This window comes from Pyxicephalus adspersus, chromosome 1, assembly GCF_032062135.1.
Source record: "Pyxicephalus adspersus chromosome 1, UCB_Pads_2.0, whole genome shotgun sequence".
NCBI lineage: Eukaryota > Metazoa > Chordata > Amphibia > Anura > Pyxicephalidae > Pyxicephalus > Pyxicephalus adspersus.
The window spans coordinates 89549554-89620221 of record NC_092858.1 but is presented as its reverse complement, the minus strand read 5'-3'; the positions used below and the strand labels follow the sequence as shown (position 1 = coordinate 89620221).

Here is a 70668-nt window from a genome sequence, read left to right as displayed (position 1 = left end):
ACCTGTTGAACATCCTTAACTTTAATGGTGACGGTTGGCTTAACCTCAGTGTGAAGGTAGCTGTGATAATACATTAGATAATTGAGGTTAGATATGTAACAAGCTCCTCTCTGTAGAATAAAAGTCTCCTCCTGAGTTGTACAAAGTGTAAAAGAAATATAAAGTGATCCTTGTTCAATAATAAAGCTTAAATCTTTATGCCTTACATATTGCTAAGTGTCATACCATACATGGAAAAAAAAAACAAAAGAATTCTGCAAGTTGTCATAAAGAATTGGCAACGCAAAGCAAATACACTTCATAATTCATATTACACTTGTGCTTTACAAGTGGTGCTTTTCAAGAAATGTGTTTAGACTACAAAGCTGCATTGGACAAAAATTTGTATGGTTTGTAAGGCGTTGAGCAAGTCTGCACCCATGGAATAAATGTTTCCAGTTACTCCTCTGGTAATCAATGTAAATAAGGATGGAAAATACCATAGGTACTTATTGCACTACTTGTGAAACTATCATGAAGAGATGTTACCCAAGATGAATGATCATGCTAGTCTCAGTTAACAGCCTGACATGTTTACAGATGTCCCCCAACTTTGTTCAATCAATCCTGGATGACTGATGAACAACCAGTCTGAGATAATCTCTGTACTTTGCTATTGGGGAGAACACAGCGGGGTGCTGCTGACTTGTCCTCCCCCTACCCCTCTCCAAAGAACAGAACAGAACTGTGTGCACAGCACTCATTTATTCTTCTGTCAATGGAAGCAATAACGAAAGAACAACCCTAGTATTATGTAATGTACAAGACTGTAGAGAGTGAGGCTTGTCCATTGTATACTAGTTATAGGACAGACATAAACGCTTCCCTGCTCTTGGTGCTGGAGTGGTGAAAGTTATATGGGGAGTGAGTTACACAAGAAACATAGTAGATCTGTTTCATGGGGTGCATCAAAACAGCAAGAAAGCCTTTCTACGGTAGTTGTTATCTTGGACTACAATAGTTAATCTCTATAATGTACAGAAGAAAGAATTGGCAGGTTTGAACACTTTAGCAAAAGACAACTGGGCAGGCCTGACATCACTCAGAAAAGCTATGTGCAAGCCGAGTGCTTTTCTGGCAGATCATCTGGTATTTTCTGTACTTGCGGGGTTTTTGAACTATAAAACAGGAGAAAGTTACATTTATTCCAGAGTTTTTTTTTGGCCTGATATCCACTTTAAGACACTGGAAAACAAAATTATTTTGTGTGGCTTGCATACCAGTTATTCAACAATAACCAAAGAACAATAATGCCCATCAATAAAAGGCCAGCAGTATAAATGTTTTTTTTTTATTCCATGGTGTTAAAAATGTGTGTATGAATCTCCACAAAAAAACATAATACACAAAACAAGGTAATTGGAGGTGGCAAACATATTAGTCAGTTACAAAAAATGTTACATTTTCTATGAAAAAAAGCTGATAATGTGCATAAAAGAGATTCCTTATGTCCTCACGTCAACTGTAAAACAACATTACAATACAACAATAATTTGTTTGTACTAGTACATGGATATCATGCTATATTTCTCCACCCTCTGTGATCAGCCTGGCATATTATACAATATACACAAACATACAGCCTTTGTCCTGGAATAGTCTTATGGACAGTAATGATAGTGGAAGAATGATGACTGATGTTTGCTAGGTGTGGATATAAAGATATGTATATAGCATGTTACAAAAGGAAGTATGATTTTACAAAAAGCAGGTGTATATATATCTAGGGAACATACCATAGGAATATAAAAATAGTTATTCATATAACAAAATATATACTTACTCTAGTTTTCTGAATTTTTCATTTCCCCCGGCCACATACTGCCCCCGATTATTCAGGTCACTGAGCTGTGTCACGCGGTGCCCATTGCGCGGGGTGTAGATGTTCCGCACAGCAGTTGGAGCCTGTATACTTCTAGTCACATCATTGAGGAAGGCCTCAAATGTTACATATTGCCTTTCATTGACCACCATCCGGCGACCATTATGGAAAGGATCCCCATTTCGGAACACCAAGACATTTTTGCCATGTGGGACCAGTTGTACCCCCGAAGGGGAGCTCATCCTTGAGTAGTAAAATAATAATAAAAAGGACAACAAAATGCAACCAATCACCTTGAAAATATATGGATATGACAGTTCTATTACTATACACAAAACACTTGTTGCAGAGCTCTGTGTCCTACCTGTCTATCATTTAGTTGCTGTGACTCTTAGTAGTTGCCAGGTGACAATTGGTTACCACTGTGTGTAGGAGAAGGAGGAGAGTGCTGAGTTACAGGAGTCACACCTCCTAAACAAAAACTGCAGATCATTTTACTAATTCTCACATGTACCTGCAAACAGCTGACACTATAGCACCTTACCTAATCACACATCAGAAAGTGCATATGGGGTGACTAGGACTGAGGACAGATCTTCCCATGTTAGTTTACACGGCCGCTGTGGGGTTTGGGGCAGCATATGTCCCAGATCTGTTCAACGTCAGTCTTCTAGATTGAGGATCTACACACATTTTATCATTAAATAGAAAGATAATCTAGTAAGGAGTGCTGTACAAAGAGCTAGACAATGATTCTTTATATGTAAATCATTGCTTATAAGTGGCCCACAAGAACTGAGTTTGGACATCCCTGCCCTAATGCATGCCTACTTGTGAAAGGCTGTTCTGTCTTCTAAAGAGAATAGAATATGATTGCAATAATTTGGCAACATGTTTGAAAATCTGTGTGTACCTTAATGAGAGTCTGACATTTATAATTGCTCATTGCCTAACATCAATTAACCTCAGTACAGGCTCTGCATGCTGAATCATGATAATCAAACCTAAAGCTATGTATAGATGTAAAAAGGAAACTCACTGTAAATGATTGTTGATGAGTAAGCTCAAAAAGCTCTATTTTTCTACACAGAGGCATCTTGCCCTTTAAGCTACGTACACACGTCAGATTTTTATCGCCCGATAATCGGCATCGGCCAATTATTGGGCGAAAATCTGCCGTGTGTACAGTCTTTGTCGTCCATCGTCCGAAAGACCGTCCTGCCGGATCCACGGACGATGGACAACAACCGATCCTAATGAAAGGGAAGGGGAGAGCGCGCAGCAGGGTGCCGCTCCGTCGCTCTCCCCCTCCCCTCTCCATAGAGCATGAACGGTGCTGTATGTACAGCACCGTTCATGCATTGTGCACTCCCTTGTCGTTGGAAAGGATCGTGAAAGATCCTTTCCAACGACAAAAATTGCAGGTGTGTACGCAGCTTAAGGCAGCTAAGGTGGTCACCTTAGCCCCTATAATTGCAAAGGCCTCCTGCAATGCACAGCACAGCTTTCCCTGAGCAATCGTCATGTGCCTGAAGACCTTATATAATAAATATCCTTCCTCCAAATTCTTTATGCTATGGTCACATGATTGTGTCTCTAGCCTGATATGTGTGACAATTGTAGTTCTGCTTTAAACTTATTGTAAAACGCCTTGTTAAATTTAACTACTAACCGAAGCATTGCCTTGATACTTCATCATTTTGATCAGTACCGTATGCCTGTCATAAAATTAAGGCAACCCAGCTGGATACAGATAATGTTCTTTGTTGGGTAAATAAAATACTGTTTGCACTCAGTGGCACTCACATCCTGCTGATCTCAATCAGCACTGTATAATCAAACAATGTTATAATTATATTTTTCTTTACATTTGTTTTTAAATAAATGCATTTCCTGTCTTACACTTGCTTGCTAATTTGTTTAGGATAATTACATGCAAGGATGTTTTTTAATAAACTGTCCATTGTATTGTGGTCAGATTGGACAACATTGTACTATAGGAACTGTATGATCCACATACATGCACATGAACTAAACAGTATGAATTCTATAACTGATAAAAATAACATTACTGTATAACCACTCCCACTTCCCCTTAGGCTCTGAATTTTGTTGCGGCATCCCTGAGCATAATGTATAATAGAACTTATGGACTGTGGCAGTCAAGAGTACACAACATACAGCTATGATATGGAAAACAGTGGGCGAGGACATACATTTGACATTATACGTGTGTATGTCTATCCCTCCATCAAAGAGATAAGAAGTGGGTGTGGACATCCTTTTAGCTGTACCAACATGCTGTGGGGGATTGCTTGTAGCAACAGGCTTGCAACAGTTCAAATAGAGCAACACATGGTCAGTTTTTAGAAAAAAATAATTCAGGATCCTGCCTGAATGCTTCATTGTGTCACAAGGAGGAAGGTTACACAATGTAAACAAAAACAAAACAAATTCTAACTTGACTGGGCTACTAACTCTGTGGTAAATCCGTCTCTGGCTAATCATATACTACAAATTCCTTTTACATAATCCATGAGCCTACTCTAAGGTCTTTTTTCCTCCTCCTTTTCCTTGGAGAATTGGGAAACCACTGAGCTCCAAGCATTCCGCTGCTGCAACTCTAAATAAAGCATCTGTGCTCTCTAAGTTGGGGTTAGAACCCAGACATGGACCGGCAAGCCAAGGAACCCTTCCAACTCTTGGCCAGCTCCAGGACCCTTTAAATTGGCTTTTCATAAAAGTCAAATATCTACCAAGAGTTCCATAGAGCCCTCAACAGACAAAGCGCCTTAGCCTGGGCGCTATACACAACCCCTCCAAGAAAAAACAATTTTTCCAGTTTGAGGACACACTATTCTGTCTACCTAACAATTCTTAAAAACAGTTACTATTTACATTCAGAATAAAATGAATAGTTTTTATTAGCAAAGAAAACATAAACCAAAAATGTTTTGTTGTCTCCTAACTCTGGTGTACTGCTAACTGCCTCGGTTTTACCTTTCATTGCTTTGTATCCACAAATGTTCATCAGATGCTTAACATGACATATTCCTCTCACCACAATACTCTTATCATGGTCCTCCCAATGTGTGATGAATATCCATCTGTTGTATGTAAGGTACATGTAATATACTATATGTAATATATACTAGCTCAATAATAAAAATAAATAAAATTAAACATCTTTAGAAAAAATATTTAATTTATTTTAGCTAGAAACATAAGCAGTAAAAAAAATAAACAAATCAATGTAATGTCAGTTGTAAATTGATCTTTTGCATCATTGATACAATCTTTATGTCTGATACACTTCCCAGCTGAAATTCAATGTAGTCCACAACTTCTTTGATAGGCAATAAATAAATGAGCTCTGATGGGAATGGGATGTCTTGCTTTCATGATGTATACTCTACTCAGTTCTGGATTCCCAGCCTTTGCCTTACCATTAGATACTGTGAAAAAAAAATACATATGTTAATATGTTAGGATATAAACAACATTGATTAAGGCCCCCCGGCAATAGCCAATCAATATTAAATACAAGCACTGTGCTAATAGCAGTCCCCTGTAACATGGAACTCACTATAGGAGAGGGAGCGCAATGAGGAAATCGGTCATTCTGTAGTGCTCATGTGTTATTAAGGAGCATACAGATAGAGGAAGCAGAATAACACCGATAAATGGCAAATAGGACTTACATTTTTTCTACTGGATATTGCTTGCTGTACCCACAATATCTCCATGGCCAAGTGACTTCTATGCATTTGGAGCTCCTTTAGATTCTTCGAAGAGAGATCTAAATTAAAGATACATCATTAACTTATGGAGAAACTACAAACAATGTTAAAACATCATGCAATGGTTAAAGACCCCATGAATCCCATGAATACAGTTCAGATTGGGGGAAGAGAGACAGCAGTGTCAGAAAATCAGCCAACCCTGAAAAGAGGAGAGAGCACAAGGATGGTTTCTCATTTATTCCTCTGGTACTGCACTAGGCAGTCACAGGCTAAAGTAAGTCTTGGGCTGCGTACACACACTCAATTAATGTCCTTGGAATTTAACTTTCACGATCGTTTCCAGGGCCAAACAAAGATGAACGAATGAGTGTTGTACATACAGAGCTTTTTTTGTTCTTTGGAGAGGGGAGAATGAGCAAGGAGCACCCACTGCGTTTTCCTTTCTTCACCTCTATGGTGGCTGTCCATAGTTTTGTCGTTGGATGACTGCTGTAAATGTGTCATATTCCTGCCTGAGATGAAACCAACAGCTCACATCAGGTGAGAAATCTGATGTGTTTACATTGCCTTAGACTGCACTGAATTGCCTAACTGCAGTACAATTTGCAGAAAGGATACAGACAGTGTGGGAACTTTTTTGTGTGTTCGGGTAGAAGTACCTGGATCAAAAACTGGAGAAATATGACTACAAATCCATTTAAAGGTAAAACAATTCACTTACACAAGTTTGATTTCAAATAAAGCTTTTGCTCTTCGGAAAGTTTAAAACTTTGTTTTTTTTTTTTTTAAATAATTTCATATAGCAGAAACCTTATATGACTTACTTCCAAAGAATATTTCCCAATGCCTATCTACTTATCTAACAAATATAGGTACCTACATGTCAAAAACTAAATTAACCAATCCTGAGCAGCCCAAATATTTGGATTTATTTTCTTTTGCTATTTATGTACACATATATAAATATTGCAATATAAATATTCATATGTTTCAAAATAAATAATTGTGCAAAAAAACACAACTACTGATTTGAAACAGAAAAAATAAGTGTTCTATCATCAATAAGTACTCTCTCACTTTGCCTGCTGCATGGTTACTCTGGGTTAGTAACTTCTAAAACATTAAAGCCAAACAGAGGCAGGTGACCACTACCCTGAGGCTAACAGCAGCCACAGCGATGGCTTGTAAACAGTCGGGCCATTACAGTGTCTAGGAGTCAGCTAACAATAGTTTAGCAGACTGTTGGCTTTTTAGTATATGAAATTCTGATGGCTATAAAGTCACCTGATCAAATGTATAAACCTTGGAAGGTGATAAAGCAAATGCAAATGTCATTTCACTGACATCTCCCCTGTGAACCTGCAGCGGTTCCAAGCCATCATTCCGTAGCCAGTGCTGACCAAAGTAGAAATTGGCAGAACAGAAAGTGTTTGCTCAAACTGCTTTATGCAATGACATTAGAGTCTAATCCTGAGGCTTCTGAAGTCTCCTTAAAGCGAGCCTGTCACCTGAACAAAACTTATTTACCCTCGTGTGATAGAATAAAGGTAAATATTACTAAATAAAGTTCTTTGACATATAAAAATAAATAAAAGTGTAAAGTAAGTACATGTACAAAAAAACAATTGTGAATGCCAGAGTGTAAAGGCTTTTAAATCCTTGCTAGTGGATAATTCTGGGTACTATAGTTTGATTTTAAAAAGTTGAATCAGCTTTCATCTGATGCCCCCAGTGGAACATATAGATAATCTCAGGTAATAAAATCTGAACATACAAAATAAAAAAATAATTTTACCTTTTCAGATTGGGCCACATAGATTAGTTTTAGATACAACTACAAAGTCTGGATCCAGTTTTTAGACCAAACCAACTACCATACACAGCAGGTTTAGCTGGTCAGTCATTCTAACTAGTCAATTTTACTACCATAACCGAAACTCAGCACATTGTATTGTTCAAGTGAACTATCCCACGTATTCTCAGTTTGGTTATAATGTGGCAGAGATCAAACACTATTTATGCAACATTTATAACTCTCATCTCCAGTAAACATGATAACTTTACATGTATTAGCTGCTCACTCCTGAGGGCTTTATTGATTACACCCAGTGATTTCATTGCAGAGATCTGACAAGACACCTGCTAGGTGAAAGGCAGAGCCCGCCAATTGCTAATGGCAGAGGTACAAGTCCGACTCCGATCACATCAGACCTCTAAAATGAGATCTCTGCAAAGGTCTCACTCTGCAGCTGCTGGCAGGAGGACTTTTTTACTTTTCTGTGGCTGTTCAAAAGACAAAAACTGCGAGACAGTGAACATCTTTTGTTTTGATGAGCTCAGAGTTGAGCTTCTCACCTGTGTCTATAGTTTTGTCACTCCACACGGAGCTGCATCTTGTCCACTCTAAACTCTCATACTTTTGATCTGCGTTACTCGTTATGGTGGGATAAGGGAGAAAGTGCTGAGTTTGTGTTGCTAGTGAAGTGTTCTCTCTTTCCGAAACACTTGTCTTGGGAAGGATACTTTCCCTTACTGGGGTCTCAGTCTGTAAAGGGTGGGGGTCTAGTTTCAAGGCATCAGATTCTGGCACAAGGTTTTCTCTGACAGCAGTCTCTAGGTGACGGATCTCTGTCTCTCCGACAGCAATCTGCAGGTGACGGTTCTCTGTCTCTGTGACAGCAGTCTGCAGGTGACGGTTCTCTGTCTCTCTGACAGCAGTCTCTGGCACTTGGCGCTCTCTTGTAGGAACACCCTGATGCCGGATTTCATTGCCTGGTCCAGGTTCTTCCAGTGGTTTAGCGATCCCTGGCAGCGGGCACTGTGATCTCTCTGATGATGGGTCCCCTCTATGCAGGCCATTCCTGTGCTCGGTTTGTGGGGTCACATCTGCCGGTGTACACGGTGCTGGCCCCAGTGCAGCTTTCTTTCTGTCAGTATATGATGTGATGGAGTTTCCTCTGTTCTGAGCCTAGACAGGGAGAGATGTCACACAGAGGAGGCCACCATACACATACATGTTATATATATATTATATGCACACACTGACCTCCGGTGTGAACTCGGGCACAGATAGGAGGCGGCTCCCCCAGTGTACGGTGCCCCGGTCCCCCTCTATCTCCCTTACCACAGCCTCATAGTCCTCCAGCACTGTGCGGAGTCTCCGGCGGAGCAGCAGCCCGCGTGTGTGAGCCTGAAGGACAGAACACAATGGCAGCCGTATTATAAGATTGTCCCATACTGAAGCCCGGCACCCGACAGCCGTATACCGGAGCCTCACCTGCAAAACTACGGCAGCCGCTTCCTCTGCCTCCATCACTCAAATGTAACCACCATGACCTGCCACTAGGGGGACCCGGAAGTGATGTCCGCGGAGAAACAGAAAGTGGGCGGAGCATAGACAGAGCGCCGCCAGAGCCCGGGAATGTCAGAATTCTGTCACCGAGTTACTATAGGTTAGGTAATGGGGTGATAGAAAGTGGCGTGCCTGCTACAGGGGGAAAAGACTTGGTAGACAGGGTAGGTATATTGGTCAGTTCCATGGGGCGGCATATGGCTGCAGGGGGCAGCACTGGGTGACGGGAGGGGAATTGGATGATTGGGGCGCATTGTGTGTTCTGGGGGTTTTATGGGAGTGCAGAGGAGGGGACACTGCCAGCGCTTTAGGATGACATGGGGGTGCTCAATTGGGGAAGGTGAGTGATGGGGTCACTGCAAGGTAAGCTAGGGTAGGTGAGGGTCATAGATTTACAGGTTGATGGGGTGCAATGACAGAGACTGACATGAGGGGGCAGTGCATATCCCTGAAAAAATAAGAGCACGCGTCCACTAAGTGAATGAATGAGAGCACCCGTTCACTAGGTGAATAAATGAAAACGTGTTCACTAGGTGAATAAATGTGAGCATGCATTCTTTAGGTGAATAAATGAGAGCAGACTTTCACAAGGTGAATAAATGGAAGCACGTGTTCACTAAACAAATAAGCATGAGCAGGCTAAGTAAACTGTCTGCACCCTACTAGGATCCCCTGGCTTTATGTCCGAATGATGGAACATGCAATAAGAAAATCTGACTTTCTTATTCTGTGACATACAGTTAGGTCCATAAATATTTGGAGAGAACTTTTTTTAACATGTTGGTTCTGTACATTACCACAATTCATTTTAAATGAAACAACTCAGATGCAGTTGAACTGCAGACTTTCAGCTTTAATTCAGTGGGTTAAACAAAAAGATTGCATAAAAATGTGAGGAACTAAAGCCTTTTTTATACAGTCACTTCATTTCACTGGCTCAATAGTAATTGGACAAATGAAAAAGCTGAAAATAAAATGTTCATTTCTAATACTTGGTTGAAAACCCTTTGCTGGCAATGACAGCCTGTAGTCTTGAATTCATGGACATCACCAGATGCTGGGTTTCCTCCTTTTTAATGCTCTGCCAGGCCTTTACTGCAGCGGCTTTCAGTTGCGGTTTGTTTGTGGGGCTTTTTGTCCGAAGTTTAGTCTTCAACAAGTGAAATGCATGCTCAATTGGGTTCAGGTCAGGTAGTGACACAACGAAGGAATTGCCCACACCAGCCCATGAAATAGCCTTTGAGTCAATTGTCTAATTACTTTTCAGCCCCTGAAATGAAGTGATTGTGTAAAAAAAAAGGCTTTAGTTCCTCACATTTGTATGCAATCTTTTTGTACAACCCACTGAATTAAAGCTGAAAGTCTGCAGTTCAACTGCATCTGAATTGTTTCATTTAAAATTAATTGTGGTAATGTACAGAACCAAAATTAGAAAAAGGTTGTCTCTGTCCAAATATTTATGGACCTAACTGTATTCGTCTCTGGCTCATTCTCAGCAGATACACAGACAGCAATAAAAACCTCACCTGACTATTCTCTCCTTAGGACATTTTGATTTCTGTGATCCAAGCTAAAGAACATTTTTTTCTTCACTAAAGTCTCACACACCTTACATTATCCTGGCTTAAAGATCTTAAGAAGGAAGAAGACGGCTGCATGGTGGCTCAGAGGTTAGCACTAGGCCCCAAGTTCAAATCTCAGCCAGGACACTATCTGCATGGAGTTTGCAGGTTCTCCTCGTGTTTGCATGGGTTTCCTCCCACGTTCCAAAAACATGCAATTTGCAACTGACCTTAAGCTGCGTACACACTTGCAATTTTTGTCGTTGGAAAGGATCTTTCACGATCCTTTCCAATGACAAGGGGCTGCAAGATGCATGAACGATGCTGTACATACAGCACCGTTCATGCTCTATGGAGAGGGGAGGGGGAGAGCGACGGAGCGGCACCCTGCTGTGCGCTCTCCCCTTCCCTTTCATTACGATCGGCTGTCGTCCATCGTCCGTGGATCCGGCAGGTCGGTCGTCCGGACGACACCGACTGTACACACGGAAGATTTTCGCCCGATAATTGGCCGATGCCGATTATCGGGCGATAAAAATCTGCCGTGTGTACGTAGCTTTAGACTGTTAATGATATATGTCTATGGTAGAGATTGTGAGCCCCTTTGAGGGACAGCCAGTGGCATGACTACTGACTTTGTACAGCGCTGCTTAATATGTCTGCACTATATTAAACTGTAATAATAATAATGGCAGCACCTGCAACTGAATGGAGAAAGCTGAGTGTCCCCTGGGACACTGCTTTAAGGGCTGAAACAGAATTGCTAAAGGGCCACTAGAGGTCTAAAGGCTATCACCCACCACTACACCTTTACACAAGATGCAATGCAAATATAATAGCACTCCTAAAGGGTAGGGATGATACAATTATAGTGAATGGAGTACTGACAGGCCACAGCAGCAGGAGGAGGCGGTGGGCCCTGAGAAGAAGCCTGGACCGCATTGGTAACTGGCATCTAGAGCTGGGTGTAGTGCATCATCAATGCCACCCAAAAGTGTGTAATGCGGCAGGTTGCCCAATACTACGCTTTCCCCTGGATCTACCTGTCATCTTTTACTTTTTCAGGCAAAAATTCACCTGTACCAAACGGTTTCTTTGGTAAATAGGAACAAGTATCAAACACTAAAATATCTGTTTTCTTATTTTAAAGTAGGACAGAAATTTCACTGTACCAAACAGTCTTCTTTGGTAAATAGGAACAGGTATCAAACACTAAAATATCTGTATTTATTTTAAAGAAGCACAGAAATTAACCTGTACCAAACAGTCTTCTTTGGTAAATAGGAACAGGTATCAAACACTAAAATATCTGTATTTATTTTACAGTAGCACAGAAATTAACCTGTACCAAACGGTCTTCTTTGGTAAATAGGAACAGGTATCAAACACTAAAATATCTGTATTTTCTAAGTAGGATAGAAATTTCACTGTACAAAACAGTCTTCTTTGGTAAATAGGAATAGGTATCAAACACTAAAATATCTAATTATTTTAAGTAGGATAGAAATTTCACTATACCAAACGCTCTTCTTTGGTAAATAGGAACAGGTATAAAGTAGGACAGACATTTCACTGTACAAAATGGTCTTCTTTGGTAAATAGGAACTGCAATTGATTTTATTTAGCTTTAGTGAATGTACACTGTGAAAAAAAGATGACTAACAGTGTCTTCACTATTACACAATATAACTTGCACTAAATGGGCTGACTGCTGACAATTTACCAAAACTGACTAGCTAGTAGCTCATGTAAAAGTAAATGCCCTATAAAACACTAAACTATGCAGCTAACAATGAACTAAGAAGCCTCCTACACTGTCCCTGTCAAAATCCACGTCTCTACCTGCGTCTATCCTATACACAGAACAAAAGATGGAATGACTAACCCCTCCCTCCTTCCCTGTATATATATGCCTGTGCTCTGATCTCTCCTGATTGGCTGATGGGCCTTGCTGTGCATCCTGGGAGCAAATGATTCGCTCCCAGCTGCGATTGCCACCTTTTTTCCTCGTTCATTCGGCGAGAACAGGACCTCATGGCGAATCACAAGGCAATTCTTGGTTACATGTTTGGTAAGCGAGAAAGGCCCGATTTGCCGCGAGATTGAATTTAAAAATCTCACTCGCCCATCCCTACTAAAGAGGAATTATATACTAGGGGGTGAACTTCTGCCATAATCAGTAAGTATGCACAACATGCTTGCCAAAAATGGCACTTACTTACCTTGGTGAGTGACTACGGAACTGTCATTGCTACATCAGAGGAAGGCCCTATCTTCACCACTGGCTCCATAGCGGACTTCAGAGAGGATGAAGATTCTCTCCAACTATTAGATGGCCACTGATGATGTTACTCCTTCACATACATAGGAGTTACATTATATCTGGTGGCTGGTACCACCACACACACACAGAGCCAAGCTCTACACTATGTGGGGCATGCAATGTAGAGAGCCAGGGCATCCTTTTTTTTCTTTTGACAAACGACTGCATGTCTCTTGTTTACTACCACCTCATGGTGACTTTGTTGCTTTAGGTTTAGGTCTCCTTCAAATATATATATATTGATCTATGAATGAAATATTCCTAATGCATTTGCATGTATGGAAATAAAAGCTGTTATAGGGTGCTGCCTGCTTTCTTTTTGGTATTGTAGTTTTCGGCCATTTCATAAGCACAGAAAAAAGATCTAGTCACACAGCAGTCTCACCTTTTATAGTTAATAGAAAATTTAGAGCCAAAGTTGTGTTTGTGTACTTTGCCTTTTTTTAAACACATTATGCAAAGTTTCTATTTTTCTGTAATTATATAAAATAGACTACTGGTAGAGGGAATAGACTACACAAAGGTTGCCTACTGTTTATGAACTGTACTATGATTCTGGTTCTTCTACCATCATATGAATAAAGCAAGCAAATCATTATGACAGCCATTTCTAGTATTATTAGTTGGAAAGGTCAGCATTTTTATAAATGTACTTTAATAACATATATATAACACACTAGACTTTTTTTTACAATAAGGTATTTTATTAGAAACTAATAAATACATGCATATTATAAATCTGCTTTTTAACAAGTTTCTTGCTTACCTGAGTTTACATTTGTTAAAAAAAATGTAGAGATTTTCAAAGTATTAGAGCTAGCCAAACCCCTCTTTAAAAGCTTACTCATACGATTACTAATTGTGCTTATAGTACACACCATAACTAGCTGCACAGCAGTATTTCCAGTTCAGTAGCATCCATAGCTGCTTTCTTGGATGACTAAGCTTTCACTAGTAGTTCCTTCTTTCTTCTTTTGTGAGTTGCATTCCTCTAGTAAGCGCTGCAGTTTGCATTTTAATCCAGCAGCCTTTACTGAAAACCTTCTGTCCCCTCTTCAGCAGGTGAAGGAGGTGTATCCTGGTTTTCTGCCAGCTTTTGTCTTAGCCAGTTGTTAAGGAAAGTTACATAAAAAACACAAGGACCCATTTCCACTCAAGCCTTTTTAAAAAAGGAGATTTGAAATGTGTTTTCTTGTTTCTTGTAAGTGCTGTGCTTTTACAAACTGATTTTATGCATTAAAAGGGGAGTTTCTTGCTTGTGAAGATAAGTTTGAAATAAAAATGTACTGCAGAAGGACATTTTACCTTTTACCTGGTACATAACTTTTTTACTTGGAATTCTCCATGTAGTTTGGATTTCTGCAAATTTTAAAGCTTAGAAGTGGAATTGGGTCCTAAAGTAACATTTGCATTTACAAAGACTTTAAAGTTCAGCCCACCTAGAGCTGACATCAAAGGAAAACTGTGCTGGAGTTTCCAGGTCTGCACACCAGCATTGACCTCTACAAGTGAAAAGAATTTTGCCAGGGGAACTCACTGTTTTGCACACATTTATGAACCTTATCCATAAAATATCATTTTTGTTTTAACCAGTGCTTTAAAGAATGATAATACAGTAATTGCAGTAAATCAGTATGCCTTGCATACAGAAAACCATTGCTTGTCCTCTGTGAAATCGTATTCTTTCCCCACTGTGTACACCCATGACAGCCTCCCACACAACCAATGCATTGTGTCTGGCTGTGTCCACAAACGCCGAATTTGTGGGCATGTTCTGCTTAAGATTAGCAATATATGTGCCAGTCTAGTGCAGAGCCCACCCACTTGTCTACAGTTTGCACACACACAGCTGGGCATTAATAATAGGGACATAGACGGGGAGGCAGTCAACATTGTGAGCAGGCTGATGCTGAACAAACAAAGCAATTATCTTTTGTTGCAAGGCAGCCCACTGCTTTTTAATGGTAATTTAGGTTTTCTAATTGTATGGCTTCCCTTAAAAATACTAACCTAAAACATTAGGAAACAGTGACAGCATAAGCTGCATAAACACTTCTGTGGTATACGGGGCAAACAGAAATCTGCCTACTTAAATCTTTAGCATTGATAGGAATATAGTATGAATATAGAATATACTATGCCTTTATACCTGTTTAAAATTGATTCTGTAGTTTATTACCCTTTTATAATTTAGTGTATAGGCCAGCACAATGGACTTCCACACTTTAGGTAATTTTGACTTTCATTTTTACCATACTTTAGATATATCCACTAACATTTATTTGGATATATATGAGTAAAATGAAAGTTTGAATATACGTGAATTTATGCAAGGTTGACACTAGATGGCGCTATGCTACAGTAATAGACAGTAATGTAATGCAGTATATTTACTGGAAAGGGATGATCAGATATACAATTTATAAAAATACATACTGTTGTGAACTTCTGGACCATGAACTTAAAATGACAGCCAACCTCAGCCTTAAACCTTTTTAGCTTCTTGTACATTACATTGCTGTGAAAAACCCTACCTATATCTTCCAAAATAGATTGTAAGTTTAATGCCCAAGTGCTCAGTTTTCTTCCTAGCCCCCTTTAGCAGGGTGCACACCCGGCAATTTTCACTAACCACCAACGTTTTTGGGTGGTTACTGTAAAGTTGGGTCACAATACAGGACCGTTAAGGCATAATGCAAAGACCATGGAAAAAATGTCATGTGTTGCCCGGCCTGCTTTTTTAACACCACCCACAGAAACTTCCCACCCAGTCTAAAAAAATTTGGGGGAACAACACTGGTGCTCAATATTCCAAATTAGGCCAAATGGGTGTCTAAAATGTCCACCTAATTAGGTTGTCAAAATTTTATGCAATTTGTCTTCAATTGGCATCAATCACATGTAACAAGACTTTAAAGTGTTAAATGCCATAATTATAAAATATTAGTTATAAAATAATTTTAAATCCAATCTGCCATTGCTCAGCTGCCTGTAATAAACAGTGGTTCCATTAACTATGCAACTATCAATAGTTTCACCCAAAGTCAAACATTACACCCCAGTTTACATCTATGTGGACACAATAGCACAAACATACTGTTGTGTTGTGTGCTGCTGTGTGTTGTGGTATGATACTGAATTAAATTGAATGTGCAGCCTAGCCACAACAGTAAACAAGAAGTTGTGAGCATGTTTTTTTTTGTATACATTTGCATTGCAAAGTACAGTATATGCAGTGCAGGTGTATTGTGGTGGCATTCTGATCTAAATGAACCTTCAGTTTAAACTAACTAAATACATTCCAGGGAGAACAAAACTAAGGGAATGCAAGTTTGCTTTTTTATAGCTGCTACAACCTAAACAGAAAAGACTGATCTTCTATCAACTAACGGGTTAGATCTTCTGTGTGGAATTAGTAGTCTCTGCAAAGGTCCTGCATATCTCCTATGCATATCAGACTTATACATCTGCAAACTTTCAATCTCATGCTTCTTGTTAACTGAATAGAACAAGGATTCCAGTCTGTGACATGGTGGAAAAACACAGGCTTTTTTTAGAAAACAAACATTGCACACCCTATTTATACACATGGACTGTATTTAGCCAATCAAAACTAAAAGTTAATTTAATAATAATATTTAAATCATTAATGATAACCTCAATCATTTCTTGTATATTACAATATTCCTGACATTACCCCACATTCCACACCTACAAATATGGTTGGATTAACACATTGGCAGACTGCTGCATGGGACTGATGGACACAAATTGACAAGTGTTGGTGGGCAGAGATTGGAACAGTCAGGCTGAGACTGGCAGATGGTGGCAAACAGACATATTGAAAGAACAGTAAGGCTAGAATAGGATCTGCTGTCAGTGTAAAAACCATGTAAAAGTAATTGGCAGCTTCACTTTTTGTGCTGGAGACAATAGTAATCCAAACAAATAGATGAATTATACTAAATACTTAACTTCCAAAAATGTTAGCTTTCTTCTTAAATAAATTGCTGTTTTTGAAAATATGTCAAAAGGTTAGACAGCACTAGTGGTGTTCCTAGCTCTCAAAAGACCGGGGCCTTCTAAAGCTGCGTACACACTTGCAATTTTTGTCGTTGGAAAGGATCTTTCACGATCCTTTCCAACGACAAGGGACTGCACGATGCATGAACGGTGCTGTACATACAGCACCGTTCATGCTCTATGGAGAGGGGAGGGGGAGAGCGACGGAGCGGCACCCTGCTGCGCGCTCTCCCCTTCCCTTTCATTAGGATCGGCTGTCGTCCATCGTCCGTGGATCCGGCAGGTCGGTCGTCTGGACGATGGACGACACCGACTGTACACACGGCAGATTTTCGCCCGATAATTGGCCGATGCCGATTATCGGGCGATAAAAATCTGACGTGTGTACGTAGCTTAAGGCTTGTTCACTGGTTGTTCATGAAAATTTTACTGAACTTTTCAGTTCTGTCCTCAACCAATCCACATGTAGTCTCACATTAGTGCAGTTCAGGGGTGTGAGGAAGTGGTAACTGCACTGCAAACTTCCAGCCTGTCTGACCTAGCTCTTAATTAACACCAAAAGGATACATTGAATTACTCAATTCTTCCAGCTGAAAGACACAAAGTGAAGAAAACATATAAATCATATAAACAACATATAAAAGCTGTGGTTAACAAAGGTCTGAAAAACATCTGTGTGGGATTTACTGCAAAAGTACTGTGCTTTAATATTGTATTTAGAGAGCAAAGCTTTTAGGGACAATAATGAGTAGAAGGGTGGTCTGGTGGGACATTAAAACATGTGTGGCATTATTGTGTAGTGCGGTGGTATTAAAGCATGTTTCAAAAATGTTTATGGTTGAGAACAGCCTGGCTGTAATAGCTCTGCTGCTCACTTGTCTATGAATTGTCACCACTCGCTGTTGCTTTTTGCTCTGCTGCTATTATTAGGTCTCTTTTGCTGTGCTCATTCTTTTACTATCAGTCACTGTTTCTCCTGTTGTCCTCTCCTATCAACCAGTTCAGGATCCCTTCCTGTGTCCTGGTATATGAACAATCTATGTATCCCCGTATATGGCAGGATATGCACCTCCCAATTGGTATGTGTCTTATGATCTTCTGCATTATGTCCTATGCCATTTAACACCTAAAGGTTTAATCTACTTTTTAGTTTCATCTGGTGATCCTGCACACACCAAACTTTCTATATCATCATGGTTACACTTGTTTCAAGACTTTTGGGAGATGGTTATCACACAGGCTGAACTCTAAAGGTGCGTATACACTTCCAATTTTTATCGTTCCAATCGAACGACGAACGATCGATTGGGCAAAAAATCGTTCGTAAAAAAGTAACCAACGACGCCGACGAACAAGGAAAGTCGCTGGAAACGAACGACCGGACCGGCGGATCGGATTGGACGACGATCGTTGAACATCGTTCGTGTGTACGGTCGTTCGTTGATCGCCCATGGGCTGAGCATGCGTAATGAACGAACATTCGTTCACTTTCCTGTCGTGCACATAGTTCCTCTATCGCTTAAACGATCGTATCTATTGTGTGTACAATATCTACGAACGATCGTGTCGTTACACCTCTATGTGCAGTATCGGTGCTATACGATCGTTCATATATATCGTGCAGGAACGTTCGTCGTTCGTTTTCCGACGATAATAATTGGAAGTGTGTACGTAGCTTTAGAATGCTTTTCTCTTTATCTCTAATACATTGGCTTAATGGGATAAGTAGTTTACAGAAGAAAGATACAATATTGTTTTTGGATTTCAGCCTAAAGGCAGTGACAAGGACACTGCATTTCTAGCAAGAATAACCCTTTTTTTCCTGTTTTCTGTACTTACTGAAAGAAAATAAAGTGGTCACTACTTCTAGAAGATAAAGTGGATTACTTCTGGCTGAGTATTCCAGAAGCAATCCCCATAGAATAAGCTAAATCTATAGGTTACTACTGCTTTTTGGAAGCATGAAGTGTCTTGACTCTCTCATGGCAGCCAGACTGAGCTGTGTGTGAAGATTAAAGGCTGCACAACAGAAACCTAAATCCTACCATTAGAACGCCAAGTAAATGTGAATTAAAAAGTCGACCAAGATATTAAATACCAGCCCCAGGAACATGACAATAATAATGACATGTACTTTTACATATGAGCATATGATGAATTAACATCAGCTTTCTGCACCCCCTATACAGCAGAACTCCAACTCCAGTAATGAAACCAGGATGCAATTAATTGTTATGCAGCACAAGAAGCATGTGAATAACAGGGCAGAAATATAAATCCATGGTAGATAAAGCAGCTGCCATATGTGTAATTATTCTATATATTACTGGGAAGTAATAGAACACTGGTTTGAAGACTGCAAATTTCCTGGTCAAAGTATTTTGGGGAAAGCTGGGATCTTTAGAAGGAAGCTGAAAGGTGAGGGCACTCCGCATACTAACACATCACTTTGTCTTGTACAACATAATCCAAAAGTGTCTCCGAAAACATGGTAATCCAACAAATTTATGGGCAGTTTGTATGCAGAACCAATTATCGTCAATGTAAGATGCAGAAACTTTGTGATACCCTTTATTAGCTAGCTTAAATTAATACAATTGCAAGCTTTCAGAATTTGTTAACATCCTGTCTCCAGACTTCACACAGACTTTCATTTCTGAAATAGTTCTGAAACCCATATATGTATTTACATATTAATCAATAGGTAACACAGTACACGACTCTACTACTAATATTTATTGTAAAAAATTATGCTTTTGTGTTTTATTTAAAAAAATCACTGGTAAAACACCTAAAGGCTCATAATCAGTTTGTAAGATCATATCCTACTTGCTACACTATGTATATACTAATCTGAATAGAATTCTCAGAACACTTTAATTTTTGTACCTGATATTCTGAACTCTTATTCTTATATGTCTAAGGCCACATACATGCACTCAGCACTTGTTATAGAATGGCAGACAACCTGTTTTTAGCCTTCTCAAATAAAAGTAAACTGTGATGCCATTGTGCTGGTTTAGAGAATATAATCCTTACGAAGTGTAATAATGTATGACATCTTACATTATTTAGTAGTTGCTCCAAGTTCCTCTCTGCATGTGTTTCTTCTCTTAGCTCGTCTGCACATACATCTAAACTGAAGTGAAGACGAGCTAACTGTTCTTGCATCTCCCTCACACGCTCCAGTTGTTCAAATGTGCACACCCGACCTATGGCAAAATAAATGTGAAAAATATGTAACACATGTGGCAAGTTTCAGCCAAGAAATTGGCATACATAATGAGATCTGTTATATGGCCACACAGTCTGGGGACACAATATGCTGGCTGTAGATGTAAAGAACTGCACAGTCCCAAAGATATGTGGTCATAGAGGACAGCACAATAAAACTGTCTCTAGATGCACATAGCTAAATTCTATGTTATACAACAAAAATATATACCAGTATGTAAATGTAAAAAAAATATTTATACACATTAATGAAATGAACATAGGATAAACATTTAGGCATTTCCTTTAAATGACATAAAACACCCTGACTGGGGTTTTACCTATGCTCCCTACTGTATCCTAAAAAAGTTTGCTTTAGCTGTAATTCAGGAAATAAATTGTGGTTTAGGCTAATTACCAAATGCTTGAAGTTTTCCAGAGTGAAAGTCATTGAGAAGACTAAGAAGGCCGCCCTCCATCTCACAGACATGGGAGACATCGGTCAGAAAAGAGTGCTGCAGGCTAGGTGCAGAAGTCACTACTTCACATGGTGCAGAGGGCCGAGGGCGCTCTTTAATGCCCCTGAGAACAAAGAAGAGATTTTTGAATGATTAAGTATGTAAACATTTAGCACAATATTTTATATATTCAAGACATATCCCAATATCACAGACAATGGAAGTTCAGGTCACTTTCTACTCCTTTTCTGTTTTTTTTTTCTGTTTAGATGTCCTTCTGCACCCCAATCCAGTACACACCTCTGGGAGTAAAAAGCAGTGCACACTGGAGACACAGCTGTAAGACAAGTCCTGCTGCTACTGCTAGTATGTCTGCACCCCCTGTAATCAAACCGACTTTAGGAGGTGTGGCCATGACAGCCTGTGCTGTTAGAAAATGGGTGAACGATGCCGGGTGTCAAGCAATAAAAAGCAATGGCAGTGGTATATAGGAAGTAGGCGGTATTAATAGGGGGTAGATGTAGTAATGAAAAACCTGCTAAATTTTAATTTGAATGTTTAATGGAATGAAAAAAGTGGAAACACTGTGAAGATAGATTTGGCCTTTAGCACATTTAGAAATTATTGCAATAAAAGCTATTTCTAAATGTTGAAAATAATCTTTTATTTTCAATATGAGATACCAGTAGAAGAAAACAGTACTTTAGGTCTACAAGCTAAGGCAATTGCATCTTCTGATCAATTTTACCTAATGTTTTTCAGGCTACATCTGTAGGATGAGAACAGTTACCTTTTGACTTTAGTCCTCTGCTTTGGGGAAGGTGGGTGTGGGAGTCCCAGGCTGAATGTGGCACTTTTACAGGGAGGCGCAATAGGTTTTCGCAAGGGAGCAGGTGGAAGTGTCTGGGTTACACACACTTTTGGACTTCGTTTTTTCCTTTTGTCCTCCATATTCAATTCTCTGTAAAACAAAAAGCAATAGAAAAAAGTTGTACAATTTAATATTCTGCAAAAGTTAAAACATAATAATATTGCAAAAAGTAAATCTAATTATTTGCCACTAAAGTATATTCATAGCGAAAACTACTTTTAAAATTGGTGAAGATGGGGATGGTAAATCTTTTTTTATAGCTGTTTAGTTTATGGGATTAACAAGGTTTATAAATACAGCATTCAAAACCTCAGCTTAGAAATAATTAAAACTAGCAAGAAAATTAGACGCGTGAAGTCCAGTAACCTGCTAATTTTCCATCCTCAGATTCCCATCAAAGAACAGTTACCAAAATAATCCCACGTAGCTTTTATATAATCACTACTAGTATATGTTGTGTGGTTAAGGAAGACATTTGGATTCCCTAAATATAACTCACCTACTACAGTCTGTGTACAGTTTATTAGACACCTTTTATTTCTCTCCACCACTACAATATTCTGCAATATTAAACTAGTACAATAATCACATTTGTGGATGTAGACCATGTGACTATAGCATTGCTCCATTTCTAGCCTATTATGGATAAGCTTTCATTTGTAAATTTACCAGACCAGAAGGAATCAAATAAGTGAAGTCAATTTATAGAAGAAATCAATTTTGAGGAAGACTTTTTTTACTTGTCTTCATTCAATCTAAAACATGTGATGGAACAGATGATTTAGTTATTTCAGATCTGTAGTGTGCTTACACTCATCACTGGGGTCACTGTGACGCCTGCTGCTATTTATTAATATGATATCACCCAGCAGACATTAAGAGATCAAATTCTGTTTTAACAATTTCACTGCAACACTGATCCACAGCTAACACTATCATAATGTAGTGTAAACACACAAAAAACCCAATCTCATGTTGGTACTACACACTAAGGCAATTTGACAGGATATCAGTTGTAGCCTAATTCCAGCATTTTTTTTAATAATGGTAATTAATGCAGGGAATAGTTACATTTTCTAACAACATAGGAAATGGGTTGAAGCAGTTGTTACATGACCAGGAAAATATACACAAAAGTTTCAACCTTCCCCAACACCACCAAAGACGTCCTTGTATCCCTGTATCCTTAAGCCAATCTTCAAACTGGCTGTGGGGTTGCAGAGCAATTACGGTACTTCTTCCTTATTCAAGTGAACTGCTGCCTCAGAGAGAAGACACTATCTCAAAATAATAGTCATAGCAATAGCCATTGTCAAATGTCAAGCACACACTTCTTCCAATTCCTTCAATGTCAGGGGCAACAGACTAGCAGATTTTCATGCCAAAGCCGCGGCTTAGTCTACCCCATGTAGCAGCTTCCCATGACAACCCAATAAAGAATGAATGGAAACTGCAGAGAGTGGTTTTGAACCACTAACTGCTGCCCACTGTAAAATCCGCAAATACTGTTTTTTTTAGGAACAAGCACTACAGTGCTGACGGCCTAGTGGCTGGCATGGTGCTGCTATGGGTCTGACCATCAGCATTGTTCAATCTATTAGGCTGTCAATAACACGGACCCTCTGGAGGTGCATGATCATACAGTCTTGGGTCACACACTCCTGGTCTGGAAGTTCCTTTTTTTGGCTGAACTGTATTTGAAACTATGGACAGCATGGTCATACAGAAGAAGGAAGCAGGGACTGAAGGGGAAGCATGGCAGGACCACCGGGTATTTTGTTTACCCTTTTAAAATGAAAAAGTATTAAAAGGAACATAGTCAAAATAACTTAAAAAATCATTTGTGTTTTCCCATCAAATGCAGTGCATCATTTGCACTGAATCAATATACAGCAAAAAAAATATTTATAGGAAGGCTATGTTTTCCAACTCTAAATTTGCAAAAAATCTTAAACATCATGCTTATTATGCATTGAAGAAACCAATAGGTAGCTTGTTAAAGAAATTTCTAGTAGCTCAGACAGAGTTGTTTTTGTGTGAGCCTTGAACCATAAAAACAAAAAGACTTTTGGAATCACTTTACCCTCACTGCATATTAAGCAGCAAGTGCTTGTTTTCACAGGCCAGTTTATATGCACAAACTGCAACTAATGAGACCGTGATTTACTGCTAACATTACATTCTGATAGAGGCTGTTTTATTATTTAAATTAAATAATATTTAGACCCTGATTAAATGCTAGTCACATGGGAAACTTTACATTACAACCTTTTCTTAATCGTCCCTATTATGTCGTTATTTACAAAAATATGAAAAAAAAAACATAATTGCACTGCATTCCCACAACTGATATCATCAATATTGACTTGGCAGCAGTTTGTAAGTAAAGGTCACAAACCACACAGCCCCTTTTTCTAGAATCTGACCAGGGGTATCACCACCCAAAATGTCAATAACATGCTGTTGTATGTTCTATATGTACCATGGGGGGAAGGGGGCCTAGCCTGCCTGGTCTGATCCTACAGAAGAGCTACTGTAGTACAAATACGTATTGATGGCCAGGAAAGAAAGGTGCCAGAGCAAAGGTACACCTCAGCTTGCTGTATACGGGCCTCTACCTTCCTTTCTCTTTTTACTACATACTTTATGACATAACCACATTTTTATGTGCTTCTTTATGTTTTGCAGGTAGATCATGTCTGATGAGAAGGGATGACAAGGTGCTGTACATAGCTTTGTAAAAACATTACAACACCCTGCCTCATGTACATTGCACAATATTCCATGACTGAAGCAACAAGGAATGAAGAGGGTAAAAGTCAGTATGTCTGAAAAGAAAATGGCTAGGCAATGCCAGAGCTCATTCTACAGCCAGAAAATAAGGTGGACTTTATCTAAATTGCTTCAGGTTCTGATTCACACTGTGAGTAAGCAGTACAGACCATTTTAGTACAGAACAGGATTCGGTACAGCTGTGCATGTCTGAAGGTAAGGATAGAGTTCAGCTTTACAGAATAACCAAGTCTTTTTTTAGTATAGCACTTGTATTTAAAATGACCTCCTAACAGGTGATGAAGTTGCTGTTGTATTGTTATAGCGTACAGTCCCTACAGCACAGCTGCTGCTCTACATCTATCAGTTCTGTAAATAAAAGCTGCAGCTCTCAGTCATGGCTGACAGTGTTGTATGCACACATACAATACCAAATGTATAGTGACTGAGAACCACAGCTCACAGGAACAAGAGTGGCTCCATTGGCTGTATTCTAATTTTTTACAAGGAAATGGCAGCAACCTAGAGATCACCTGTTACCTTAGGAGAGGTAAGTTTTATATACAAGTTCTTTACTGAAATGTAAATAGTTACCCTTTTTCTTCCGTTTTGAGGTTTTTCAACACACGTTGTAGGGTGTCACTTGTGCAGTCTCCACGGCTGTTCAGATAACATTATAGGAAGGGGCCTGCTGCTAAATAAAGGAAACAAGGTAGCATCAACGGTGAGCTTGTTTTAATCCCTACAAAGCCTGGATGTGGTATACGTCCTTGGCAGATAAAAGGTTAAATGATCTACTACTAGATCTAGCACCGTTTTGTCTGATACCACAGGAGGTGGTGGGCCTACATGACACTCCGGATGATCAGTGTACTTTCACAAGTATTGAATAAAATATTATTTCCTATAAAGCATGATAATGGGTAAATAAATAACTGCACTGGGTGTCAAATACTCCAAGTACATCACATTCTCTGAGACCTTGAAAGTTATTTCAAGGGCTCTCTTTACAGTGTGTTACATATTTACTACTTCAGTCTGTTATGTTACCATACGTACATACATACAATATACACCCTACCACTCTCATTTGTCACCTTTCTGCCTCAACAAACACTGGATTACATTGATCAGTAACAAACAGTTTCAATCAGTCACATTCTTTCTAGAACAATATAATGATACATCAACACAATGTAGCAGCTATAAAAACATAGAAAAATATTATCAACATACATTAATAAACAGTATTTATATAGCACCAACATATTATGCAGAGCTGTACATTCAATAGGGGTTGCAAATGACAGATTCAAACAATGACACAGGAGGAAAGAACCCTGTGCAAAAAAGCTTCCAATCTAAGAGGAAGGGAAAGCAGCGTATTGTCAATTAGTATTCTATATACATTCCAGTGATGTTTACAAAGCAGCATACAAATGTATGTTATTTAAGTGAAACCGAAGTCCACTAATAAAAAACGTGACAGGCAGGCTGTTTTTTGTAACAGAATATAGTGTGCTTTTTTTTTTTTTCAAATACTGTACAAGCACACGTGTGTATGCTGTGCATATTTTAGCAAAACCCTGTGCATCGGCAGCATATAAATAATATGTATGTATATGTGAGTATTCTTATTATTAGTATTATTCTGCTTTATTGCACAATAAGCACACAAATATAAAGGTTTCCAATGTTATTATGCAATATGGGAAGAGAGTAGAAATTGTAGAATAAAATGTGAAGAACCAGAGAAGGGTGGAAGAAAGTCAGTAATGTGTACAAGAAGGATAGAAAATAAATAAATGAACCTAAGATAGAAGAAATGAAGTAGTGAGTACACAGAAGCATAGAAGAACATCAGTAATGTGTAGAGAGGGATGTAAAAGTAATATATATATACAGAGAGAGGTACCCAGGGAGTGGCAGAGAAACAACACCAGGCAGCACACAGCAGATGAGAGGATGTAGGCACAATGAGAGTACTTATACAGATGATGCTGTACACAATATCACAGCATTAGGACACCAGGAAAGTACCTGAGGTGACTGGCCAGGGATGAGCTGGAAGTTGTCAGGGTAAAGCACACAATCTGCTCCTTTCCGCAATACCTTTTCTCTCCACTTTGTGTAAGACTCACTGCTCCATGATTCTGTATGTTGTCACACAGGCCCTCCTCTTGTAATGTCTCCTCCTTCCTGTCCCAATGTCCCCTGCACATGAATACTACAGCTCATCCCCCTCCCTCCATTCTCCTGCCTTTATAAAACATCACACACACACAATCCTCTCTCCCCACCCCCTCTCTCTATACACATCCATTGTTTTTCAGCTCACAGCCATGTACTAAGTCTGGTCAATATGTCCCCTGGCTCCAATGAATTATATATGGCACAAATCGTTATACTGCTTGCCAGGCAAACACACATTTATATTATTAAACCTGTTCAGTTAGAAGCTTATTGCAACTACACTGGACCAGTTGTTGCCATTGAATAGCCTCTTATTTATCCTATTATTTTATTTTTTTTTCACAGAAATAAAATATTATTATAAAACAGTTGACATAGAATATACAATATCCCACTTGATATATCTTTCTGCACATTTCCTTTTAACTGTTATGCTGTCAAATACACAATAAATTTACTAGCCTATTCATTTCATTTTGCCTTTTTCTAATTTCCCACTGCTACAAACTTCCAGTGCAGCCATCTTTACTTTTATCTCATCAGGCTTATTCTTGCAGCCTGCTCATCCTTAGTGGACATAATGTATGCAGACTCTATCTTCTCCTTCTTATGACAGTGGGGATTTGCTGTCACTGGATCTCTTGCCTTGGCATCCATTGGTTCCTGGCCAGAAGTACCATGGTCCCTTCTCCATGGGCTTCCCCTCGGTGAAGCGAAGTCTCTTACCACTGGTAACCAGGCTTATCCCCCCAACGGTTCATTAGCCAAACCCAGGCACTGACTCCCTTAGCTTCTTTTAATAATCCATGGTGCGGACCCTGTGCTGATCCCCATTCCCCTTGCATTTAACCTGTTTTAGATCTAAAATGTGGTTTCCTTGCTATGGCCAGGTTCCTTGACATAGGGTAGCTAACCAACATTCTCTATGGTGTATAGAATCTAGAACAGTCTAGCACATACTAAAATTACCCCTTACACCTTAAAGGGACTTTCTTATACCAGTAGGGTGCTATGTGAAAATATTATGTATGAGGCAAAAACATACCTTTAAAAACTCCTTTTGAATTCTGCTTTTATCACATGCATGTGGCAACCTGTTTTCATTATCACTAAATTTGTATGTTGCCACAGTCTCAATCGGTAATATCATTACCTTTCCTATCTTCATTGCCATAGAATGGTGAGCAGGCATCTAAAGGGATGGTGGGAATAAGTTTCTTCTTGCAAAGTGATGGGTTGAGTGGTGAGTGGCATGCTGGGCTGTAGCCGTATGCTGTGTACCCATCAGTGACACTTATAGTGAACAGTGATTGCCTCGTACTTCATTGTCCAAGCACCCAGTCTGACTGAGGGGAGCTCCTGTCATTGCATTCAGCCAATCCAGCAACAAGGCAGCTGGGGACATATGTCGCTGATCTGATCCAAGTTTGGAAAAGGAAAAATCCAGGTCAAAATGAACAAACTTAATAAGTCCAGTGCACTTATTTGGCCAGTGAGGTATATATGATTAGCTTTGTATTTGTACTTATTTATTTAATCTATATTGTGGTAATGGTATGTTGTCTTACATATTTAAAACAATTTTAAATCTGACTTTACAAAACACAAATGCTTTTTGCATAAATTCACAAAGCATGAATAATTACGGTTGAGGTCATTCAGGAACCACTGACACATTCATATAGGATTTGGAAAATGAAACATAATTTGCTATTGAGTCAGCAAGTACGGTAGTTGGGTGATTTGGGTCATAAAGTAATATTAGTTGAATTGGGGCCAAGTTCAAAAACTGCAGTAACTCTGAATAACTCTGCAATTCTACGAAGTCCAAAGCAAGTATAGAAGGCATCCGGGCCATTAGCCATAGGTGCATGCAAATGACCCCAAAGCAACAAGGAGACATTGTTCTAGAAGAGATTGGAGCCTTACTCAGTGACGCCTAATAGGGGATACTGAAACTGCAGCCAGAGACTTCTACTGGACAACACTGGAACTACATAGACATTCTGGTGCTACATCTAGTTGATTGATGTCCCTGGGCGTACATTGGATAATAACCTTGCCTATCTGTCCACGAGCCTCCACAGAACGAGCATTCAGGAATGTAAACATCCGTATGTGCCAGTGTCACCGCCTGGCAGGATATCAGACCTTTTTGCTAGTAGTATGACTTAAGGCTGCAGACATGGGAGATGTCAGTAGGAAAGCTCCAAGTAGTTCTGGAGCCATTAGTGAAAGCAAGCTTGAGGTACCCAGTACATTAGGACTGCCCCCTTCTTCCCGTGTCCAGAATTAGACATGTTGGAACTGCATGGTGTATGAAAACATATTAGATAAAGGTAAGATACAAGGACTCAGGTACTCACAGATTTCAGATAGCTAGCAGCAGGTGACAAACAAATGTACGGAGAGGACTGTAGGAGGCCAGCAAGAGTGTATTTATATTTGAGGTTTTACATGGATCTTTTCAAAAAAAGGGGGGGGGGGGTCACCAATATAACTGCCTTCCAAAGTAAAAAGAGCAAAAGAACAATCTATGCAAAGCAGGCAGCCCACGTACGAGAAATGTCAGGTGTCAATCATCCTGTAGGAAGCAAAACAATTTAAAAAGGTATAGAATTCCTGTGCCTCCCAATGATTGAAAGGCAATACCAGATGACTACCAGAAATGCAAGGAGTGCCTAACTTCTTGTAGAGAGCAGACAATTCAGCTGCACAAGAATCCTAAGCACTGTGGTCAGCTCTCCTTGAGTTCTCCTGGGCTGCAGAACACTTACCCTTTACAAGTATGACAATGGTCTATAAACATGCTGGGATAAAGTTTGTTCTACAAACAGTACAGCAGCTTACCTGGTAGGAAGATATTGAATATTATTAGACATTATGATTTGTAATATAATGAGTAAACAATACATGGCAATAGGGCCATCGTCAGTTCTAGAACTGTATTAAAGGTTGTTTAGTAAGACTTTAATTGTAAAACAGGATATAAAAAGAGCCCACGAAAGCTGGCCTCCTATCAGCTGTTGTAAACGTTCTTCATTGAATGGCTTAGAAGTTTGTTTAATGAGGTGCCTACTCCTACTCGTCCCATTGATTAAAATGATCAGGGACAACAAAATTTACAGCTGTTCACTAAATGCATCTTCTATTTTGAAATGCAGTAGCAAAATGACAGCTTTTTGTGGGATCCTGCAACTTCCACACAATGAGAACAGTCCTGAAGTCACCAGGCTTCCTTACTTTAAATCAGTGCCACTTGAGAGTTATGACTTTACTGGATAGGTATTTATTGTGCATTAGTGGCTCAGAGGGGTCTATTTATAAAGCAGTGACAATCTGACATTCACTAAAACATTCCCAGGTGGAGATTTTTTAAGGTCCATGTGTTTCAATTGCAGTAAGTGATTCTCCACCCAGTAATGTTTCAGGAAATGTTATATTTATTGCTTTACAAATAGACCCAACAATGTATAGAGGCCAGTACATCAGTGTGACAGCCAGGAAACTTGTATTTCTCCGAATAGGTTTTAGGAGTAAATGTGTCCTTAAAAAACAACAAATGAGATAAAATATAAAGCCAGGATTTATTATTAGTGATGCAAACTACATCGATGTACAATTAACCAGCAAACCTTCTCCTCTCACTCCCATAGCAGGACAATCTCTTTGGTACCAAAGTGCCAGGGTAATAACCACATTATATATTACAAAATAGGCATATACAAGCCTAATGACACACCAACATAGAATAATTTTATATGTTTGCTTCAATTTTTGACAACCAAGTCTTCCACATGGATACATATACAAATATGTATTCAGACTGGAGCCATGTTTAGTAATTGAAGCAACACAGTAAAGAAATTAAATCTATGTAAAGCCTGGCATCAAGATTTCCTTGGGGGTTGAAGAAAGCAAACAGCACCTTCCTACAAGGCACACTAGAGTATCCTGTGCAATAAGTAAGTGTATTGTAACAAATTAATTATGAAGCAGGAATGTAATCCACCACTGTCTGCACACCCCTGGTTAAGATTTAGTATATATCACAGGGTACTAGTACACGGCTAGTGCTTGGCATAAGTACAAGAATAAAAAATTCCAAGAGCTCTTTTACACTATATGTTGTGTACATTTCTGTGTAAGCATACAAGAAATGCTTTCAGCAGCATTCTCTAATAAGTACATTCAGCATATAACAGTATAAAATACATTTGTACCATTCCAAAAGGAGGTGACAGATGCACTTTAGTTCTTTATTTCAATAATGGATACCTTTACAGAAAACCTAGAAACTGAAGCTCTTTGTAGTCTCGGAGCCACATCGTACTAAATATACAGATCCTGATTGTTGAGGACTGGAGTCGGCCAGGCTCTGCTCCAAACAGTATCGTATAGATGGGGCAATGACTCTTGAAAACCGTAATAAAACTACTGTGCATCATAAAGTGTGAACACCACCAATGTCAACCATTCTATATTCACTATTTATGGAAAATAAAGACAAAAAAATAGGCCCGTGAGCAGGTTGTATTTACTGCAAATAATTGAAGTGAAGTGAACAAAAGTACGGGTGGGTAGATTAGCTGAATATAGAAACTGTAGAGAACATAAAATGTTATGTGGTCCCAGAGTATTCATAAATAACATGTTTTTCTAGCAACTGCATGCATGAGGCAGACATTTGGAAATAATTTTTGTACATCGCAATAGCTGACTGTTCCTATATGTACCAGATTCATATCACTATTGCTGGGTATTTGTAAATACTTTATAGAAAATACATTTTCCCTATTCTTAACCAGAGTTTCTATAAAATTTTTAAAGCCAATTAGTGTCCACCAAAACCACAACTAATTTGAATCTGCATGAATAACCTGCAGATGGGACCACTGTTTGACCAGTAGCTAGAAATGTGAAGATGGTAAACTGGGTTTATACTTTGTTTCTAATTCTTCCAATACACACGCTGCAGATATGGTACTCAGAAAAAAAACTGGAACAAAAGCAAAGGGTGGATGTGTAATGTGGGATATAAAAGTGGAAGCCAATATTAAAAAAAAAAGGATGATGAGCTTAGATGTGCAGCAATCATTGGTGTCTGCATTACTCAGACAATGCAGGAGGAGGAGTAGGCAGTGCTGGTGCTGCTTGAAGTGCATTTTGCCCACACACATCACTGCTGTTTAGTTCTACATTCTCACTGATGGCAGTTGTTGAACAGCTCACACATTCCTCGGTGGTCTCCACAGAAGGGATCTGTGGTCCACTCAAGCCTTGCACCTTCTTGTTCAGGTCATTACGTTCTGTCTGTAAAGCCCGGCAGAGTTTCTCTAATCTTTGGATCTTGGCCTGCAAAGCCTCTTGTTCTTTATCACGTACAGTTTTCTGAAAGAAGCATTCAAGAACACACACTCATTTGGGTTATTGTAACAAAGAATTACCCAATCTAACCAACACTGTTTACAGAGGATTCCATTTTTAGGAAGTATAAAAAAAAAACAAAAGAAAAAAGAAAAAACCTAGACTGAAACTGCAGATGTGTAAAGAAATTTTTTTCTTTATATAGAAGAACTGAAGCAGCCTCTTTACTACAGGGGGTAAAACACCCTTTGACGTTTGAAAAAACAAATGAATAAAAAAAGATGCTAGTGACTGACTATTGGTGTTGGTTTATGTCTTCTTGCGTGAAATCTGCCTTTCTTGACCGTTTTACCATGGGGGAAAATCCTAAAATAGCTTTCAGGTCTTCTTTAGGAACCCTACTATAACTACTATATTGGCAACAGAACATTAGTGTAGTAAGTGGGAAGAACGTCTCTTACAGTTCTTGCCAGAACTGTACCCTTACAGATAGCCAAAATGTTTACTGGATTCAGTGGAACAGACCTGAGAGGCACAAATTGCTGATTGCCCAAATGAACCCCTAGCAATCTCTGGAGGAACCCTGCTTGAGAAACACTGATCTAGATCATAAGACTGGCATAACAGCTACTCTTCTCCTATGATGTGCCATTATCTAAAATGATAAAGTATTATAAGAATTTCCAATTTTATTATTCTGAAAAAAAGTCCAGCCAGAAAAATGTAGGAAAAATGTAAAAAAAAGGTAATATCGGATTTATATTTTCAGTGCCACGGACCTGTAACATATCCCATCTATTGATGGCATCACCAACATATAAGCAGACACTTGGGGTATGAACTCTGAGTACTTCTGGGTTCAGAGCTGATCGAGTACAATCTGTGTAGGGGTAATGCATCTCACTAAAGAGATTCTGTAATATTGACTAGAGAGTCACCTGCACTTTTCTGTTACATAGGGTGCTTTCCAGACCCCCTTTAACAGAAATAAAGTTTAAAAATAAGTCCTCGCTCAATCACTACACAAGTCATCACTATTTGTTAATGCTAAACTGATGCTCTGTAAGGGCTTTCTAAAGAGTCACCTATGGGGATTTTTTTTAGTCTAAACCTCAGACCACAGCCCTGCTGTACAGTGGGTGCAATAGGCTGATAGAGGGTCAAATTCTGGTAGTTGCATTGAAAAAAAAAAAGTTTTACAGAGCTGCAATACTTCTGCCTAGAAGTAAAAATAGAGTAAGTCTAGAATCCCCACAATTCTGTAATGTGCATCTTACCTCCTCAGCCATCACTAGCAATGCCTTATTGCTACTTTCCCATCTGGAGCGATACATAGTGGTCTCCTTCTCTAACTTTTTGATCTTCTTTGTCATCTGCAAAGCAAAAGTGTTAATCATTTGCAAACTTATTTTAAAAAGCCTAATGCTTAGAAAAATTGAAACAAAGGAAATCAGACATCACCTTTTCCATTTCCTGTTTGAAGGTTGTGAAAACTTCATTACTTTTGGAAAGCGTGTTCTGAAACTCCTCAAACTTCTCAGTGTACAGGGCCAGCTGAATGTAAAAAGATTAACAATACCATTAGCAGCAGAACATGTATGAAAATTTAGGAAAATGTGCCATACAATATGTACAATGTGCAATAAATAAGGCACAAACAGTTGACTTTGAGTGCACACATCAATACAGTTCTTAAAGAAGTCATGTAAGAGGTAAAAACATGGATTACTTGCTGTTTGAGGTGGGTTTCCTGCTGTTTCATGAGCTCACACATTCTTTGTGATTCCACCGCTTCTTTTAGGAGCTGTATATGGAGATTATCACACAGAATATAATTAATATTTATTCCATTCACTAATATCAATAAAATTACCAATTAGAACTGGACACAATGCCAATGTGTATTTCATGCCACCACTATCTTTAGATCATTTTCAATATGTTCCCTGTAGTCCAGCTGTGCTTCACTACATTTTATTTATTGATAAATCATTTGTAGCTTTAAGGAGATACCTGCACAACACCCCCCATAAAATCAGTCCTGGACTGCTATTATAGAAATAAATCACTACTTGGCCAATCTACAGTTTATATAACGTATGTAGTGATGGCAGCCAACCCTTGCTATTACTTCCATAACAAGTACCAGGCTGTGAATAAGCAGAAAAGGATCAAACAGGTAATGATGGTTTAAAATATGCACAATATACATACAACTTTGGATATTTCCTTTTATAAATCTAATATGTCTAAGCTGCCCACTGCTTTTATGTATGTGAGCCAACAGGCCTCTCATATTTGTTCTCTCCCCTTTGGCCGCCTGTTGCTGGGTGAAAAGGTCAACAAAACCCAAAAAATGTGCAGGAGTTGCCCGTTTATGTTGGAGAACTTATTGAAAGGCACCCCATTCCTAAGCATCTGGCTTTACTTTAATTTGTAGCTTGGCACAGAAGAAGTTTACAAATCTGCTTGGACAATTGCAGTATGTGCTCGTCCTGTGCAATATTTTACATCTTTTACTTCAGCATGTTTGCATTCATTCCCCTGAACAGTAAAAAGTACAATACCTGCTCACAGTCCCCGCTAACATTTACAAACATTGATTTATGTGCTTGTAATATATATAATCACACATTTATAACTAGAAGTGTAAGAAAGAAGGCAAACTGAAGTATTTCACTTACAAAGTCCTTTTCTCGCTGGTGGCGTTCCTCAACTTCCTTCAGCATCTCTTGAGCTTGCTGCAGCTTAGCATCAACCAACTGCTGTTGAAGGTCTTTGTGTTTAAATACTTTATCAATGTGCTGCACAATAAAAACAAAGTCATTAATACAGGAATGTATAGGTTTTATTTACTATATCTTAAGATAACATAGCAAAAAGACCCAACAGTCTAATAGTGACTCTCCAACTGCTGACATATCATTGTTCTACCAACAAATACTAGGCAATCATAGTATGATTACTAGGCTTTGCATCCCCTTTTAAAGCATACTTAAACACAAAAAACAATAATTTACCTTTTGCAGCTTACCAGCTCTTATGTGCAGTTGCAAGAGTGTTTCCTTCTATTTACACCTAGTAGTCCTGTAAAAAAATCCACTATGGGCCTGATTTATTAAAGCTCTCCAAGACTGGAGAAGATAGACTATCATGGGAGAACCTGGGTGATCCAGCAAAATTTCCATTAGTAGCTTTTAGTTCATGTCATAATAAGTGACAAGGTCACAGCTAATTTGTTCTTGCTAAAAACTTGTTAGCCTGTTACTTTTCTCAATAAAAATAATTTGATTTAAGAATATTATTACACAGTATTAATATAGCGCCATCATATTACACAGCGCTGTACAAAGTCCATAATCGTGTCACTAACTGTCCCTCAAAGGAGCTCACAATCTAATGTCCCTACCATAGTCATATGTCATTATTATAGTCTAAGATCAATTTAGGGGTAAGCCAATTAACCTAACTGCATGTTTTTTGGATGTGGGAGGAAACCAGAGTACCCAGAGGAAACCCACGCAGACACGGGGAGAACCTGCAAACTCTATGCAGAGTTTTACGACTATGAGTAAGAGACAGTCATAGACTTTCAGGTAAAAGACAGTCTTTTACGACTATGGGTAAAAGAAAAAGAATAAAGGTCCTTAGTCTAAAAAACAATGCATGCAGCCAGAACATTACAGAAATGGTAAACTGCAATAGATTACATTTTTGATATGCCTAAGCAACAAGTCCCTGGTATGTGATACACTTATGCACACTCACAAGACACTTTGTAATTAGCAATAGGTTCAGCAACTGTCTTCAGATGACCTCTCACCTCCAATTCCCAGGGTTCACTGTCATCCTCAGTCTAAGTGAGGTACGGTAAATTTGTATAGCAGAACAATTATGACAAATTTGGATTCCTATATATGTTTAGGAATTTCTGGTTGTCCTTCATTCTACATTAAGCAGTGCAAGGTTCTGTAAGTGAAAAGGCTTTCATTTTCTTAAGACAAAGTCCTTACATTGCATCTTAGAAGTTTCACAACAAAGAAGGTTTGCCAACAAAATTCATTGACACGCACTTAACCTCAGTTAGGCAAAATGTACAAGTGTTTTTTTTTTTTTTAACAATTTTATATATTTCCCTAAATGTTTCCACTTACCTCCTCCCTGAGTTCATACTGTTCAATAAGTTTCTTAAGCCTGTCAGCTAACTCCACATTTTCTTGGCGTAGCTTAGTGTTGCGTTCATTATGCTGCTCCATCTGTGACTGGATGTCATTGAGGGTCAACTGAAAGTGTGCAGTTACCTCTTTCCTTTTCTCTTCTTCCTCCCGGGCTCTTTGTACCCCTTCCTCCTACGAAAATTAAACACACACAGGTCACAACTATGGGTAAACTAAAGCTAGTATGCAGCTCAGGTGTACAGATTGTACACTTCTGACACAAAAACATCACCTCTACATCCAGGTAATTACAATTCTATACAAGGAGTGTAACAATAGTAGATTTTCGAATCTTGAGGTGTAGGTAGGTTTACCTTACCTTACCTAAGCTAAACCTAAAAGCTTAACGCAACACCCTATACTGAAAATCATGTATCTCACACCTAACTAAATACCCTGTTATGTATAAATACATATACATCATCATAATCACACACAAAAATAAATATATATATTGTTTACAATACAATATATCATTTTTAAAGATAAAATGACACTTGCCTTTAGTGTACGGTTGTGTCTTTGCAGTTCTCTGCACAGACTCTCCAATTTACTACGAGCTAGAATGGCCTTGCTATGTTCATTGCGCAGCTGGTCCTTCTCCTGGATAAGTTGACTCTGTTTTTTCTGAAGAATTCGCATTTGCTTCTGGGAAGTCCTATGTTCCTCTAACTTTTGTGAGAAATCAGAAAGCAATAAGTAAAAATAAAAATGTCCAGTTTTGGAAAAATGATAACCACGCATCACATTTTTACAGATCTCACCAATTCTGCATATTTCTTGCACAAGGCAGCCAGTTTTTCTTCAGGGGTACTCAGTGTGTTCAAAGTCTGCATAAGTAGTGTGATCTCCTTACCTAGGCATGAAGAGATGGCATTAGGAAAAAGAAAAGTTTGAGCATCCAAAATACAAGACCTGTTACAGTGCACATTTGTTTACAAAGGAACAAGAAACATAGAAAATGCTCACAGCCACCTTATAATAGCCACCTTTAGATACAAATTTTGCTGCCTCCCCCTTGCTTTTTAGTGCAATTCTCATCTGATACCAGTCTATTCATGTACATATAGACACACACACATTATATATATATATATATATATATATATATATATATATATATATATATATATATATATATATATAAAGCAATATATATTGTAATATAGTAGTATATATATAATATAGTAGGGGTTCCCCCAAGATCTGAAAGTCATTTCAAGGGTTAAAAAGGTTGAGAAAGGCAGAGTGCAGATATATTACATGAGTGCATATCCAGAAGCTTTAAAACTACTGTTGTATAGCAGAATATGCAAATCATTTGAAATAGTAGAGATCACAGCCATCTCAATTTATTGTAAAAAAAAATAAATAAATACGCAAACTGCTCATTGGTGCTGCTGGTACTGTTGACCTATTTCTGAAAATGGTATTTGTATGGCTGTCATTCTCAAATCATTGATCCAGAACCAAAAATCTTCCAGCACACTGTTAGTAGCATTGCTCTGAATGCCACAAAGATGAACTTAAATTACATGTGCCTCCTACAATTTATTTTTATACTTCGTGAAATTCAATAATCTGTTGATTGTAATCTGAAGTCTGTGTTTTGCAATTCTCTGTAACTGTATCACATTCAAGTTTTGAAGGCCGTCTGGAATTCTGATTGGAGGCTGGAAGAAACTTCATAGTACAGATATTTTGAGGTTTTCAGCATTGGGACACAGAACAAGCAGTGTGTAATGCGTGTTTAGGAATAGCAACCTTGCATTACAAGCAGAGATTCTCAGATCACCAAAAAGGAGAGGTAGACTGAAAAAATACAGCCAGCAATGCAGGCTACTCTTTTTTAAGGGGGAATTGTCTAATTAGGACATCTGCTCTGGTAACAACTGCCCCCTCACTATGTACAGATTGAAGAGATTTCCTATGACAGAAAGTGAAGGGAAACCTTCCCAACCAGACAAAGACAACAAAACTAACAGGGGTTTTGAAAATTCTTTTGCTATTAAGTGGAATAAATGTTTTAGGTAAATATACACAATATAATTATGGAATGGAACCCAGAACTCACCAACCTAACAAACACAGCCAGGTAAATATTTTTGAACAAGAAAGAAGCCATATTACTGAATGCCAGAATGAATAAATTGTGAAACATATGAAGTATAAAAAAAAATCCAACTACTCCAAGCATTAAACAATGCAAATTTGAAAATCAATCAGGTTCACATTAACACAAAGAGAATTTTTTCTGTTTAGTGGATCTAAATGTGTTTGCACACAATATAACATCTAACTTCCTATAGTCCCTGAATTCAGCTGGTGGGAGGATCCTTCATGTGACATTTTGTAATCTATAACAACAAAAAAAGTCTGCCTCACCGGTTATTGATGTCATGGGAGACAAATTGCTATGTTTTCTGCTTCGTTATCAATAAATCCAGTTGGAGACAGGAATCATTTAGTTTAAAGGGTGAAGCCCAATGTTCCAAAATAATGTTTTTGAATTATTCCTTAGGGATATATGGTTATATATAAGAATTCTCATTCACCCATTTTCCTATGTTTACAATGTATTCTGCATAAAGTATTTACCAGTGCAGTAAATAAATAAAAATAAATGTTCTATGTTGTTGCAACACATAAAAGCATACATAACCATTACTTACCGAGCCCCTTTGATTTTTTCTTATCTTGTACACGCTTTTGATCTTTGTCGGTTTCATTTATAGTTCTACTATCTTCTGCACCCCGCAATTCCTTCTCTCCATTGACTTCTGGTACCGTTGTTTCTGTTTCTCCATTTCTAGATTCTGGGGGACCTTTGTCTGTCTCTTCAGGATCAGCAACCCCTTCTTGACCTCCATCCACACAATATGTACTTAAAATGTCTTCAAACTGCCGGCTTAGTTCCTCTGACATATCACATACTCCAGGTGGATGACAAACGGCTCCTTCTCCTGCACAAGAGAAACAAAAACAAAAACAAAATAAATTCTTTCCTTGAGGAAGACAAACAGCACAAAAATGTATCACAGACAAAGGGACTGGAGGTTTGGTATTAAGTTGACATTGTAAGTCGGAACAGGTACATTATTTTAATAAACGCAATTAGGACAGATGTTTGTCTCAACATATTATTAGGCAGCATGGTGTCAGTTACCATATAAAATCCTCACTGTGAGTTAATCACAAAGCAAACAAAAAAATTAAACTTTATGGAGCCTAGACATTCATTAACTTCTGGAGCAAGCTGTGCTTTGATATGCAAAAAGAAACAACTGTATAGTTTATCTTGGTCATTAAAGAGTTACAAGAAGCTGCAGAAACGCCTCACCCTCCTAATATCACCCACAACCTCAGCTGTGTTTAGCAAAACATTTTTTTTTGCAAATCATGTAAACCGCCGCCCTCCGAGCCTCAGTCGTACACCAGTGAGCAGGGAAGCCCCATGAGCCATACGTCTGTATGTCGGATGTCCTTAACCCGGGAACTACCTGTATTTACTTTTGTTCAGTTGTTGAAGTAATAGTAGCTGCTTGGTACAGACAGACATAACTTTACAGATTTGGGCCCCCCAAATAAACTGCTGTAATATGTCACGTCTCAGTATTCTCCTAAAGAGGAACTAAATTTAAAAGGCCCCAAAAACCTTCAATCCAGCAGTGCAGTCGATCGGCCTGGAGGTCTCTTCTATCTGGTTCCGCGTTGTCCCGGTATCTGTCTCCAAGCAGGCGCTCCAGGCGCCACCATCTTTGTCTCTTTTTCCTACGTCACACGATCCAGGCGCGAGATCGGGTGACGTAGGTTGGAGAAAAAAACTTGCCAATCTTACTGCGCATGACTGAAATCTACAATTTTATGCCCTCTTCACAAAAAGGCTCCTTCTGCGCATGCGCAGGATGCTCGGACAAGTGCAGAAGGAGCACCCAAGAGCCTCCCGGGAGTCTTTGTGTTCCAATTCATTCAGTCTACCCTTTTATGTAAAGTGAAAATTCTGAGTTCAGGTACGCTTTAAGTCCTATTACAGGAAGTGTTCTGGACTTCTGCTGACCTCTGGGACTGGAGAACAGGTGGAGGTGCAAACCCCATCATCACTGCACAAATACTGCTGTGGTTCCTGATGAAACAGAGGTGGCTCAAGATAGAGACCCCAGAGGAAGTGATGAAAAGTTAGAGGTAGGCAAGAGAGAGATGAACAAAGAAAGCGCCAGCCAACAGGGGGGACTGGCCAAGATAAGCAAAGAAGATCTACATGTAGTAGATATCCTGGGATACAGTGGGGGCATTGTTACCAGGAGGAATGGAAAAAACACAAGGAAGTAAACTTGCACGGTTATAACCGGTATCTCGGTTGTTGTTATGAAATAGCAATGAGCAAATTGTTGAAATTGTGAACTGTTTTGTTGGTCGTTAAGAATATCATTGATTAGCAGAAGTAAAATCTGAACTTGGAAAGCACTACTGGGGGAGAGAGGGTAATATAGGAGGGAGGTGGCGAGTGAGGCAATAGAGTTTTTTTTTAAAGATTAATATCTTTAGCAATATCAAGCAATATGGGAGTGGAGAAAGGAGAGGAAGTTCAAACACTGCTCATTGTAAGAGATGGGACCAGCACTGTGATGGAGTAAAATGTGAGCAGTGTGCAGGTATTGTCGCCATCACTAGATCCAATGGCGGGCACGATTGTGATGCTGAAAAGTAATACTCTGACTTACCTCCAGTGACCGGGGTAGCAGAATGGCTTTTCTCTGATGTAGCCTGGACAGCAGGTGTTTGCGGCTGGCTTGACGCAGGCGTGGTGGACTGAGGGGACGCAGTCTGGGGAAGCTCAGAGGTTGCACCATTCTGGATTTCCTGGTCCTTCATTTTGAAGTGTAAACACTAAAATGAAACCACAATTACTGGAGGCTCCCCAGCACAGTTCAATACACAAAGCTTTATATAAACACAGACATAGCTTTCTGTTAGGGCTGTGACTGACAATGCCCACAAGTGGCACCAGCAGCAGCTGCCCGATAGTTACTAGTGACATGTAGTCACCATTCCGTACACACGTTACTACTCACAGCTGCAACACAATTGTGTTTGTTCACTTTACCATCTATACAAAGAAGTTGTAGCAAATCCCGCAGCGGCACCGACCAACCTAACCTCACCTTATTCCGCCGCCCGCTGGGGTATACTCAGTTCCGGAAGTCAGCCGCAAAATCCCAGGCCCCGAGCCGGACATCACTTGTCCAATCACATAGCGCCTTTACACTTACCCAGCCAATTACAACCAAGGGGAGGAGCTAACGGAAGAGCTCACCCGAGCTATCACTGCTTTGCTAGGAGTCTAAGCAGCAGCGCTAACCACAGAGATACAGGGCGGGATTCTCGGCGCCACTACAAAGACTGCAATACCCGGCATGCTTTGCGCAACGCGGGTCGCAAAAGAAATGCGCAGCACGTATTATAGTGACTGTATGGGGAGTTTGGGAGTCATGGAGACTGAGTGACCTTGGGCTGCTTACTGATAGATTTTCTGGGGTGTAATAAAGGAAATGTGACTAATTCTTCTCTGTGTCAGATTTGTGTGTTTTGACATGGGAGGTTTTGGGGTAAGAGGGTCAAACATCAAGTGAATGGGAAGGGTGAAAAAAAATCTTTTAATATTTAAATCTCTGAGGCACAGATTAAGGCATAAGAGTATGGATGATGTGAAATCAATTTTGAAGCAAAAACATCCCTTAATTTTGACATGTAGTATATTTTTGTCAGATTTCCCCTTATGGCCCAATTCATGTAATGCATACAATTACTATTATATTTTAGATTTGGAGCTGACCCAAGTGACTTTGCAGGCTATATTGTCTATGGCCAGCCCCCAAACCTTTTATTAATTATTAAGCTTTTTAAAGCAGTAGCAGTAGTTTACCCTTTAGGTTTGGAACATGAGGAGTTAAGATCAGGAATATTTTGGAAGTTGGAGAGACATTACACAGGCAGGGATATTTGTCATTTCACAGAGTTGGTTGCAGTTTTGTTGTACCTTGTTTCTGCTGGGCTTTTCTGTGTAATTTAGATGTTTTCAGTTGTTTTTTTTTTCTTTTATCTGTAACTTTTGCCTTTCCAGATAGCGTTTTCTTTACATTTCATTTCAGGTTTGCTGGATCACCAAGGTTCTCCTTTGATGATCGATCTTCTCCAGTTTTGAAGAACTTTAGTAAATTAGTTACCAGCAGCTGAAAAAACACATGGCTCCGCAGGGCACTGTGGAAGGGGTATGACTGCTTACATTAATAAGTAATAAACACTTTTACAATAAAGAGAATACAGATGTTATGTGACAGCTTGCTTCTGAAGTAGCCACATCTTATTTCATCGTACGTGACCATTGCACTGCCTTCCTTTACATGTAAAAATAGAAGAATAGTGGTAAACTGTTATCCAGCAACAGCTGTCAAGGTGAAAAAAAGCATCTCATCTACGGTATATAGTTACCCTGTTCCAGTTGAGTACAATACTAATAGTATCACATATTTGAAGGAAACCAGAAAATTACCTGGCATGGATACAATTTGTAATGACCATAATGAAATTCATTGCTAAATAGTATGAATGGACACAGGAAAAGTTATAGCAACGGATGTAAAAAATTGTAGTGTTTTGACAGCTATTGCCTTTAACTCCTGGCATAGCAGCCTATTGCTTAGGGGGTTTTCTCACAGGTCATTTTACCCAGAATAGGCAAAATAACAATGTTTCCTTAAACTGTATTTAGAACATCTGCCAGTTTCTCAATGCTTGTAATATGTTTTCTTAGACATTCATTCTCTTTTTGTCCTGGGAAGAATTGGTACTAAGAATAGAGATGAGTGAACATAATTGGGGAAGTCCTTACCGTTGGCACATGTGTTCTATATACAACTGTACAAGAGGATTTAATCCCTTTCATCTTTTAGATCTAAACGTTTGTTGGGTACGGTATTTTTACCTTAAAAAGGATGCAGCCTTGCGCAGCTTCTTCTCTTCAATATTTATGGTATTATGTACTTAAGTACACCTTCTCTATTTACTACATGGAAGCATACCAAGATTCATTTAGTTATTTTTGCTAATTGACATATGAACTTTCTCCTCAGTAACATGATGTATCCCAAAAGCAACTCTCCTCCCATAAGGCATCAAGCATGGTTCTCTCTCATTCAATAATCCACGTCATGTTATCTGCCCAGGAACAGAAATATATTTTGCTGATGTGGTAAACTAGCACTGATGTTACACACTAATTAATCTTTATCCTCTGTAATATGGCTAAGGAGTTGATACATGTATTTACTTCACTTAATTTATAATATATTGCCATTCATCTAAATGGTATTCTAGCGTGTATCAAACTTGCGTGGGAAGAGTGGAGTTTAACCACGCACCCATGACACCATCTGAAAATTACCTTTATTTTTATGGACAAAGTGCACTTCAGATTTCATTGAGGTCCTCCCAGCGCTGATGTGTTTTACCCAATGTGGGCTTAAGCATAGGTTAAACAGGTTCACTGTTTATTGGTTTAAATAAAGCATAATTTAAAAATATATAATTTTGCATTTGTTTTCTCCATATGGTTTCACAATATCCTAAAAACAGAATATTTATCAGTTACTGCATGCAACCATTCTTTTCTTATCCAATAAAAGCACGAGTTGGCTCTGCTACCATATGAAATCACAAAGCATACGCTCCTAACATTATGATAAATAAGAGCAGTCACTCTCATTTGGCTTTAATGTTAAGAGCACATAAAAGGTGGATGATTATAGGTTGGCAAAAAATTCTGCTCCCTATAACCACTGATGTGATTAAGTTCCAAACAGTGAGGAATTTGCTGCATTTTGCTTACAATTGCAAAATATTTTTTCCTGTGAACAACATACTAGTCCAAATCTAATATATGTGAACAGCTGATAAACCCCATGTTCTCATCTAATAATGCATGTAACGTGTTCTAAAACATGACATTTAAATAGAACCTTTTCATTTTCCATATATGTGTACCTAACTGTACCTTCACATTCTGCTCTATTACATCCTAATTCTACCTTTTATCTTAAAAGACAAAAATTCAAAAGGAGAAATAATTATTTATTTGGAGCAAGTGGAGCAGGAATTTTGTTCACCTATATTAGTGTGGTAAGTTGTAAGATGAATAGTAAAACTTGGCAATGGTTTGTTTAAAAATCACTAGATGACTGTGACTCCATCTAAGATTAGATTGGTGACAACTTTCTGAAAATCATGTAAACAAGAATGCTGTTATAGGTGGAGATACCTAGAGGTATACCTAGAGATCACAAACCTAGGCTTAATTCACATCTATGATGGTGGAGATATCAAAAACTACTGCATGTCTTAGGAGATTTAGCTGGTGCATACCCATGTAATAAGAGAGCAGGTAAATTAACACCAGGAAAATAAAATAATCATTAGGGAAGGTTTTCTGGCTAATAAATATAACAGTCAGAAAGATATAGTACTCGTTTTTAGAATTTCTGTTCCTTTAACTTACTTGTTATGGATGTCCTGGAAATTTACAAAATGTGTAACAACATATTTAACATTTACTACTATAACCAACACATGTGACAATGAGGGAAGAATAAAAAGCCAGCTAAATATAAGTTTAATTCAAGTAGATACATTTCTTTTCTGCATTCCACACCAGCACAGGCTTTTGTCACAATTGTTAAAGAAAATAAACTAAGAGAGTGTTAGTGACGTTGCTGGGAAGGCGCAAACTGGATGCAGAAATCCCAAACCATCTGCGGAAGTGGCCGCTATTCACAGAGATGGCATGGGTTGAGGTTATTACACAGCTTCATAGAACATCTATCGCTTGCTTACACACCGTGAATGTAACTTTTTTGGAATCCCCTCTTTCTGGGAACCATAGATGCCACTATTTGCTGGTTAACAAATAGATTGGTTCATGCCATAAACTTTATCTATTGTATGTAAATCACAGGCAGTTTAAATGAGTTTCAGGTAGAACCTTGTTGAGAACACTACTAGTAGCCATAAACTGTTAACACAAAACAAAATCTCTGCAATGGTTGGCAGGTAATGAAAAACAAATTACCATGGGAAAACTCTGCCATTAGAAGCAGATAATGATAAGGCACGCAGGAGGTTGCGTTGCCAGTAAGCACCCATCCCAATGTAAAGCCAAGTATTGTATGGGGCCACGGGCAAATAAACTCCTGATGAAATGACTGCTGAAGCAACACCTAAAGCCATGTTCAGTGACCATCAGTTACCACTAATAAGAGTAGCCATATTACTGCTTCAATTTGATCACCACTGCTGTTCAGACTTATTACTTGTTTATTCCTTTTTTTTCTTTAAATCTTTAAATACCTCTATCTTTTTCAAAAAAAAAAAAAAAAAAAAGTACAATTCCTTTTGCTGTATATATTCCATCGAAAAAGGAAAAACGATGTTCAACACATTTTGTTTTAATGCGTTCCTATTTCTGCAAGTCCTTTTTGAAACCAACCAAAGGGAAGGATAAAAAAAAATAACAGGACCTTTTAAAGCAGAGAAAGTTCAGCACTGAAGGAAAGTATGCGTTTTACATACAGACCTTGCAAAGCAGCATAAAGGTTGAGCTAATGGAGTTTAAACTGAGGCATTCACATAGCCATTAGAATCACAGCTTTCTCTGCACATACAAAGCGCAAGAGTAAGAGGAAGGGGAGAGAATCTCTTCTAATAAACCATGTTTTACTTGACTCCAGTGTGAGGGGCTGGTTTCCCAGCTTTCACTTAATGAAACCTGTGGTGGTACAGTGTTGTGATTGTCCTATTGAGATTACAGCTGGAATCCCTCCATAGGGGCCTCTGTCTGCTGGAAGATGAACTGTTGCTGAGCTTCATCCACAGATGGAACCAACTGAGGATCGTCTTCTTCTACACCAAAGTAATGTTCTATCAGCTCAAAAGCTTTTTGGTAAATTTCCTGATTTTCATGGCTCTGCAGGAACTCTATTTTATCTAAACCTAATGGAGAAAAGGAAACCCATAAAAATTTAAATAAATATCAATCTGTTTCAGGCATTTCCTGCTTCCATTGTATGAACCTCTAAATGCAGCTAGCCAATAAAAAATTGAGCAAAAAGAAAAGCTATTGCTAACAGTAGCTATCCAGTTTTCATCATTTAATCTCCGACAATGAAATTAACCTGTTTTCCAGACTTCCCAGCAATAGCATAGGTTTGTTGAACATGAATTATTAAACTTGTTATGTTGTGAACTAAACCTTAAAACACTTACTGGAACTGTGTATTGTATATTTGATACTGCCCCTGGGACTCTCTAAACATTTCTTTACTTGACTTTCTGGAAAATGACCACATAGTGTGGGAAGATGTGATCATGCAGTCCCAAGTACTAATAGTAAACAGACATGAGTAAATGGGATGACTGGTACAAAAAAGACCTTTGTCCAGCAATCATATACTTGGGACTTTTAAATTATGTATTATATATACATTTTTCACACATTTTTGCATATGACTGCCAAGCGCGAGAGACATGGTGTACTTTAGCAAAGCAAAATGTGTTTTTCATTTGTTTCTATTCATCTATATAGCATTTTGTTTTGCAAAAGCAACGCTAAAAATGCATAAATGCAGAATGGGCTATTGACTTCAATAGGGCATCCTATGTGCTGTTGTTTGAATTTGGCTCGGCCATAGTAAAGTTTCAGTTTACCCACAACAATATTCATACCTCGTACCTTGGCGCTGAAAGAAAGAATTTATAAACTTTGTTCTAATACAAAAGTGGGACCCATGGACTAACTCTTTATATTCCCTGATAAATCCTGCTTCCTTACCATATGCTTCTTCAATCAGCCCACAATATGGGTTTATGCCTCCTTCTCCTCCCTGTTTTGCCTCTTGTTCCCCAAGTCGCAGTATATTTTCCAGACCATTTAGGGCAACTTGCACAATTTTAGAATCCATGACAGTAAGGAGGTCACACAGTGGCTTAATGCAACCCAGGTTTACCAAGTACCTAAGGAAAAGATAAAAATTAAAACTACATTTACCAGAATGTTTTTAGTTAATATAATAATAAATTGTATTAGTTAAACATATTACCTAATCTGTTCTGCAGTGCCCCCTGATGTGGCATTTGTGATAGCCCATGCAGCTTCTTTGCGAGTTCGAAATTCTGCCTTTTGTAAAATTTCAATTAACACTGGGAAGATATTGGCATCTGCAACAGCCTAAGAAAAAAAGAATAAAAACAAGGACTGCTGAAAAAAGTTCATAAAAGAGTAGCTCATATAAAGCCCCAACTTTGCAACATATACACGTTACCTGTATTTGGGCTCGGTTTCCAGCTGTAATGTTAGAAATGGTCCAACATGCCTCTTTGCGAATAGATTCCTTAGGACTACTTAGCAAATGCAATAGACAAGGCAGAGCAGAGCAGTTCAGGATAACCTTAAAATAAATAAAGTTCTCTGTAATAACTGGAAATCATGGTGCATTACAGTAAAACATTCTATACAGAACTGCGTAAAATCTCTAAATATGCCACATAGAAACTGCATTGCATTCTGGACTGCGTGTAATCTAAAACGGAAAAGGTTCATCACAAGTTCAGAGTTCCCCTGCTATGTACAAAGGTAACCACAGACTTTGCACTTAAAAGGCTTATTCCCTGTAAGATCAGATAAAACCAGGACTATTATACAGACACATAGATCCACATAGATACTGGCACACCAAAAATAATGTACAGAAATGGTATCACAGGGAAAAGGGGGGGGGGGGGGGGGGCAATGGAGAACCATCAAAGGAGGGGAAGTGATACAGACTGGAGCTTAGAACATAAGGAAAGCCCAATGCTACTGAAAGAGATAATAATTACCAATCATGCACAGTGATTGGAGGAAATGTTTGATCCATGCAGGAAGAGTGTTAAATCCTTTTGGGAACCCTGGTGGACAAAGCATCTATTTTTCAGACAGGGATTTTAGATATGGTTTCAAAATGCCAATGTGGAAAATAATGTATACTGATGGCTGTCCTGAGAACCTGGGATAGAGAAATAATGGACGGGCTGGCGCTTTGTGGTGGTAAAAGTTGTTTCACATATGTGCATTGTCAGTTTAGAAAGAGAAGTATTAATTTCAACATTGAGAGGGAAAATAGGATGCATATTAAGGTAGTGGTAGACACAACGTGAAATAGACATTTTGAGGTATGAGTGCATACTAAAGGCTAACAACATGTCTTTGCTTTGCTGCTCCAGAATGTCCCCTGGTAAACATCCTAAATACTTAATCAATTCAGCCCATAAACCTTTCAGTGCTACATCAACAGTATAAAGCCTTTTGCCATTATATTGCTTGATTTTCAACCTTTACAAATTCTTCTGCAAGATTACTATTATTCTATCTTTTACATGTATATCTTATGTATTCTTTTATGATGCACAGACATTTTACATGTCGGACTAATCTGCCCAATTTAATAGGTTTCTGATAATTATATTTCCTAATTATACATAATCTCATTTGACGTAATATACTTCATAGATATATACACAAGAGCCTATATTATTACTATGCTTCAAAGCTGCAATGATCACAAACATCAGTAAATATTAAGGGCTTTATTTATAAAGCAGGGAATCTTCCAGGTCCATGTGATTCAATACCAGTACCTGAATGTCTGAGGTAATGTCCGATTTTGTGTTTTAAAAATGTGGCCCTAAAAGTTATACACAAAAAACTGCAAACTAAGCAGGGGAATTCTGGAAGTTATCAGTTCAAGAACTGTCTACAACACATTTATACCAAAAATGTCAATCCCATGAGGTTTTGATGGCTAGAGAACAGCATGCCTGCCTGTAAAAGTTTGGACAAAGCTGCTGCTGATCCCCCTATGATGGATACACATGGATCTCCACCATGTAATGGCTCTTTAGACCTTTTTTTTGTTTTCAAATTCCTGCATGACTGGAATGAACACTTACATTTTTTTCATTGCTTTATACAGTTTGAGCAAACAAATCTATGTGAACCCAGACACATCTGTAAATATATTCATGTTTATTTATCTAATTCAACCCCTGCAACTTCCACATGAAAAACAGTTTCCAAATGTGCCTTTTCCTAAATAGAGGCTCTATTTTTAAACTAGGGAAATAGACATTCCCTCAAACATTCCCTTATGGGAATCTTCCAGGTCCATGGCAGTGATTGTTCCCACCAGGAAATGTTTGAGGGAGATCCCTATTGCCTGTTTTATAAATAAAACCCTAGGAGATTCCAGATTTAAAGAACCACATGATAAAGTATCATGGAATAAACTCATAAAATTCCACTAATACTTTGTTGTACCTCTTTGGGCTTGAATTCTTAAAAAAAATGAACTTCACTAATGAAAACACAATATTTTTTGGAATCACTTGGTAATTTGGAAAATGGGATCTGTGCCAGATTGTTCAGCTGAATAAATATCCTCCAAGAGTAGTGATTCTATCATTTGTACCAGGGGTTGTAATTGCTGCTTCAAAACATATCGGTCACTACCACTATTCTCTTGTTGCCACTATTGGCCTCTTACCTGACTTACGATCAAACTATAAATGTTACTACACTTTGTCTTCCCAACAATGTAGTGTCTACATTTCACACTCCACAAATATCTTCAAATTGTTGTCACCACTTGTCCAATGACCTACAAATATTCTCCTCTCTTACCACCACATTTGTGAGGAAAAGTTTAAGACTTCTCTTGGATAGCTCTCATTATCTGAAATTTATATTCTCAATCCCTCATTTATATTTAATAGTAAGCACTATATAACATTAGCAGTCTATAAAAATAGATAACAAGAACTAAGATAAGTCTGCAGTAACTCTGTTGCTAGTTTGTTGTCTGGTGCTACATGTTGCTCTACATGACATACTGATTTTCAGACATGGCTCCTGGTCCCCTCTGTAAAGCTAAGAATAGGAAAGAAAAAAGCATAAATAATGCAAAACACAGGGTTTCCGTGATAACTAGTCTATTGCAAGAATTCCTTCCAACATTAAGCAATCAAGAATGGGAAGGTTCTAAGTTTTTAGCCTTTCAGTACACTTTTTACCTGCAGACATGATGTTCCAGCAATCATATACATTTTACCCATGTGTTTAGAATTCTGCTTATAAAACACAATTTGCAACAACAAATAATGCATTTTCCAAAAAATAAACTTATCGTTTATTACATACTGGTTCTCACCTGTGTCTGGATGTCATCTCCTGTTACAATATTTCCTACAGCTCTCAGTGCAGGTGATGCTACCTTGTAATCATTGTGCCTGAGGTGGGAGGCAAGACAAATGTAACAATTATTAAAATCATACCTAGTTTTTTTTCCCATTTACATATATATCAGAATATTGGAAGATGTTACAGTATTAAAAGTGACTAATTTCAAATTATCATTCATGGCTTTGGAATCAGATGTCAAACAAGCCTAAAGGGGTGTGATGGTCTAAGTACCACAAACTTTAGGCCATACAGTGTACCTGGATTAATCATATATACCACTGGTTATTACCTTCACATAAAATAAAGAAGTGAAAAGTTTTTTTATATATAGATTTGTCTATCAATCTATCTAAATCTCCACAGAAAAGTGCCAAGGTGCAGCTTTTATACAATCAGAAGTGTTAACAGGACCTAATTTGTAGAATTGTAGGATTCCTTTTTCCATCATGGTTTACATTTCAAAAAACCCAAGACAAGCAGCCCCAGTGCTGGGAAGGGGTGCAGATTACTGGCATGATATAACCAGCACACTATGAAGTAATGTGTGTGCAATGTGGATTTTAATCTATCATGTAAATGTTTATGTAAGTTTCTGCTTTTAACACATCATCCTCTATACTAAACAAATGTTAACATTAAAACACAGTTTATATAACCCACTGCATAAAGAAGACAAGTACAGTCAGCGATAGGATTTCCATTAGGCATAGATCAGAGAGCTCTAATTAAAAAAACAAACCGCATTCAAACCAGAAAAGGGGACCCAATTAAGCCTGCATGCATCTATACAGAATTTACACTGCTTTATTTCTCCTACAAATAGACGCTTATCCAAACTTTTAACTTGTGTTTGGTATATCACACTCACATTAAAAGTTCAACAAGCCTGCGGCAGACCCCCGAGTCAATGACTGTCTGGATCTTTTCATTGGGACCATCAGAAAGATAGGAAAGTGCCCAGCAAGCATCTGCCAACAGGTCAGAGTCACTACTGAAGAGGAGACGGGAGAGCACAGGAAGACACTGAGACACCTACAGAATTACAGATTTAAACATATTATGAAATATTGTAAAGCAAATGTAAAAATTGAAGCAAATTGTAACCCATTTTTTTGAAAAAATTATTAGGTAGAAAACCTTATCAAAATCAGGAGGTGGGTTCTTCCCTCTGCAAAGGTTAGACAATGCCCAGACGGCATTTCTTGTCATGGTAAGGCGAGTAGACTTGGTCAGCAAACTGAAATATGAAAAAGAAATAATAGTCAAAAATTATATAGGCACACACATATACTTTTCACCAAACTGAATCTCCCCTTATTCAGAAACCTTTCATAAGTATAATTTATCTGGTGGTCTACGGAAGCTTACGGTAAAAACCTGAAGTGGTGCCTTTATAAACCTGTTTTAAGCTGACTAAAGTCAGAAAAAAAAAAATAGTAGGGTTGCATGCATGATCGGACAGCCTCATGTACCACTTTCAACTTTAACAGAAGTGTTCTAGTTGCATAAGCACTCCTAATTAGTCAACTATATCAATACAAGTGTTCAACCTCAAATCTAGAGGGTGGAATACAGACAGTATTCAGACAAGAATACAGACAGTACTCGTGCAAGGTAAAACAATTCAGACTGAACATGGGGTTTAAAGACCACTTATTCAATGTCATAGTTTACTGCCCCATAGTCAATAGGTTTCATCTGAGATAAAAAAAAACATGTATTATCTTTGGGTACTTTCACTGAGCTTTGAACAAACTGTCAAATGCCAGAACCACAGTGCGTAGAAGAGTGGTAATTGACTGGCAGTGACAGAACTGAGAAACAGGAGTGGGAGAGCTGACGCTAAAGAAGGCAACACTCTATATATACATTTGACCTAAATCCATGAGGGCTCTCTCTGGGATCAGTTTGAAGACTTACTCAACTTTTAAAGGGGAGACTTCAGGACCATTAATCGAGACTAGGTTTAGTTTAACCAAAAAAGGCCTATTACATTTTTTCCATAAGCCAAGTTCTAACAGATTCTTGTTCTTTTATAATTTTTTTCACCTTACATTAAGTTGTACTCACGTAAGTAGTGGAGGAAGGATGTCGCAGCTAAGTACATAGTCTCGGCACACAGAACTGTCACCGGCAATGTTTCCTAGTGCCCACACAGCCTAAAGGAATCCACAGGAAACAGATGAGAGGAAGAAAAGACAGCAATAGCATACAATTAAATGAGAAGTCACAAAGATTCAAAAGAATTCACAAACCCAGAATACAGCACGTATGATATTCTAACCTGTTCCTGCACATCTTCATATTCAGAGTTTAGCAGCTGGATAAAAATTGGCACGGCTCCCGCTTCAATCACTATCTTGGTTTGTTGTGAAGTCCCCGATGCAATGTTTGTTAGAGCCCAGGCAGCTTCAAACTGTAAATAAAAAAAACCCAATGGTGTTTTACCTGTACATAGCAAACATCAATCACAAGCTGCTTCTGAATCCTGAGCAATAAACTCACCTGTAGTGTATAATTGTCACTTCTTTTAAGAAAATCTACAAACCGCTCTACCACTCCAGGAGCATTGATCACTTCATCTATTGGGGGATTTGGTTCTGAAATACGACAAACAAAGACTGAGTATCTAGTACCGTGCTAACATGACTGTATTCTACATTATATTAACAACTTTCCTTCTAATATAATAAATGTATTAGATGCCTGCACAATGGCATATATACTCACAAGATTTCATACCTTTAGATAGCAGCTTTCGGAATTTTTGAGTGGTGGCCAACTGCAGGTCAGGGTCATCAGAAAGCAGCAACCCAACCATCTCACGGGTAATAACTCCATCCTGGGAAAGCAGTCAATAAAAATTATCTATAGGTTATCACCCAGTAGGCAGACTGAATACTCCCAAATCCCTTTTTGTACTTACCCCAACAACGGTGGAGCTGACATATGAATCCATTAGAGGTCCATCAAACATGAATGTGTCTTCAGGAACCAGCTCCACATTGCGGCGCTTAAAAAGCTGCAAACCAATCAAACAATAATTGTATATTTATGGAAACATCTGTAAACAACTAATCATCTGGTAATTGCTCATCTCTCCTAAGTTGCATAAATGATCTTTTTTAACACCTAGATTCACTGACCAAGAACTAATAGTTCTGACTTTCCTAATCTGCGATCATGTTTAGAACAAGTAAATTTGCAACATGTCACTGTCTGTATTCGTCTGTCATTTGCAACCCCTATTTAATGTACAGTACTGTGTAACATGTTGGGGCTATAAAAATCCTGTTTAATAATAATAATAACAATAATAATATTAATAACATAAGTAAAAGAAAAATGTTATGTAATATTGCATGTGCAGCCTCAGCTGGCCTCTACTCCATTAGGACAGCTCTATGAAGATTGCAAATGTCTTATTTCACACACAAGTCATATTAAAAAAAAATAAACTGTGGTAAATAAATTATAAATAAAAAAAATCTGTGTGTAAATGTTGACTGAAATCAGTCTATGGAATGCCAAAAAAACAGATTGCTGGGAATCTCTACCATGTCCCACTTAAAAAATTAAATACTGAAGTGTTATCCACAACTGAAAACAAAATGTGTAATCAATTCCCTACGATAATAAATTCTACACCATTACAAGCCAATTTATGTCTACAAAATGCACAGTATTTCAGACATCACTAAAAGTTATGCCCTTAAGTAATGTTAAGATTTGCAATATATTGTACTCATAATTTAAATGCAGATATTATAAACATAGAACATTAAACAGCAGTAAACCAAAACTACACTACAACAATAAAAGCTTCATTCAGGCTGACTGTTTGTTTTTCTCCACGTTTTGTAATCCAGATTCACAAACCTGCTGTTCACGTTTCTGCTTGCGGAGTTGAATTCCCTCTTCCTCACGCCTTCTACGCATCTCTTCCGGATTTAGAGCTTTGTTTTTGTAGCTCTTCATGCGACTGTTGTCCTTCCCAGGGCTCGCTATGGAATCTGGTGGGGAAAACACAATATTGGGAATGAGCATGGATCAGAATATATTGTTTTAGTTAAGCATAGAACAACATGAGGATCTGGGAAAACAGGTATGTATTTGTAATACAAAGGATGAATAAAGTCCTATGACATGCTTCACTTTTATGTAATTGAACAAAAGCTTGTCCAAGTGTCATGTGCAAGACAGCTGTAAAGTGGGTATGAAAGTGTTCAGCATGTTCAGGTAAACAGGGCAGGGGTGTGAGAGGGAAGCAGTGTGGCAGCAGCAATATAGAGAGGAGGAATACAGAGGATATGACAGCAGGCAGTATATGCAGGAGTGACCTGAACAGGGTGGGTGGTATGTGAAGAAGAGAAGTATGATGGGTATAAGGGTAGCCAATATGTGCTGAAGAAAAATACAAGATGTATGAAAGCAGGCAGCAAGTATGGGGGATACAAAAAGTATGACAGACATAGTACGACAGACAGTACAGAAAAGAAATGCATATGGTATTAGGGTGGCAGTATGTGTATCACGTGAGTGCCAAAATATACGAGGTCTGGGGTGGATGAAGTCAAATCTTTCACCTAAACTGCAACAACCCCAACAATGGTCTATATTTATATAACACAGAGGTTTTGCATACTTCTAACCTGCAGAACCCAAATCACAAACTGTGTTTTCATGAGAACATGTCCCATTATTGAAGTGTTTACACCAAAGTATTTCTTCATGCATCTTTTATATCATTACATTTGTAGCTCACCAAGAGCTTAAGATAATCTTCCTGCCCTCATGTGACTGTGCAGCTGCCTAGGAATTGGCCATTATGACTACCAGAATCATTAGGAAAAGAAGAGAAAGTAAATGATGCCCAAGCAGATAAAGTGAAGAAAGAAAAAAAGATAACATGAACCTGTTTTATTCCGCACAGGCAAAGCCCAGATCATATTTACAGTACACCAGTCATGACACAAATATGGGCTCTCATTGCTGGCTCGAAAATACTAGTTGCCAGACAGCAAATATTTTTCCAAACACTACTCAGACACAAATGAAACATTTTTAGGCCGATGGTTTTGTTTTAGCTGATTTACACACATCTTGTATTGAGATTTTTCTTGTTTTTTTTCCAACCTTAAATTCAGCAACTTTATTTTCATTATCCAAGTCTGACAAATTGGCTTATGTTAGGGGTCAGAGTTTATCTAAAGATTAACAGATGATGTGAAGTACCTGAACTTGCAAACTACACAAGCCGAAGCTTTATGTTCAGAATAAATCTGAAGTTCCATTTAGGGGGGGTATATATAGATCTTTCATATGACTAATTATTCAGATTCAGGGTTAACTTAATAAACTGTAGGACGCTTATATCTGAAGAGACACATAGACAGATATTTATATTTTGGACTACTGAGAATCTTATATAAATATTGCATCTTGCATGTACTAATTAAATACAACGATATTACAAAGGGACATGGTAACAAAAAGGAATGTGACAATCAGTAAAATTTATTTAGAGGGTATTACAGTCATAATAATCAATTCAATTTTCAGGATCCTTTGCCCAGATATTTCTCCTTCCATTTAGTTTACATACAAGTATAGAACCTAGGAGAGACAAGAGACTGTATATAGTACTCATTTCTGAGACATCTGAGAGAAAGAAGGAAGCAAAACCACAAGGCATCCAGTGTTACACTGCTAATCACCGCGTTCCCAAAGCCTTACTAATAACACTGCACACACTGCAGCACTATAAACCGCTATATGACTTATATAAACCACACTATTGTGAATCATCTGGGTAGGGAGTGGCCACATTCTGTGATGCATAAAGTATATTTTTAACTTAATATCATTCTGATGTTCTCATCAGCCTGAATGATCCTTTGATTAATATAAAACATCTTATGTAGCAGTCTAACGGCATTAATACAGAAACTCCTGAACATCAGACAAACAACTATATTTACAATGAGAACATTTATCTGCCAAACTAAGCTTTACACGGCAAACAATGTGACTCAGCACCCTTGCCAGACAGCACAGTCAGGTCCTGGGCCAGTTCAAGCACAACTTCTCCAAACAAATTACTGTGAATGCTGAGTAACATGGGCCCACAATCACAATATGATTCACAGACTCCACATTTTGTATGTAATTAATAATACATGTAAGTTCATAACATACTGTCTAATTAGCCCAAATCCAACCAGAACAATTATGTAAAAAAAGAAAAAAGGCTTCACTTGGTCACATGATCTTAAACTTCCCAGAAAGAATTTACAAAATTAATAAAAATGGGGAACATAAATCAAACACATTAAATAATAGTTGCAGCTTTGGGCATTTATTACGACAAAAAAAAGTTAAAGACAATTCTGCGTTCTGCTGTGGCCTCATCCACAACCCCAACCTTTCCTATAGTGAACCAGAATGGTTGGGAACCTTTTTGCGGCTGTAGCAGCTCGTGCTGTGGTTCTCGTAAATGACAAGTCACTTTTGGTGATTTTTGTGGCCAAATCTGGTTATCTGTGCTTCAGTTTGCCACTTCTGGGTTCACAGCAGCTGCTAACCACGTTGTTTCACACCAAGGTGGTAAAAGGGCCTTTAATCTTTATTCTCACTATAAAGGATGTGCGTTGTTGTGTATTATACACAGCTACATGGGTTGCTATTCTTTGTGATGCTCACACCATTCATTATAATTATAGGGGAAGTGAATGAAAACAGCAAGACTGCATCTTAGCAATGCACTGCACCACATATATTGAGGCTGGACATTGTATTTAATGATGATTGATGTTTTTGTGTATCACTCATTGTGTTAGGCACACTATGCCACACATAGAATAAACAAGGCCTAATGCCAGGCCCTCACTACCACTGTGCAATGTGTTATTCAGTAAGCATCAATGAAACCATACATGGTGCGCTTTTAGAACTGCAGCACATCGTAGTGCATTACTTGACAATGCACTAGTAAAGGCATTTGATGTGCCATTAATAATAGCACACCTTGCACCAACACAGGTGATATAGATAACCATGCGTTATCACAATGCACTATTGGGATCCTACTCTTGATATTTATACAGTAAGGGGATTTTATGAGATAAAGATAATCTTTATATCTTGAATACCTTTTCTCATGCAGTTTCTACTTATGGAGCTACATCACGGTGGCTGCTATCTATGGGTAGGTGACCGATCCCGAACATTCCTCTCTGTAATAGGTAACAGTGAAGAGGGATGGCATCATGCCAGTGGCATTTTCTTACCTCAGAGGTCAATTGAACTCATAAGCAAGCCCAGTCCACTGCCTATTATTACGATATACTGCTGTATGTGACCACCTAAAACACTGCCAAAATCATCATCCTGGAGCCACAACAATTATGGCAGGGATCACACTACATCAGATCTGATGGAAATTTTTACTTTAGGACTAGTAACATAGGTGCTTCAAGGAAGACCCTCACATTGATTCAGAGCACAATGATGCCTATCATTATGGATTGTGGTTTTAGGCAATAAACTTTACATTTTTTTATAAATCTTACTAACTTTTAGAAGGTGGATAAAGTGGAATCCCTCGGTATGACTGTTAGCTTACTCAGATTTCAGCTTTAAGTCTGAAGAAGCCAGACACATTGTATAGTCATATAAAATGACAATCTGCAGGCTATGGCGGGTGATGTGACCGTGTCTTTTGTGCAGTGTATACATAATAGAACACCCATCACAGAAATATAGGTATGTCACAATGGCGACTGACTTTCTGAAAATGGTATCTCCTGCTTCATTACTCTCCAAGTCACTTGCCAAAAAAAAAAATCCAGCAGGTAAACGGAGGACCTCCTTCACTGAGGCTATACAACGCTTATACTTTAATAGATCCCTCTCACACTGAAGGTTCATTAAAATCAGTTCACCCCATGTCACTGATCTTTTTCAGCATCTGTCAAAATCTCCAAAACTTTCTTTTAGGTTTCCCCCACAGTCAGGGGACAGAAAACCCCTCTGACATTTTTCTATACCAGTCAGTGTTAGAAGTACAAACAAAAAAACGAGAGAATCTGACACTATTAAACTGTAACATTGTAATTATGTCCTGAAAATATTTATTATTGTAAAAGGAAGAAAAAAAGTCCCTGTCTGCTTTTGGGTTTCTGTTGCAGATTCTCCTTCATTTGCCAGATATATCAGATGTGTCAGATATACAGAAAGTTAGGGGAAAATGGATAAAAACAAAAACCCCACAGAGGATGGAATTCTACAACTACAAAGCAATAGCCGGACCTATAAGTACCGATGAAAGGAATATGAGAGCCCTGCGGTACACCAGAACATAAATAATCACTACTCTGATGATCACATGAGTTGTCCATACATCATATATATGCAAAGTGCCTCAAGAAAAATAAATACGGCTGCTATGGATGGACAGGCCAAACAGTAATCGCATATGATGATGCAGCGGAGATTCAGGCGATGGTCAGTGATGATGGAAGGGCTGGGATGAAGTGTATTGGCCTCCCCCCTCCCTATGGTCGTTGCCATTAGTAACTCACCAACACGTGACACACCTAGGCACACACACTGTTGTCATAGCAAAGCAGTGATCACACCACAACACTGAGCAGGGTGAGACACTTGCTGCTAACACCTGGACCCTAAGACTCCTACACAGCAGATAAATGTCTGTGCGGTGCTATTATCAGTACTTCCGTGTCCCCACACACACACAGGAGGAGGACATTCATATTGGGGACACCGGCAGCACACTCGTCCATCCCTGTACCCACTAGACTTCATCTCCCAGGGTGGGGTTCCCTGTGTCCCTTTTCCTGCCATGCCGGCTGGGCACTCCTATCCCCTTTCCCAGCCGTCTGACCCCGTCTATCCATGCTACTTCCCCCTTCGCTCTCACCCATGCTGCCCCTGGTGTGTCAGGGCCTCTCCCGGCTCCTCTGGGACCAATATGTCTGACTAACGGAAGCCTCTGGATGACAATCTAAGGAAGGCGCGTACGTAGACGTCATAGCACACTGTACGTGCGTGTCACATGAGTCCGACGTTGCGTTCCATCAGCTTAAAGGGTAAGCGCAGCGCACAGTACGCTTCCTCCTCTCACAGCAGAGGCGCGAGTTGGGAGACGTCGTAGCTGTGGTGGTGCGACAATGCAGCCAGGGGGCGCTGGTGCTCCAGTAGGCACAGCTTGGCATCTTGTGCACATTGCTGTGCATGCAGCATGCTGAGTAATGGCGATGCCATTCCTAGTCACTTCCAGATTATAGAATCCACAGCTCTGCCCTTACCCCTTGTATATCGAATCTTCATAAATCCAAATGCTGGTTGTGATCACGTTGTGTATAAATGTCACATCAGGCTGTTGTATAAACGTGGTTCCTGGCTGTGCACCCCCTTCCATCCCAAATATTACATAAACACTCCTTTAATACTGAAAAGACAGGAAATGGGGGCACATGTTCTGAGGATTTCCTTTCTCTGCTTCCCACACCTCCATTAACACACCAATGATAATTGAAGTGATTTCCTCTATTTGTAGTACATACTTTAGGTCCAGTGACACTGGGTCTGTGTGCTGCTTCAAATAAATCAGGCAGATCATGGCTGGGGGGTGCTGTACACAGCTTCCTGAAAACATCACAGCACCCTGACTCCTGCAGAACAACCCACAAGTGATGCCAGGCCTCCATGTTTAACAGTATTGAACTCTATTCAATGTACATCATCGCTGCATAATATGCTGGCACTATATTTTTAATAATAATTTTAATGAACAAAGGGGGTAGTTCACCTAGGGAGGACTAAATAACGTTGGATGTATATCAGTCAAGAAATGGGCTCTACCTGACTAGCTGCAGCTTCCAGTGTACAATTTATGAAGCTTTGTAGAGGGCATTCGGGGTAAAAATGTTCAGTACAGGAGGAAACCCTCTACAACCATGCTAAACTGAAGGTTAATAAATTTTAAAATAAAACTAGCGAAAAAAATATTCTGAAAATAAGAGCTAGAAAGAGTACACTACAATCAGATTATTATAACAAGTTATAACATCATACATATTTTTGCTGTGGATGAACAAAGTTTCAATAAATCATTATCAGAGCTGAAGGTGGAGTGTGTGGAGGTAACTGGATGTGAGGATTTGCTAATCCCAAGAAGTGTCACGCTCTGACCTCCCTGAAACAGAAGCTCACAAACATGGAGAGCTGCCAGACCCTCTCCCATGATACCATAACAGAAACAGACACACAGCCCTGCCGATGTTTACTCTCCTCCACATCTCAACTCCTGCCAAGTCAATGAAAGCCTCTGCTGATCTGACCAATATACCAAACAGGCAGACCTCTGGTGAAGTTAGCCATTTACTATGCACGTTAAAAAATTGTGTTTGTCTGGCGTATGATAATAATGCCAATTTATAGGTCAGCAGTGCTGTACATTAACTGGAAATGTACATGGGCTACAATAATAATAAGACATCCTAGGAATAAGAACTATGCCTTATAATGATTAAAACAAATATGTCATGATGGATTTATAAATAATATCCTCTCCTTTTGTGAATGCCAATTGCCTGGCAGTTATTCTAGTAGACAGTGGAGTCTGAGTTGATGACTTGAAAAAATAAGTAGTTTTGATAACAATTTGTAGTACTGAAATCGGAATTAGGCACCAAGAAAGCTTGCAGTTGAAGTTTCCATATTTCTGTAATAGGAGTCACGTAAAAGCTGTGAAAAGCCAGACTTTGTCAGCACCAGATGTGTTGTTAAGTGTGGTTTTCAGTTTAATGTTGTGGTCCTAGATAATATTATAGTATAGTAGTAGTAGTAATAATATAGTATATAGTATTTATATAGCTCCAACATGTTACCTAACACTTAAAAAAGTAATGTTAATAAAAGATTCACAATCCCCTCACCATAGTCATAGGTCAGGGCTAAGGCTAATTTTAGAGGGGGTGACCGTTTATTCTAAGTGTATGTTTATGGGATATGGGAGGAAACTGCAGTACTAGCCACTGAACTAACTGTGCCATGTAGATTTTTGGTAGACACTTATATTAGTTTGTCTTCATTTAGTGACCCCCTTGCAGCTTAAAATAATAAAAAGAAAAAAAAAACATCAGACAGTTTGAGAGTAAAAAAATATTCTCTTCCTTTTAATTACACAAAGAAACAAAGCAATTTGTAACAAAAATACAGAGCTTTGGTGCAGGGGAGGTCAGTTCAGTTTCTGTTCTGAATTGGCGACCCCTGTATAAGAATATGCTTTGCCTAGTACAATTCTGTCACGAAGCAGTTTGAAAAAGGCATAATAATTACTGAACAGAATGAGGGCTAGCGAGATGGTATGGTGCCACTTCTCTGAAGAAAAGAGTGAATATAGTTGGTAAAAGATAAGTAATCCCTCGAGGGCTGTTAATATGTTGAGGACCCGAAGTGGATTACTAAAGAAAAACTGAAAAAAGGGGAAAAAAATTAGATCAACCAGAATTCAACTGCAGTATTTGCAAAGAACTACTAAACCCTAAAACTACCTACTCAAAGAAATGTGCTTTTGCTGACTGATATTTGAAAATGCTATTGCCTGACTTTCTCATGACTGGTCTCTGATATGAAACAATAAAATCTGGAGAAGAAAAAAAAAGAAATTATTCATCAGGCACACAGGATCACTAAAAGAAATAAGCACACAGCAGTAGAGACACTAAAACTACGTACACTTCTCAGATGATTTTCGTCCGATAATTGCCTCAGGGCTAATATCGGTGGAGAATCTCAAGTGTGTGTACAGCGCTCGACGTTTGTCATTCTGACAACCATCCCTGTGAATTCACGGACGACGAACGATCATATTAAAAGTGAAGGGGAGAGAGCGCAGCAGGATGCTGCTCCGTCATTCTCCCCTCTCCATAGGGCAGAACAGCGCTGTACGTACAGTGCCCATTCATGCATCATGAATCAGTAAGCACCTGCACAGACTGTTAAGTTTCCTTCCACTGAAAGGTAGAATGCTACAGTAAAGCCTTATTCCCTCACACTGATGTACATCCCTATCCTGGTCTTATGCAGGAAAATAAAGGAAGTCCATAAAAAGGACAGATTTGGGTACTTACACTCTCTGTATTCAAAATAAATTATTTTTTTTCTATATTAAGCTGATTAAATAGCAGTTATTTATAACCTGTATGATGCTTTTAAATATGCTTTGCATTATTTCTCTTAACTGCTGTCCAACAATTATGATACTTACATGAAAACGAAAATGAGATACATCGGAGGGAACTGCCACATTATAGTGACCAACTGCTTTGTAGACATTCTTATTGTGTTTTACCAGCACTCCTTGAGGCCACATGCATTCCTCCATCCACCTGCCAAACAAAGATTACCAAAATAGTTTTAAAGAAGTCATCTGTTTCCCTCCAAATAATGGAAGACCCGAATTACAGATATGTAGGTCTGTAGAGTAGATGTTTACTTACGAATGCTGCAGCATATTTGAACAGAGTGCTGGATCCACCTTCTGCCAGCAGCCAAGGTGAGCTGCTGCCTTGTGAAGTAAATCACAGTACCGAGCAGGCAAAAGGTGCTGAGTAAGGATTACTGAGGTGCTAAGGGAGACTTGAAGGAAGAGTTCACAAGACCATCGCTTGTCATAATACTGAGTACTCTGCAATGAAAAAAAACAAGACTATTTAAAAGTAGTATTTTCCTATCAAATGATAAAAGAACAAAAAGAAAGAAAGAAAATCATTCATTCAGCATTGGAAAACTGTTGTGGTAGATTGGGAGATTACCTATTGCACTCTATTATGACTTAGCTACACTTACACATAGGCCTCTGCTCCACTATAGAACTAGAAGATACAGAGATCTCTCCCAAATGCTTTAAAAAGTAAATTTGCAAGTGAGAAGAGGATTTACTGTGCAGAAAAATTATATACCATGTTTGAAAGGTAAAAAAGTGAATACATTTGATTTTACATGTAAACAGTAGATGGTGAATACATACAACTCTGACTGGGAGCATTACATAAAACGTATACTTTAAGGGCCAATTCACACATGTTCTGCTTCATCATTGCACAGTATCATGTGCCGAATTAGGGCATGTAACACACTGGTTTAGAAAGTGGCCTGGGCTATTTTAAAGAGCGCATCACAACACACTACAGTGTAATTGATTCAAAGGTACATTGGGATACCATTTAGATTGACATCATGCAACATTATGTGTGAATGGACACCTTAAGCTGAACTCCAGGCTTTGACCCATTTAATCTTTAATGTATTTATTACAAATCTTAATATATATGTAACAGAAACGTGCCATGTGTTCACCAGACACCCACTGTTCATTATAGAGGTAATATGCAATGCTAGTACCTTGACAAACCACACTGGTACAAAGGCCACATAATAGGCTGACAGCATGGAACTAAGGAGCACTTCCCGCACACGCCAATTGAAGTCCAGCTTCAGATAATGCACCTCACTGCGGATTAGATCAGGAGAGAGGCAGCATGCATGGGTGGGAAGAGGATCTGTGCTGGGCCTCCACATCTGCTGCAGGACGGTCAGGTAATCCCGACCTGTCTTGTCTACAGAATTCAGATCTCCAACACGAGCACCAGGAACATTCGCAAAAAGACTTGAACGTCGAAAATCATATCCCAGGTGCAGAAAAGGGATGTACATTCCAAAGCTGTAACACATATAAGGGGTGAATTAGAACAAAGTTACAAAATTGTATACCTAACACAGGCAGGCAATAATGTGGCTTGAATTTAAATCTCACCAGGGCAACTATCTACATAAGAGTTTGAAAGTTCTTCCTATTTGTACAGGTTTTCTCTTACGATGGCTAATGCTAACAATAAACTAAAAGCTCCTTTTGGAACAAGGGACAATATGAAATAATTTATGTACTCTATAAAGTACTGTCTAGGTGTTGACACTCCCAAGATATAAAATTAGCAAAAATAAAAAATTTCTCTTTAGATATACTAATTTACACCCCATAGTGAAGTTAGAATTGGCTAGGTCTATGGTTTCATTAAAGCTGCAAGCCTGGGAACAAGGTCTAACACACAGTTACCATATGATTTAAAGAAACGGAAGTATATCTATAACCAAAACAGTTTATCAATCAGGAAGTGAAGGAATCTCTTCAACACCGCCCCTGACTGCTGTAAAATTCGAGTTCTAATACCTTAGCACACTACCCAAAACTAATAAAGTTAAGGGTATAGATATACTTTAAGTATGTGACTCCAAAGTCACCCAGTGATGTAACATGGTGGATTCCAACAGAAGAGTACACTTATCCAGCCCAGTCTCTTTACACGCCAGGCTTTTTAAATACGGGTCCAGTGTGTTTTCATGTGACTATTCAGTACATGCTCCACTGTTAAGCTTTCACTCACGGGTAACATAGGAAGAGTAAGTTGAGAAATGAATGCGTCCTGAACAACAGTATTATAGAACGACACAGACTCCATCCCGTTCCAGTCAACACTGCAAACCGTGTAGCTACCAAAAGCAATGAATGAGGCAGGGAGGACTTCCCTCCTTGTGAAGCCTACAGATTAAAAAATAAGGAATAATCAAAAATAAATAAATAAACATTTTCTGTTATGATCTCTTCTGTAGACTCACCTCCCGCACAATAGCTGCAATCAATCTTCGAGCAAGCACAATTGTTGTGAGGGTCAGGACATTAAAATCAATCAAGTGGAAGTTCTGTAATACAGGAAATTTTAAAAGAATAAATATAGCATATCAATACTTCAGTATTTTAAATATTAACTGCAAACAAATACAGACATTTTTTTTCCTTCACCTACTTGTTCCAGTTCAACAACAGCCAGTCAACTAGAAGTTCTGTAGTCTTTTTCCTTTGATAAGGGCCTTTACTTAATTTGGGATCAGTGTAAACATATTAGAAAACGATTAGATCATATGTCCCCCAGTTGTCACACAGGAGAAAAGTATTGCATGTATTGAGCAGGGAAGGGTTAGAACCTCAGTGAGACTTTCCTTCCTTAAAAAAAATCTTTCTGTTCTCAACTTCCTCACATACTCATATCTACCCTTTTTTTCTTCACAAAAAGTAAAGGACAACCCTTGTCACCAAAAGAATGCACATGGCAAACAAAAAGAACTCCTACTTGTGGTACTCACCAGAGATGTATGTGAAGGAGGGTGAGATGGAGGGTACCACCAAACAGTTTTGTAGATATTAATGTAGTGTACAAACAAGGCAATGAGGTGACACAGAAAAAGCTGCAACTCAAACAGGAGGTGTCGATCTGCAGGTAGCTCAGGGATTTTGCAATGCCGTAGGGGTACTACTGTCTGAGCAGCAAGAGGAGGGCTGGACAAGCCAGTGCTGGAGCTGCTTCTGAAAAAGGAAAACATAGTTTGATTAATGGAAATGTGTAAAACCTTTATATAGAAACTAGGGCTCAGTCTTGCTGTATATGTCCGAAATAGATATGGATATTCTGTGCAGAAAAGTTTCCCCAGTTGAAACTTAAAGCACAGACATCTTATGCATAACTGCATTACATCAACTGTATCTTTACGGTATATATTCGTACTTACTAATACATTATTCTGTAAATAACTTAGCATGTGAATGAAAATTGATTTAACATGCACTTAGAACATCATAAAATACTGCTGTGTAGTTGTTAATAAAGTTGGGTTAAAGAAGAAAAAATAATAAAGTACAATATCGTTTCTTACTAACTTTTATACAGGAGGTTCTAATTTTCTTTTTTTTTTAGATAGCCCTTAGCAGGATCAACAGGTTTTTCTACCTGTTGAATTGGCCAGTAGATCTGTTGATTATCCCCATCCTGTAAAAGGGTGGCAATGTTTTTTTTTATGTAATAAACCCAGTTGAAGGTGTTGTCACCAAGAAGTCAAGATAGTTTTAGATGGCCATGTAGATGTGAACGAACTTCAAATGTCATTTAAATACAAATGCTGTGAAGAGAATAGTAGATTCTTTCCTCTTTTGGTGCCATGCCATCAAACATTATTCTGATAAGAGAAATCACTAAATGAAGCTTCTTCCCAAACTTCAAGAGTATTGATATCCTAGTTCCCACACAACTCTTAGTGTTTTATTGGGAGAAACTACTGACCACAGCAGGGAACCAGAAATCATACCTGCAAGCGTCAAGTGTTTAATGAGGCTTTGGGTGCTGTTTTTTTTTTGGAATGCTGTTGAGTTTAGTGGCCTGGACATGAAAATTATATCAGTTGATTCTTGCCCATAGCGAATATTTGGGCTGATCTTAGGCAAGAATCTGACATATATACAACGGTCCCCTGAGGTTGTTCATAGATCCGTTCTTACGCATCCATTAAAAGCTAATAATGAGCAAAAAGTCAATGGAGAAGATCACGGTGGGGTGCTGCTCGCTCGCTCGTTCGTTCACCCCCTCTCTATAGAAGAGAACAGTGCTGTGTGTACAGTGCTAGTTCATCTAGTCTCGTCAACAAAAATTGCACGTGTGCAAAGCCTTAGTGCCAAACCAAGTAAAGTTCAACTCCAGTACTTTATACAATTTGCTATAGAACAGGAAAAGCAAAATGTACAGAATATATGCCTGTCATGATGTTACTATAGTAAATAAAGAAACATGATGATATGAATGAACCCTGGCACTGATATTTTACTGGCAATCAAGTTGCTCACTGCTCTCTAGAAAAGCTATTCATCTCCATGTAAGCTGAATGTATATCGTCACAACAGCCAATGCTCCAATGTTACCTAGCAGCATATTGGCACTGAAGAACAATCCTTTAACAATACAAACACATGTAGTAAGTACCATCCTGGGCTCCAATCAATGAGAATCTAATCTTGGAGAAGAATGGAATGGAATTGTTTACTAACACATGTGTGTATTGTTTCACAACAGGAATAGTCACAGTTTAGAAGTAAGGCTAGGTACACATGTGCAATAGTTCTCGTTCGATAATTGGCTCAGGGCCAATATCGGATGAGAATCTGTTGTGTGTACAGCGCTCGTAATCTATCATCCGAACGACCGTCCTGGCAGATCCACGGACAATGGACAACGACCAATCGTAATGGAAGTGAAGTGGAGAGCAGCTGGGTGCCACTCCATCGTTTTACCCCTCCCCTCTTCAAAGAGCAGATTGGCGCTGTATGTACAGCACTCGTTCATGCATCGTGCAGTCATTGGAAGGGTTTGTGAAAGATCTTCCCCAACGACAATTATTGCACATGTATACATAGCCTTAGTCTTGGAGAAGAATAGAACGTAGAGTTGTTTACTAACAGGTGTGTATTGTTTCACAACAGGAATAGTCACTCTTGATCAGAAGTACAACATTTAGTAATATCTGTGCCCTGAGTATGATACACAGAACATTGATCGCTTTGTACCTGGCTCTGGATCTCACTCCACTGACAGCCGGTGTTCCTCCGTGAACTGCTCCACCTCCAGATCCTGGGTCACAAAGTGGGGTACGACCATAAGATGTCCGGTTCGGGCCCCGACGGCCCCCAGCCATATCTGGGCTTGAATATATTTATTTACTGCCTGGCATGTATGGTTGGTTCACCTGTATAAGAATAGTAAACATTAACAAGTCAGCCCTATGTCATAGATGAGTGGAGAGCCCTGATCCCAGGATAGTAATCACTTCATGGCACTCACACCCAGAGCTGTCACTAATTGCTGCATGTTAGGAAGTAATGAGAATTGTCTATACATGTACAGGAGGAGCCTACATAGCCTGACACCACATACAGTAAGTCAGGGCCAGACTGATAATAATAATAATAATAATAATAATAATAATAATAATACGTGCACGTATAATGTGTGACCCTGGGAAATAACTCATGTGTGCACTTCACAAAACCTTACCGCACCCGTCAATAGGCAGGGCACACAAAAAGGAAAGGCCACAGCTTGCATGCATGAAGCCCTCGTATTACACGCCCTCCCGGAGGTAAGTAGTCACAGCTTGCCCCCACCCCCAAACACTCACTTCTTCTGCCCGGCGTGAGCGCGCCTTGTGTCATACCGCATCAGGCCGCGCGCAACTCCAGCCTGCTGGTGGAGGAAGATTGGCAGCTCACGTGATGATGTCAGACGCATGGGGTCCGGGGAGAGCAGCCTGGTGCGTGCGCACCTAGTTCGTGCTTGGATAGATGATGTGTTGTGTAAAATGAAGTGAGTTAGCGCAGCTTCTCCTCTAGAGGGCACAATCTAGCTAGCTATGCTAAAATATAGCAGGAAATTCATGTAGTCTAGTCAAATCAGTGCAAACAAGGCTGTAATGTAGGTGATAGATGAAGAACTTTACTAAATTATGTTACAGAAAACATTAATAATATTACAAAGCAATAGCACCAAACTATGGGAATTTTGGGGAGTAATTAAATGCATTATTTATTGAAAAAGTCTAAAATTAGAAATTTTGTGTTATTAATGTATTTCATTATGCCTTGAAAATCTCATAATTTGGCACCTTTGCTTTGTAATATTAAATATATTAGATGTGGCACTTTTATTACAACAACCTACAGTAACATACATTTTTATTAAAAGAAAATGAATATAGACTTAGAAATAAATTGTTTTACACAGATGTAGCAATCTCCTAATATATATTTATAAGCAATTATTTGTACCTAAGCTAAATTTTCCTCAGCCTCCCTCATTATGGGCTTCATTCTAGCCTGTTCCGTACAGAAAAGGGTAGAATGAAGTGAATGGAGGAAGGCCAAATAAAATGCAGTGAGGTCAACTTTAGCTCATTCTGTACAGAGCAGGTTAGCATGCAGTTCATTTCTTATTAAAAAGGGCTATCAATATATAAGCTGTGCATAAAGGCAAATGACAAATACAGTTGCTGAATTATGCTTTTTTTTTTTAACAATACAGGATCCAAAATTTTTTCTTAATGCAATACTTAAGTTGGTACATGTTGTTGTGTGTTGTACTGCAGTAATGCATAATGTACGGTTTTCAACAATGAAATTCAGTTTCTTGTTGCCTTGAGCCAGCATTGAGAAATGCAAACCAACACATATGGGTTGAATGTGTCTTTGTAAGCCCAGTATGCAATGATCCTAATTGAAAAAGTTGCTCATTAAGTGGTAAACCTTCAATGTGATATATTTTGCCATCCCCTTAATATGTCCTTAAAGACTATCTATACAAGAATTTATGGTTTCAGATATAGAAAACTATGGGTTTTTACAGTGTTTATATGGAGGTGTTTTATTGTATAAAAAAAATGTTCAACAGATATTATATCCAAACATTAGATGCAAAATACATACATATGATATATAGAATACATCCAATATAATAGGCATACCCTTTCAGTAATCAAGGGATTAGGTCCTAATAACTGTGAAGGTACAAATTTGTAAAGTAATAGTCCATTAGATTGTACAGATATGGTAAATCACTTCTGTCTCCCTTGCTGCTGCTTCAACATTAGACCTCATAGGCCTTGAGTGTTCAAACACAATTCATATACAACTACATTGTTTCTTTTCTATGGAAATATCTAATAGATGTATAGCTTTACTGTGGAACATGCTACACAAGGTAAGATACACTATAAAGCGAACACAGGTATACACAATACATGAACATAATATGTATTGTACACAAAGACTTATCTAAACGGCTTGACAACCATGTCAATAAAACGTGATCACACACTTGTAATTCTTTTTAGGTTTGAGACATAAAAAGTAAAATCAGTCCTTACATTTTGAGCATTCCCCCATGCTGTCTTTGGAAAGATTTTCTTCTGTGTTGTTATGCGTGTTACTGTTGTATGATACACTCTTCTTTGTGAACCTGTGACATTGGTGAGAGCAATGATATCAGAAACCCTCCCTACTGATATAACATGGGGTAAAGTTCCTCTTTAAAGCCTAAAGCCACATACACACGTGCAATTCTTGTCGTTGGAAAGGATCTTTCAAGATCCTTTCCAACGATAAGAACCGCATACAGCACCGTTCTGCTCTATGGAGAGGGGGAGGGGGAGAGCAACAGAGCGGCACCCTGCTGTGCGCTCTCCCCCTTCCCTTGCATTAGGATCGCTCGTCCTTCATCGTTCGTGGATCCACGGACGATGAACGACACGGGCTGTACACACGCCAGATTCTCGCCCGATATCTGGCCAAAGCCAATTATCAGGCAAGAAAATTTGATGTGTGTACGTAGCTTAAGTCTAACAGACATCACACAGTTCCATACAAAGTATTGGACTGCAGAATAGAGTCACGTTGTATCAGGACGGGATGGCGGACCTTCTGTGCCATGGGT

At 38.7% G+C, this 70668-nt stretch overlaps 6 protein-coding genes across 15 annotated transcripts in view; all 6 read right to left on the bottom strand.

Annotated features, from left to right (window-relative positions):
* DCDC2B (doublecortin domain containing 2B) overlaps positions 1-2222 on the bottom strand; it is a 16402-nt gene extending 14180 nt beyond the window's left edge. For both annotated transcript variants that reach the window (XM_072418470.1, XM_072418480.1), the window contains exons 1-2: positions 1823-2222; positions 3-60 (exon numbers count right to left, since the gene is read on the bottom strand). In XM_072418470.1, coding sequence (XP_072274571.1) covers positions 3-60; positions 1823-2103 — 339 coding nt within the window. In that variant the 5' untranslated portion in view covers positions 2104-2222. The remainder of the gene's footprint in view (positions 1-2; positions 61-1822) is intronic.
* Positions 2223-5044: 2822 nt separating this feature from the next.
* Positions 5045-8962, bottom strand: IQCC (IQ motif containing C). The gene is made up of 5 exons (XM_072418461.1): positions 8882-8962; positions 8651-8794; positions 7960-8572; positions 5563-5660; positions 5045-5316 (listed from the first exon to the last, which is right to left on the bottom strand). The coding sequence occupies exons 1-5, from the start codon at positions 8915-8917 to the stop codon at positions 5278-5280; spliced, it is 930 nt and encodes a 309-aa protein (XP_072274562.1). The 5' UTR covers positions 8918-8962; the 3' UTR covers positions 5045-5277.
* A 4561-nt stretch (positions 8963-13523) lies between these two features.
* On the bottom strand, positions 13524-26376 carry CCDC28B (coiled-coil domain containing 28B). 4 transcript variants are annotated; one of them, XM_072418436.1, is made up of 7 exons: positions 26219-26361; positions 24773-24869; positions 21326-21496; positions 20496-20659; positions 19931-20076; positions 17432-17454; positions 13524-13941 (listed from the first exon to the last, which is right to left on the bottom strand). In XM_072418436.1, exons 3-7 carry the CDS (start codon positions 21484-21486, stop codon positions 13872-13874), a joined length of 564 nt encoding a protein of 187 aa, XP_072274537.1. In that variant the 5' UTR covers positions 21487-21496; positions 24773-24869; positions 26219-26361; the 3' UTR covers positions 13524-13871. The 4 variants fall into 4 exon arrangements, with proteins under 4 accessions (XP_072274537.1, XP_072274529.1, XP_072274520.1 ...); XM_072418428.1 differs by having other exon boundaries at positions 24773-24872; positions 26219-26360; XM_072418419.1 differs by lacking the exon at positions 24773-24869 and having other exon boundaries at positions 26219-26376.
* Positions 26377-30891: 4515 nt separating this feature from the next.
* Positions 30892-41321, bottom strand: TXLNA (taxilin alpha). Of its 3 annotated transcripts, none has more exons than XM_072418405.1 (11): positions 41226-41321; positions 40677-40842; positions 38628-38918; positions 36720-36811; positions 36457-36627; positions 35893-36087; positions 34423-34542; positions 33468-33542; positions 33200-33292; positions 33016-33111; positions 30892-31762 (listed from the first exon to the last, which is right to left on the bottom strand). In XM_072418405.1, exons 2-11 carry the CDS (start codon positions 40825-40827, stop codon positions 31481-31483), a joined length of 1566 nt encoding a protein of 521 aa, XP_072274506.1. In that variant the 5' UTR covers positions 40828-40842; positions 41226-41321; the 3' UTR covers positions 30892-31480. The 3 variants fall into 3 exon arrangements, with proteins under 3 accessions (XP_072274506.1, XP_072274489.1, XP_072274498.1); XM_072418388.1 differs by having other exon boundaries at positions 41118-41274; XM_072418397.1 differs by lacking the exon at positions 41226-41321 and adding an exon at positions 41028-41141.
* A 3282-nt stretch (positions 41322-44603) lies between these two features.
* KPNA6 (karyopherin subunit alpha 6) lies at positions 44604-59314 on the bottom strand. 2 transcript variants are annotated; one of them, XM_072418368.1, is made up of 14 exons: positions 59220-59314; positions 54158-54291; positions 53205-53300; positions 53021-53120; positions 52784-52878; positions 52563-52694; positions 52349-52437; positions 51416-51515; positions 51147-51310; positions 50247-50325; positions 47325-47450; positions 47103-47230; positions 46835-47016; positions 44604-45996 (listed from the first exon to the last, which is right to left on the bottom strand). In XM_072418368.1, exons 1-14 carry the CDS (start codon positions 59221-59223, stop codon positions 45809-45811), a joined length of 1617 nt encoding a protein of 538 aa, XP_072274469.1. In that variant the 5' UTR covers positions 59224-59314; the 3' UTR covers positions 44604-45808. The 2 variants fall into 2 exon arrangements, with proteins under 2 accessions (XP_072274469.1, XP_072274478.1); XM_072418377.1 differs by lacking the exon at positions 59220-59314 and adding an exon at positions 58861-58998.
* A 2136-nt stretch (positions 59315-61450) lies between these two features.
* On the bottom strand, positions 61451-68462 carry TMEM39B (transmembrane protein 39B). 3 transcript variants are annotated; one of them, XM_072418348.1, is made up of 9 exons: positions 68363-68462; positions 67752-67930; positions 65507-65726; positions 64982-65065; positions 64750-64904; positions 63710-64028; positions 62806-62993; positions 62574-62694; positions 61451-61778 (listed from the first exon to the last, which is right to left on the bottom strand). In XM_072418348.1, exons 2-9 carry the CDS (start codon positions 67877-67879, stop codon positions 61542-61544), a joined length of 1452 nt encoding a protein of 483 aa, XP_072274449.1. In that variant the 5' UTR covers positions 67880-67930; positions 68363-68462; the 3' UTR covers positions 61451-61541. The 3 variants fall into 3 exon arrangements, with proteins under 3 accessions (XP_072274449.1, XP_072274440.1, XP_072274457.1); XM_072418339.1 differs by lacking the exon at positions 68363-68462 and adding an exon at positions 68239-68356; XM_072418356.1 differs by lacking the exon at positions 68363-68462 and adding an exon at positions 68244-68354.
* Positions 68463-70668: the final 2206 nt, after the last annotated feature.

Excerpts from the sequence above, each read along its gene's own strand:
- IQCC (XM_072418461.1), bottom strand. The coding sequence starts at position 8,917 with ATGGAGGCAGAGGAAGCGGCTGCCGTAGTTTTGCAG. Across the intron at positions 8,573-8,650 it reads TGCCCGAGTTCACACCGGAG|GCTCAGAACAGAGGAAACTC; the intron begins GTCAGTGTGTGC and ends CTCCCTGTCTAG. Across the intron at positions 5,317-5,562 it reads CAATATCCAGTAGAAAAAAT|TATCTAATGGTAAGGCAAAG; the intron begins GTAAGTCCTATT and ends TTTTTTTCACAG.
- CCDC28B (XM_072418419.1), bottom strand. The coding sequence starts at position 21,486 with ATGGAGGACAAAAGGAAAAAACGAAGTCCAAAAGTGTGTGTAACCCAG. Across the intron at positions 20,660-21,325 it reads CAGAGGACTAAAGTCAAAAG|GGGCATTAAAGAGCGCCCTC; the intron begins GTAACTGTTCTC and ends CTTTGTTCTCAG. Across the intron at positions 20,077-20,495 it reads TGGAAAACTTCAAGCATTTG|GTCGGGTGTGCACATTTGAA; the intron begins GTAATTAGCCTA and ends ATTTTGCCATAG.
- TXLNA (XM_072418405.1), bottom strand. The coding sequence starts at position 40,827 with ATGAAGGACCAGGAAATCCAGAATGGTGCAACCTCTGAGCTTCCCCAG. Across the intron at positions 36,628-36,719 it reads GCAAGAAATATGCAGAATTG|TTAGAGGAACATAGGACTTC; the intron begins GTGAGATCTGTA and ends TTCTCACAAAAG. Across the intron at positions 33,293-33,467 it reads AAACCCACCTCAAACAGCAA|CTGGCCCTGTACACTGAGAA; the intron begins GTAATCCATGTT and ends TTTTACATTCAG.
- KPNA6 (XM_072418368.1), bottom strand. Across the intron at positions 50,326-51,146 it reads AGGCTTGTTGAACTTTTAAT|GCACAATGATTACAAGGTAG; the intron begins GTGAGTGTGATA and ends CTCCCACCTCAG. Across the intron at positions 47,231-47,324 it reads GAAACCGAGCCCAAATACAG|GCTGTTGCAGATGCCAATAT; the intron begins GTAACGTGTATA and ends TTTTTTTCTTAG.
- TMEM39B (XM_072418348.1), bottom strand. The coding sequence starts at position 67,879 with ATGGCTGGGGGCCGTCGGGGCCCGAACCGGACATCTTATGGTCGTACC. Across the intron at positions 64,905-64,981 it reads TTGCAGCTATTGTGCGGGAG|GCTTCACAAGGAGGGAAGTC; the intron begins GTGAGTCTACAG and ends TTTAATCTGTAG. Across the intron at positions 62,695-62,805 it reads TCAAATATGCTGCAGCATTC|GTGGATGGAGGAATGCATGT; the intron begins GTAAGTAAACAT and ends TTTGTTTGGCAG.